Source organism: Marmota monax, unplaced genomic scaffold, assembly GCF_021218885.2.
Source record: "Marmota monax isolate L192 unplaced genomic scaffold, Marmota_monax_Labrador192_F-V1.1 WCK01_AAM20220418_F8-fsc00149, whole genome shotgun sequence".
In the NCBI taxonomy this organism is placed as follows: Eukaryota; Metazoa; Chordata; class Mammalia; order Rodentia; family Sciuridae; genus Marmota; species Marmota monax.
This window is the reverse complement of record NW_026693170.1, coordinates 68,750-127,809: the sequence shown is the minus strand read 5'-3', so window position 1 is coordinate 127,809 and position 59,060 is coordinate 68,750. Positions and strand designations below refer to the sequence as shown.

General features: G+C 49.2%; 4 protein-coding genes across 8 annotated transcripts; 2 read left to right on the top strand and 2 right to left on the bottom strand.

Annotated features, from left to right (window-relative positions):
- Positions 1 to 6,867: 6,867 nt before the first annotated feature.
- On the top strand, positions 6,868 to 9,826 carry LOC124100259 (uncharacterized). Of its 2 annotated transcripts, none has more exons than XM_058582921.1 (4): positions 6,868 to 7,177; positions 7,460 to 7,606; positions 8,499 to 8,562; positions 9,141 to 9,826. In XM_058582921.1, the coding sequence occupies exons 2-4, from the start codon at positions 7,474 to 7,476 to the stop codon at positions 9,220 to 9,222; spliced, it is 279 nt and encodes a 92-aa protein (XP_058438904.1). In that variant the 5' UTR covers positions 6,868 to 7,177; positions 7,460 to 7,473; the 3' UTR covers positions 9,223 to 9,826. The 2 variants fall into 2 exon arrangements, with proteins under 2 accessions (XP_058438904.1, XP_046311687.1); XM_046455731.2 differs by having other exon boundaries at positions 8,499 to 8,656; positions 9,141 to 9,808.
- A 4,753-nt stretch (positions 9,827 to 14,579) lies between these two features.
- Positions 14,580 to 21,214, bottom strand: LOC124100258 (uncharacterized). 3 transcript variants are annotated; one of them, XM_046455727.2, is made up of 5 exons: positions 20,615 to 21,214; positions 17,978 to 18,010; positions 16,884 to 17,024; positions 16,502 to 16,654; positions 14,580 to 15,176 (listed from the first exon to the last, which is right to left on the bottom strand). In XM_046455727.2, exons 1-4 carry the CDS (start codon positions 21,150 to 21,152, stop codon positions 16,503 to 16,505), a joined length of 864 nt encoding a protein of 287 aa, XP_046311683.1. In that variant the 5' UTR covers positions 21,153 to 21,214; the 3' UTR covers positions 14,580 to 15,176; position 16,502. The 3 variants fall into 3 exon arrangements, with proteins under 3 accessions (XP_046311683.1, XP_046311686.1, XP_046311685.1); XM_046455730.2 differs by lacking the exon at positions 16,502 to 16,654; XM_046455729.2 differs by lacking the exon at positions 16,502 to 16,654 and having other exon boundaries at positions 16,884 to 16,966.
- Positions 21,215 to 21,810: 596 nt separating this feature from the next.
- LOC124100257 (sulfotransferase 2A1) lies at positions 21,811 to 36,339 on the bottom strand. Its single transcript, XM_046455726.2, has 6 exons — positions 36,079 to 36,339; positions 34,262 to 34,470; positions 31,445 to 31,571; positions 27,615 to 27,709; positions 25,354 to 25,531; positions 21,811 to 22,049 (listed from the first exon to the last, which is right to left on the bottom strand). Exons 1-6 carry the CDS (start codon positions 36,302 to 36,304, stop codon positions 21,937 to 21,939), a joined length of 948 nt encoding a protein of 315 aa, XP_046311682.2. The 5' UTR covers positions 36,305 to 36,339; the 3' UTR covers positions 21,811 to 21,936.
- Positions 36,340 to 42,404: 6,065 nt separating this feature from the next.
- Positions 42,405 to 54,031, top strand: LOC124100294 (uncharacterized). 2 transcript variants are annotated; one of them, XR_006854215.2, is made up of 3 exons: positions 42,405 to 42,790; positions 52,369 to 52,526; positions 53,148 to 54,031. XR_006854215.2 is itself a non-coding variant. In XM_046455785.2 (3 exons), exons 1-3 carry the CDS (start codon positions 43,096 to 43,098, stop codon positions 53,529 to 53,531), a joined length of 615 nt encoding a protein of 204 aa, XP_046311741.1. In that variant the 5' UTR covers positions 43,068 to 43,095; the 3' UTR covers positions 53,532 to 54,031. The 2 variants fall into 2 exon arrangements, 1 of the variants encoding a protein (XP_046311741.1); XM_046455785.2 differs by lacking the exon at positions 42,405 to 42,790 and adding an exon at positions 43,068 to 43,168.
- The last annotated feature ends 5,029 nt before the right edge of the window (positions 54,032 to 59,060 follow it).

Genomic DNA, 59,060 nt, shown 5'->3' with positions numbered 1-59,060 from the left:
CATTTTTGGTTGAAAGGTGAAGCCAGCAAGCCATTGCGATGATAATGATTATGTTTTTTTTTTTTTTAAGAGAGAGAGAATTTTTAAATATTTATGTTTTAGTTTTCGGAGGACACAACATCTTTGTTTTGTATATGGTGCTGAGGATTGAACCTGGGCCACACGCACACCAGGGAGCACACCACTGCTTGAGCCACATACCCAGCCCATGATTATGTTAAGATGTGCATTCAATTGGAGATTAGACCCCTGCTGTCCACCTGGGCCTGCTACTTTGGAGCTCTCGCGGGACTCCCATTGGTTGGGGAAGTGTGGTAGGAGGGAATTCCGGAGGAGGGATTTCCTGTTGGGGTAGTGTGTCCCAGGAGAAGGCCATGTGCTTGGCATTCATGGAAGTTTTGGAAATAAAGTTTGTTCCTGCTTGAGTGGCTCATGATTTTGTGCCTAGCCAGACTGCAGCACTTGAAATCCGCCTGCTTAGCCTCTTGAGCTGCTGGGATTACCAGTGTGTGCCACCGCCCCCTGCCCACCATGAATTTTGTGTTACTTTGGACAGCCCAAAGCTGCAAGATTCTTCCTGCCACAGACAGATGCCAGGGTTCTGCATAGATTCCTGGTAGTAAACCCTTCCAGAACATTCCGGGGAACACCCAGATCATCTCCTCCAAGGGCTCAGGTCAGACACCCTCCCAATAACCTTTTCCACAGTTCCAAAAATTAATTGATGTGCTGGCATCTTCCTCGCCTTTAAATGCTCCCAAGCCCCTGGACAGTGTCGCTTCCCCGCTGCTTCCCCTCTCCTGCTGCCTCCAGCAGGCTCCCTTCCTCTGAGTCCCCTACTGGTCGCAGTTCTCCCCAGACCCTGTTCTCTGACCCTGTCAGGCCCATTTAGCAAATGCTCCAACCTTGTTAGGCCAGGGCAGACTGGGCAGGGCAGAAAGCCATCTGATTTGCAGGGAGGGGGGAGGGGAGGAGGGGGAGAGTCCTGACCAGCTGCAGATTGGAGGGGCGGCTCAGCCTTGCAGGGAAACCTCCTGCTGTTCACTGACCCTGAGGGGGATGTGCACAGAACAACTCACACCCTGAGGTCCCCTAGGGGCAGAAAGCAAGGGAGCCTCCTGACAGAGAAGGGAGGGGCAGAGAGACCCTCCTGGGGCTGAGAAGTTTGCACAACCTGGCCCCTGCCTCCAGGTTGACCTTGTCCCCTGCTCCCCACCCCCAGGCTCAGCTCTGGGCCTCTCCCTCAAGACTGGATGCACTGGAAGCCCTGGGACCTCCCAGATTCCGGGAACCTCAAGCTTCCCAGAACTTATGGTTAAGGCACCTCAGGGCGAGAGAACAGACTTCATTAGTCGCTCCAAATACTCACATAGGCAGGAAAACCGGGCGCCATGGAGCACACCCATAATCCCAGCGGCTTGGGAGGCTGAGGCAGGAGGATTGCAAATTCAGAGCCAGCCTCAACAATTTAGGGGGACCGTAAGCAACTTAGTGAGACCCTGTCTCCAAATAAAATATTGAAAATAGGGCTGGGGATGTGGCTCAGACTTAAAGGTGGAAAGCTGTTCAGAGAACCATCACTGGGTGGGACTTCTGTTCTGAACAGACCTAGTAGGTCATCTCTGAGCCCCAGGGGCGCCCAGATTAGATCAGAGGCTAAAATCTTTGTGCAGCCCCGCCCAAGCAGCTGGCAGGACAGATGATTTTACCCTCTTGTGCAGTGATTGTGTGATTCTTTAAGCACTGCTCACCTTCCTCCTTGACCTTAAGTTCTATGAGGAAGGTGCTGCTGTTTACTATCTGGTTGGACCTCACTGAGCCTCTGCTCCTGGGGAAATGCATGGTCAATCATCAACAGAGTGAGCCTGTGACCCTAGCAGCTGGGGAGGCTGAGGCAGGAGGATGGCAAACTGGAAGCCATTCTCAGCCATTTAGCCAGGCCTTCCCTCAGAATTAAAAATGACTGGGAATATAGCACCCTGGTAGGGTGTCCCTGGGTTCAAGTCCCTGTACCAAAAAAAAAAAAAAAAACCAAAAGTAAATCAACACATTGCCTGGTTCTCTAAGTTCCTGGGTAAAGAGCCCTCTGTCCTACATCCATGGGTTCTGTCCTTGGCACTCACAGCCAGCTGCAGTAGCACAGAGCCAGGAAGGAAGGACCCAGACTCCCAGCTCCCAGCACCTCATGGTTTCACACTTGCAAACAGTAGGCACCACTGTTAAGTGGAATTCAGGACCCCCAAAAGACCACCAGAGACTGAGATCATTGTAAGCAGCAAAGAGGTGTTTATTGCTCAGTCCTTCATGCACACACAGCAACTGGTGATTTGAACTGATTGGTTTAAACCACAAGGTGAGTAGTGCTGAACTATGGGGTTTCCCAACATGGTATCAACCACCATAAACTACTGGGAGGCTCATCTGGCATCCCAGGTATTTCCCTGTCTCGTGCTGATCTGTGGCTGCTAGGGGGTGGCTATGGGTCCCCACCTAGCCTGACTGAGTCAGGGACACCTGGTGCCACAGATCTCTCCTGTTATTTGTAGATAAACAACTCAGCAGGGTGGGTATGTGCCTAGAAGTGCTCTGTGGGTCTTTCCAAGGACAAGGTCATGCTCCTTCCTTGGACAGGCTTTGCTCTGAGGTAGAGGCTGGTTTTTCAACAACAGGGAGTGAGTGGGGTCCTCCTCAGCAGAGGCAGACATCTACTTAGGAAAGCAAGGAACACACGTTCAGGGGAGAATGTGGGCCATCTCGAGAGAGAGACACAGCCAGGTACAGTGGCACACACCTGTAATTCCAGCAGCTTGGGAGGCTGAGGCAAGAGGATCACAAGTTCGAGGCCACCTCTGCAATTTAGCAAGATCCTGTCTCAAAAGAAAAAGGTCTGGTTCCTCAGGATCCTTGGGCTGATATGGTCTCCACTGTCTAACCCAGCAGAGATCCTGGGAAGTCCCTTAAATTGCAGGTCATTTAAAATGGCTTATGCCTCTTTACTTGATCTATTTATTGGTGGGCTCGTGGACAGCACTCAGGGTAATTTTCATAAGTGGGTGATTTTACAGTAACTCGAAGGTTTACAGAGTTCCCAGAAATTGGCCAGTGACAGGCCTAAGGCAGGCAGCACCTCAGATTAAAATTGTTGGGAAAAGTATAAACGGCAGCCATACCCCAGAGAAAAACCCCAACATGGCGCCTAAGGACTTCTTCTTCCTACCTTCTTCTTTTCTGCAGTGGCGCAAAAAATTCCCGCCCATGTGAACTCTCCCGCCGGCGCCAATTTCAAATCTTGCTGGCGGGGAACCTTAGCCCCAATGAGAACTAATTCCTGGGCTCTGGAGCTGATATCTGAAAGAACTTGCCAATAAATGTGTGGCCTGCCATTTATCTAAGCCCTACCATCTCCCCCTTAGTTCTATATAAGCACACAGCTTTTTGCAATAAAATTGGAATTCTCCCGGCGAAGTGTCTTTGCGTGGGGAATTCTTTCAAAAATGACATTTCCTTGTCCTTCCTGTCTACCTATTTTTCCCACTTATCTCAAAAGCAAAACCAAAAGCAATCATATTACTCCTATGCTCACAAAAGCATCTTTTCTTTTATTGGGGATTGAACCCAGGGGCACTTAATAACAAGACACGTCCCCAGAGCCCCCTCCTTTTTAAAAATTTAATTTAGAGACAGGGTCTTATAGAGTTGCTTAGGACCTGACTAAGTTGCTGAGGCTGGTTTCAAATCTGTGATCCTCCTGCTCCAGCCTCCCAAACCTCTGGGATTTCAGGTGTGTGCAACCACACTGGGTTCATAGCAGCATTATGCATAAGACCAAAGGGTAGGGAAACCCCTGTGTTCACCCAGAGATGAATGGGGGTTCTGGTGTGGCTCAGTGGTAGAGCACTTTCCTGGCAGGTCCAGGGCCCTGAGCTCCATCCCCAGTGCCAACAAAAAAGTTCTGGGGGAGGGTGTGGAATAGAATTGACCTTGGCTGCCCTGCCCAGTGGCTCAGGCCTGTAACCCCAGCAGCTCTGGAGGCTGAGGCAGGAGGATTTTAGAGTTCAAAGGCAGCCTCAGCAAAAGCAAGGCACTAAGCAACTCAGTGATACCCCATCTCTAAATAAAACACAAACCAGGGCTGGGGGTGGGCTCAGTGGGTGAGTGCCCCTGGGTTCAATCCCCAGTACCAAAGAGAGAGAAAAAAAAGAAGTCACCTGAACTGCTGGGGAGAAGGCGCAGGCATCACTTGTGCACACAGAACTTTGGTGATGTCAACCAAGAATAAAATCAGAGAAGTCTAAAAGAATGGAATTGCATTCCCTGAGGGCTAATTGGGATCCCAGTCTGGGAAACACAGAAGCTGCCTGGATGGCCCAGCGGCATTTTTACCCCACCTGCACCTGGCTTGTCTTTGAGGTCAGGCTGCCTGGGCCAGGAGTCCCTGTTCAGGTGTGCAGACTGAAACCAGTCCTATCTGTGCCTGGCCAGTGACCCCAGGTGACCTCCCACCTCATTAAAATAAAATGCAGATATTCCTCCCCTTTATTGCTTTCCCTCTCCCTTTGGCTACATCCTTCCCCCCTTCCCAGGGTGAGGGCTGATGACATGTTCATCTCCCACTCTCTTCTTAGCCAAGAAAGAAACACCTTTCACTGATCAATCAGTGCGGGATCTTGCCCTTGGCTCTGAAAGAGAACCCAGCATCCCCCCACCCCCCCCCCCCCAGTCTCCAAAGACTGTCTCCAAAGGGTCCTGGGGATCCTGCAGAGAGCTAGGCCCAGAGGGGTTCTTGGCAGGGAAGGTAGAACAGAATCTCAGCACACACCAGGCAAAGGCAGAGAGGGAGGTTTATCTGGGAAGTTCAGGTTCATTCAAGGGAGGATGGGGGCAATCTCAAGAGGGTCGCCTTTGGAGAAGACAGGAATGGGCTCTCAGGGGAGAATGGCCACCTCCAGGGAGAGAGGGCAGCCTGTGGTGTGGGTGTTCATATTTGCAGAGGCCAGTGCCAGGGGCTGGACCCAGGTGGAGGCGGGGTGGGGCTGCACAATTTTATACTGGTTTCCCTGAGTTTCACCTGCCCTCAGGTTGGGGGGGGGGAAGGGCTGGTCACTCAGGGGTATAATGGCTCCTGGGTGCTTCCTGCATTTCAATGTCTTTGGGGTGTTTCCTTTAAGATGCATCAGCTCTCTGGGTATCCCAAATCCCTGTCTCCTTGGGCTCAAAACTCAATGACCAAAGCTGTTTGACACACACTGTAATCCAGCAATGCAGGGGGCTCTGGGGTTCAAGTTGCAGGCCAAGCTCAGCAATTTAGCAAGGCCCTAAGCAATTTAGAGAGACCCTGTCTCAAAGTAAAAAACAGGAAGGGCTGAGGATGCAGCTCAGTGGTAAAGCACCCCTGGGTTCAGGGCCCTGTAGCAAAAAAGAGAAAAAGGGTTAGTTGCTTCCTTCTGGCAACATTTCTGCCAACTTGGTTCTTACCTGTTTTGCTCCAGCAGATTCCAGCCAGAGGACCTCCCTCCATCCACTGGCATTTGGAAATGGGGCCATGAGGAAGGATTTGAAGGAATGCCTCCCCCACCAGCTATTCCAAATGGTCTCTGACTCTCTGTGTTGCCAAGGGCCAGTCCTTGTCCCATGTCAATCCAATAACAAGGACAGTTTGGAGAAAAAGGGAAAAGGTTTATTGCTTTGGGAGCAAAGAAACACAGGGGACACTCCCGGCCCAGAGGCTGGGATTCTGCCCATCCGGAGGAACAGGGGGCTTTTTAAGAGGTGACTGAAAGGCTCCATTCCAGGGGCTCCCTGTTGGAGCTGGGATTCACCTGTCAATGTGAGAGAGAGGCATTTCTGAGACCTTTCCCCCAAGTCTGCATTACTGGGTTCCTGTGGTGGGTGTGTGCTCAGGGAGAGCTAAATGAGCCTCAAATGGAGAAGAAACGTGATCCTGTTTCCCTGAGATTAGGGAGGGGAGAGATTAGGGAGGGGGGAGATTAGGGAGGAGCAGGGGAGGGGAAGAGACAGAAAGAGCCCATTTCAAAAAAACAGTTGCCAGGGCAGAGCTGTCCTTTGAGCTCAGAGTCCTCCAGCCTCAGCCTCCCAAGTTCCAGAGATTACAGGCATGCCACTGCACCTGGCCACAGTGTCCATCTTTGAGGGCCAGGACTTTGTTTTCATGGTCACCACTTTGTTCCCAGCAGGTCCATGAAGTGTGGAAAGGGGTGAGGCGAGGAGCAGTGGCAGTTTCTGTGCTGGGACTGAAGTGGGGACTCCAGCAGCTAGGCAGACACTCTACGTGGGTGGTGTCTCCAGCCTTGGGTGGGGCGTATCCCAGGCAGGACACTGAGCAGCAGTATTAGGTAAGGAGACAGACCTGTCCTAAGAATCTGTAAACTTTCATGTCATTTTGAATTTTGCTGAGTTATTTTGAGGTCCCTGGTCTGTGACCCCCTCATCAGTCCCCTTAATCCGAGGCCAGGAGGGACGAGGTCTGCCAGCATGGTGATGAACCCAGCCTAATTCCCTCCTAGATTCGGAGCCACCTCTTCACAAAAGTTAATTTCTCTTTTACTGTAAATTACTGCGATGTCTAAACTTGCTTGGAATGCCTTCCCGTGCCTCGAACTCACCATGCCTGGCTTCCCCTGACCAGATAACACCCCCCTCTGAAACCTCAGCTGTACCTCATAAATTCTGATGTTGGATCCCAGTTCACTCCCTAAGTGCTGAACCCTGTAGACCATTAACCTACTGCCTGCCTTTGGGTTATGCCTGTCAAAATCCTGTTCTCTGTAAGTTCTCAAAACACCCCCTTTGTGACTTGTAGTGCTATAAAGCTGTGCTCCTAGGGAGCTGGGGGGCTGTTCTCTCACCCACAGGTTTCTGGAGAGACTGTCCCAGCTGGTTGGAATTACAAGCTTGCTTTAATTTATTTTAAATTGGAGTTGGGGGTCTTTCCGTGGTGGTTAAACGATGGCTGGACCAAACCCAGGGGGCCCTTCAGAACCCTGAAGCCCTCTTACTCCACCCCCAGGAGACCTTGGCAGCCCTCCCTGGGCACACCCCTGAGCCTCCAGCCCCAGGGCAGAGCAGCCCAAGCCAAGGTCACAGCCTAGGTCTGCAGCCTGCAACTTGGAGAGTGGAGTGTGTCCTTGGGGGACCTGGGAGGAGGCTGGTGGCTCAGGTAGGTCGGTGGTGGACTTATTCCCTGGCCCTAAAGAGATGGGGCTGCAGCCCGGTAGGGAAGTTGGACACCCCGGGAAGTGGCTGGTGAGAGGCTGAGGCTGTGTTGGTGGGTCCTGTGGTTCCCCCACAGCAAGCCTCAGCTCCTGGGGGGAAGTTGGAATGCAGCAGGGAAACCCCTCCCAGGGCGGGCCCAGGGGGCGGGGGAGGTGGGGCTGGGTCAGCCTGCAGGTGGGCTATTTAAGCCCGGGGTCTTGGGGGTTTGGTCCCACTCTTCTGCCAGGAGCCTCTGCTGCCATGGACAAGATGAGAAGAGAGTTCGCTGTCCTGGAAGAGTTGGAAAGAAAGGTCGCTGCCCTGGATGACATGGCTGCCAGGGATCCAGAGATCGCTGCCATGAATGAGATTGAAAAAATCCACTTTATGATGGGTGAGCTAGTTGGGGGCCGCATGGGGCCTGTGCTGAAAGGGATGTCACAGGAGATGGGCTGTCGCTGAAGAGGCGTCCAAGGGGGAGCTCCTGGAGAGTAGGGGGGCTCTTGTTTGGGACAAGCGGTTTTCTTGGCAAAAGGAACTCCAACATGCACCATTCAAAGCACAGGCTTCATGAATGAAGGCTCATTATGTGAGGAACTCTCCGGGAGTTTGAGACAGACCCTAATTACCTTCAAAGCAGCTTCTGGTTTCTGAGGCTGAGGGCAGTTCACCAAGCTCTGTGACCTGGCTGGGGAGGGGCGGTCTGTGGGGCTTGAGTGCTGTCAGGCCATGAGTTAAAGCCCAGAGTGCATTTCCCTTTGGTCTCAGTGTCTCAGACCACTTTTTGCTGAGGCTGGCTTTGAACTCGGATCCTCTTCCCTCAACCTCCCAAGCCCCTGGGATTACAGGGCCCCACACCAGGCTCAGATGTGGACTCTTGAGGTGAAGATGTGCATTGGTGCCTGAGCAGAGCTTGGGGCCCTGTGGCCCCTGAAAGTGCCTTCAGCCCTGGGATGGGGAGTACAGAGGCTGGAGAGGGCAGAGCAGGCTGGAGGCCAGGGCTCAGTGCTCTGGGGTGAGGGCCCTTCCTGGCCTGCCCCCCTGGGCCGAGGGTCCCGAGAGCACAGCAGCCGTTTCCAGGCCCATCTCAAAGCTGGCGAGGGGCAGGGCTGGGCTGGAAGGCGGAAGCCAGGTGTGACCCTGGGGCCGGTCCAGGTGTCACTTCCTGTCCACTGTGCTGCCGCCCACCTTGCCAGCTGAGTCCCGTGGCCCAGGGGAGGGCAGTGTCAATGGGGGGTGGCTGGGGATGGTCTGTGGGGCTTCTCTGATTTTCTCCTTCCTCCCAGGCACATCAGCATCGAGGGGGACTACTTTGATCCTCAGCAAGGAGCAGAGGGAGTTGCTGGACAAGTACGTCAGGAAGCACCCCTTTCCAACCCACAGTACCCTGATGGCCCTGGCCTCCCGCCTCGGCCTAGGGGAGCAACATCTTCCACTCCTGCAGGTGGGACTCAGGCTCCACACACCTCACCTTGCCCTGGCAGGGGAGGGCCTGCCTGCCTGCTGGCTGTTGCCCGGTGCCCTTTCAGGACCCAGACCTTAGCACCCTCTAAACCCAAGGAGCCCCTGGCGGAGTCCCCCATCCCTGGGCTCTGGGTCCTCTCCCTGGGTTTCTCCCCCTTGCCTTTGATCTCCAGAGCCAAGGGCTCTCTGTGTTCTGGTTCTCTTTTTGCAGAGCTGGGCACAGAATCCAGGTCCTTGGCTCCCAGTGTCAGACCAGCTCCCCACCACCAAGCCAGCACCCTGCCCTTATATTGCATTACCCAGGGTGGCCTGGAGCGCACCACCCTGATTCAGCCCTCCCGACCTCTGGTTTAGAGGCACATGCCCTGTTCCAGCGCCGCCCCCCACATGCACCTTCCATCTGGGGCCCAGGCAGGTGTGAGAACTCCCTCTTACATATTTCCGTGTCCCCTTTGTCTCCCCAGGGATGGTTTCGTATGCGAAATTCATATGCTCCAAGCCTCCCCCCACCCTCGTGCTCATCCAGCACCCCCTCAGTCTGGGTAGGCGCATCCTGGTCCACATACTTTCTTATATGCCCATCCTGCAAACGTGACCACTTCCGAAGACCTGAAGAATTCTCCCTTCTGTCTGAGGCCCGTAGGAACCTCCAGGGTGATGCCCAGGAGAGTTCCTGGCCCCGAGATGAAGAGGAACTAGAAGAAGCCTTGAAGAGACTCTCCACTGCAGAGCCTGAGGAAGGTGACCTTGAAGACACAGATGAATTAGATCCAGGAGATTTCTGAGTGGATGGGGGTCCTGCACCTGCCCCATTCCACAGGTCCCACACCTGCCCCATTCCACAGGTCCCACAGGTCCTCTCTCTGGCTACTACTCATCACCTGTCATTTGAGTCACCTGGGAGTGTCTGGGTCTCCAACTAGGAGTGGAATGGGTGTTCCTGGGTGCACTTCCTTCTCCTTTGCAAAGTAGTAAAACTTTTTTTCTCAAAACTGGGTCCTCATTATTAGATTAGCATTGGAGACAAAGACTAAACTCTCAGTAATATAAGCACTGAGTGAACGCATATATATAGTATTCATTTTTTTTTTTGAAAATAGGAGTGATAGTGCTGTTTATGGCAAAAGGTTTCTGAAGGGTTTCAATGAGGTCATCCACAGGATGGCTTGGCTGACACCTACCTTGAAGAGAAGTGCAGGCCCTGGTTCTCCATGGGAGGACTTTGACTGGAAGTAGGTTTTCCATGATCCACATAATGATCTGTAAATCAGTAGTTATGAAGGCCTGTTTGGGCTGGGGTGTCACTCAGTGGTAGCCCATTTGCCTAGTGTGTGCAGGGCCCTGGGTTTGATCCTTAGCACCACATAAAAAAATAAATAAAACAAAGGTATTGTCCAACTACAACTAAAAAATAAATTAAAAGAAAAAGGTCTGTTCTAGGGGTCTGGAAGAGGCATTTTCATGAGGTTTATGGAATTCAAACTATTTCCCTGGTTGCATTAAGCCATATTTGCTCTTTTAACTTTTTTCTTCATGGGCCAGTAGAGATTTCCTGGGGCTCTGATGTGTGATGACAAGATCTCTTGGGGCTGATAAGCTATGTGCTTGTGTAATGTTCTGTTTTAAGTTTTTCTCAGTTTTAATTATAACCCATATCAACTCAAGGTGCTTAGGAACTGTGTTAGTCAAGGATCTTCTGGGAGATGGAAATAGTAGAAAAAAAATTTTTCTCTCACATACACACAGCAACCTACATACAGGTATAGCTATGTGGGGAGGGTTTACAAAGGGAATTGACTTTCTAATTAGGAGGATTCCCACATAGACCTACTGCAGGCTGGAGACCTGGGATTCTGGTAGAGGGGCCCAGTCTAAGTCTAAAGGCCCCAGAACCACGGATGGCAATGGTGGAATTCTCAGTCCAGGTGCAAAGTCTCAGGGCTGTGGACATAGCTCAGTGGTGGAGTGCCTGCTTACCATGCATGGAGCCCTGGGTTCAATCATTTGAGAAACAGAAAATGGTGGTTCGTTTTCACAATGCTGTGTTCAGCTTCCTTGGGTCCTACTGTGACCATTTAAACTATATCCCTTCCCTCTGCCCATCCCAATTTTTAAAGTAGCCAATCATGTCGATTGTACTTCTGAGCTCCTCCAATCTGGGCGAAGAGCAGTCCTGCATTGGGGTATGAGCAGGAGGACTGCCTGCTCAGGCTTACTTGCCATCCAGGTTCTTGTAGCGCCCCCTTCTGGCTAACTAAAGTTTGCTTTGCCCATCCATTTAAAAAAAAAATTATTTCATGCTGAGGATCTAAGCAAGGCAAGTGCTCCACCACTGAATTACAACCTCAGCCCTGCCCACCTTCTTTTGAGTACATATTTGATTTCTTGTGGCACCTGAATATTGGTAAAACTCCCCAGTACTGGGGGTGGCATGGGGAGTGTCTCAGGTACCAGGTGCAAAGTTCTTATGTGCATTAAAACTCAGGGTATAATCTCTATCCTAGACCAAGTCCTGAGAAGCTGGACAGCACCTGGCACAAGTCCTGAGTCTTGAGGGTAGATGTGGAGTTCTGAGTTCCAAGGGCAGGAGGAGGGCTTCAGCTCCAGGGGAGAGATGCAAATATATGTTTCCTCTACTTTTTTGTTTTCTTTTGCTCTCAGCTGATGAGCTGGTCCCTACCCACGCTGAAGGCAGGTCTTCCTCACTTGGTCCACAGTTCAAATGCCACAAACATCACACAGCTATTCCAGAAGTAGTGTTTGCCAGCCACATGTGTACCCTTAGAGGGAGCAAACTGACACCTAATATCAACCACCACAGGGAAGTCAAACATTTTAAAATTAGAGGCTGGGGCTGGCACTGTGGCTCAGCGGTAGACTGCCAAGCATGTGTGAGGCACTGGGTTCGATCATGAATAAAACAAAGGTATTGTGTCCAACTACAACTAAAAATATATGCAAAAAAATAAATGCTATAAAAATTTGAAAATTATTAGGCTTCTTGAAGTCAACTCCTTGAGAACTGGTATATAGACTAATATTAATTTGGCCCTCTAAAAGAGGTCTTATTATCTGAGCACATCATTATTATATAATACTCTAAAGAATTGAACACAATGCTCAGTTTATTCACCATATTGGATTTCCTAACTCAGATGGAAATGTGAAAATAATTTCAACAATTTTAGAATAATTTCCTTTAGCTTATTGGTTTAGTTTGCTCTTACAAAGATTATAATGAAAAAAAATTAGAGCTCTTTGTTTATAATTTATTCATTAGAAGTTATAAAGCAAGCAATGACACATTAAATATGAAGTCTCCAAATAGTTCAGGTACAGTGTCATGTACGATTTCTAAGATTCTCCTCACATAGGAGACTCATAGAGCATTGGAAAGCAGGCCATGGGACAATGAGACTTTAAGAAAGAAGCTCTCTAAAATGGACTTAACCAACCTCAAAAGGAGGTTTGAGGATATTTGAGGATAAAGAATGTGGAGTTCTGTGGCTGGGATTGTGGCTCAGCAGTGGAGCATTTGCCTAGCATGTGCAAGACCCTGGGTTGGATCCACAGCACCACATAGAAATAAATAAAATAAAGGTCTGAAGTCCAACTACAGCTAAAAAAATAAATATAAACAAAAAGAATGTAGAGTTCTGACTTCCAAGGGCGACCAACATCTGCACATGCATTTTAAACAAATAAAACATAACTTTGCAATAAAAGGAGATTTTTGCCCCCTTGAAACTCTTTGAATCAGCTAGGGCTCAGACAGCAGAAGGCATGGACTTTGTCCAACAGCTCCCTCTCTTTGGAGAACAGGCAGAGTATCGCATTTGTTCTCCTACCTTAAGGTAAATATCCTTAGAAAAAAGGGGGAAAATAAAAAGAACTCCTGGATTACATGAGAGAGAAAATGTTTTTTAAAAATTTGTTTTTAGTTATCCATAGACTGTTTCTGTGGTGCTGTGAATCGAACCCAGTGCCTCATGCATGCTAAGCAAGCGCTCCACCACTGAGCCACATCCCAGCCCGAAAACATATTTTTTGTGAGAGAGTCACTGAAGGGATAGGTGTCAAAAGAAGCTTGGGGAGTAGCCATTGGTCTGTATTTCACCCATGGGTCCCACTTAGAGTTTAGGCAGCCATGGGAAGCCACCCTTTCTTGTTTCAGTCCCCTTGGTGGTTATAACTGAATGCCATCCCATACCATAAGGTGGCTTTGAAACCATGAGCCTTATTTCTCACGGTTCCCCGGGCTGGAAAGTCCAGGATGAAGGCAGGTTGGGCACCTGGACAGGGCCAGCGTCCAGCTCCTAGACAGGACCTTCACGCAGTGTCCTGACGTGGTGGGAGAGGTGGGGGGCTCTCTGGGTTTCCTTCAGAAGTGTGCTATTCCAGGCCCCCTCCCTCTGTTCATCCTCGGGCCTGTGGTGGATGGGATTAGCCCACCCTCAGGACCTCATCCTCTGCCCAAATTCCAGCCTCCTTCTGTTGTCACCTTGGGAGGTAGGATTTCAATGTGAATTTGGGAGCAGGGACACAAATGTTAGCATCACAGGTCTCATGAGCTTCAGGTAGGAAGGAGGTGAAATGGCAGGGCTGTGGATCTTGTGTAAGATTTTGTAAGTGCCCTTGACCTTAGTGGGTTCTCAGTGGGTAGGGTTGAATCTGAGTAAGAAACCAGGTCTCAGGGGACAACATAGTTTACTGTCCTCTCTGCCTGCACCCGTCCCTGGACATCTGCCTCCTGATGTGCAGCCTGTTCATCTGGAAGGTTCTGAGAAGGCTGGGAACTTGAGTCAAGCTTATAAAATTCACTTAGGTTACAAAGGAGAGCTTATTGGCTCAAACAACCCCACCAAGGAACCGGCAGGGGTCAGGTCCCAGATATGTGGATTGGAAGCCTCCCACCTCAGCCTCGCTGATTGCTCGTGGGCTTTGCCACACCATAATCACAAGGTCTGACATCGCCCCCTCACCTCCTAACAGTTCAGCTAACAAAAGATTTCAAACTATGAAGATGGTTGTCCCATGCTCATGGGAACAGGTGAATATAAATCCTGAGTCATCTCCCAGTTCCAGGATCTGAGGGTTTGTCAGTAGCTATTAGGGGCTGGGGATGTGGCTCAAGTGTTAGCACGCTCACCTAGCATGTGTGAGGCACTGGGTTCGATTCTCAGCACCACATAAAAATAAAATAAAGATATTGTGTTAGTAGCTACTAGAGCAGAGCATCCTTGCACTCTGACCATCGATCCTCCCTCACTGTGCACATTCACCAAAGACTTGCAAGAAAATGTTTATAGCAATGCTTCTCATAGACCCTTGATGAAGACCACCCAAGTGTCCCCCAAGAGAAACATGGATGAACAGCCACAAAACATTCACACAGCAGCAAAGGCCACAGGAGTGAGAATGCCTGGTCTATTTGCCCTGCGCAGCCCAGGGTGGGCCTCCCCACAGCACTCCACAGGGGAACAGACACCAGGCAGGGTTCATTGGGTATGAAGTACAGATGCCAGTGTTGTCGGGACCCCGAGAGTGGCTCCTCCTGGTGGAGGGCCATGGAGAGGGCTGGAAGCGATCTGTTTCTTCTTTTGGTTCTGTGGTTTTGGGGATTCAACCCAGGCCCACTAACATAGTGCTCTACCACTCTGCCTCATTCTTAGCCTCTGTTCTGTTTCTTAATATCAGTTAATGGAGAGTCTCAGTATGAGAATTAACCTAGGTAACATATGCATCTTAATATACATGTGTCTGTGTGTGTCATGGATAAACCAGCTGTGATTACCCACAATGGACCCACTATGCAGTCCTGAGAAACAAAGCACTGACACATGGTGTAATGCAGACAGATTCCAAAACCATTTGAAGGAATGAAAGAAACCAGGCACACAATGTCATGTATTGCATGATTCTTTTAGAGGAAATCCCATGCGTATGCAAAGCAGGTGAGAGGCTGCCCAGGGCTGGATGGAGGAGGTGATGGGAGTGGCTGCCTAGTGGGTACAGGGTCTCCTTTCAGGTGATGAAACTGTTTTCATACTAAACAGAAGTGAGGGCTGGACAGTGCCATGATTGTGCTAAATGTCACTGAATTGTTCACTTTTAAAAGGTCAATTGTGTGTCAGTTGATTTGTACCCCCCAGATTTAAAAAACTACAATATAATTTAATTGAAAAAGTTTGAAATGGTGGGGGGGAATTTGAAGTTCTCTGAGAATTTAGTTAACTTTCCAAAGATGACACAGGATCTTGATTTGAGTGCAAGCTGCTCCTCACAATTGCCAGCCTTGGTCCCCACCCCACACATGTTGTAATGGTCACCCCTGGGCTGTGGCTGTGCATTGTTTCAGGACAAGGAGTCCTCCATGTAGAAAAGTGGGCAAGTCGCTATTGATCAGAATGGTGAGGACTTGCAAGGACAGGATTCCATTTTGAGAAGTTGAAGAATCTGTAACTTCTGATCCTTTGAAAGCACCAAGAATTACCTAAATGCTGTGGAGACATGAACAAGGGGGAGTCAGGTCACAGTCCACCTCAGCCTCCAGGGATTGGTGCCAACTCTCTCCCCCTCACCCCAAAGCTACCTTGATTTCTGAATCTATTAACTTTATGATTGCACACCTAATCATTTTCATTAGCATTTTCAAAGCTTTTTGGATTGAGGCAGCCAGAAAGAAAGGAGGGAGCCAGGAGAGAAAGCAGACATGACCCACAGGCTTCTGAGAATCCATCCATGATGTTTAGCACGTGGAGCTGATCATCTGACCCTGTGATGGCAACAGGGACCCCATCATTGGTGGGGGACAGACAGCCCCCCTCCCAGGTGTTGTTCTGTTAAAATTCTCTCTGGAGTGGCACTGGGATGGGTCCTGAGGCAGGGCTGGCACTGGCTCCTGCAGTGCTTCAGGGACAGGAGAAGCCCCCAGCAAACAGCAGTCCAATGGGACTTATTTTGAATTAAGGTGTGTACATTTTTAGACACAATTCAATTGCACACTTAATAGACCACAGGATAGTGTAAACACAACTCTGTATTTCCTATGACTCCCTTTACTATAATATTTGCTATGTTGCACTGGTGGAGTGCCAAGCCTGTAACTCTTTCTTCTATTCTCTTCTCTTTCTACTTTTTTGTTTTTGTACTAGGAACTGAACCCAGGGTGCTTATTCACTGAGCCATATCCTTTCCCTCTTGTTAGATATATGGTCTCCCTAAGTTGCTTGGGACCTTGCTAAGTTGCTGAAGCTGGTCTTGAACTTGTGATCCTCCTGCCTCAGCCTCCAATTTGCTGAGATTACAGGAGTGTGCTATCCCACCCAGGTATACTCTGTTTTTCTTTTGTTCATCTTCTTTTCGTGGCACTAGCCTCCTTCAGTCAAAGCCTGTCAAACACCTGTCACTTAGCCAGGCTACTGCCTGCAAGTTCCCAGAGTCCAAACCCAACCTGCCACCTGTTTCTGTGTGACCCATGAACTAATAGCTTTCCTATTTTAAAGTGGTTCAGACCTTGCCTTTAAAAAAATAGCCAATAGTGATTAACATTTATACCCCTGAAGTTTATATGAGAAATTTCAGGATGTATTTTACTCAGCATTATCTTTTTTTGGGGGGGGGTGGGGGCTGGTGGCTGCTTGGATCTCCCAAGGCAGAGTTGGATAATTGTGTCAGGGACACTAAGTCTTTAATATTTCTAAAGGCAACATTCACTGCACCTTCCTCTAGGTTATGGCGAGTCCTCAAGTGTCCCCCCCACTGAGTCCAAAGGGCTCTCACACTGTGGGTTTGAGAAGACCCCAATCCCACCCTTCCTGGCCACCTTAGTGCAGAGGGGAACATTGCTTCCACTTTCGGTCTGTGTTGTAATTGCTGGTCAGTGAGCACCAACTCCGATCCAAAACATAGTGTTCTTTGGTGCATTGTTCAAAGGTTCTTTGCTTGAATGTGAACGGGAAGGTGCACTTGGGGGGATCTGCAGAGGAGGGGGTAGGAGAAGGGGCTGTGAACACAGTCTTCAGATCGTCTCTGCTGATTTTACAGAGCATCAGGGTTTTCTGCCAAGGTCTTTAAATGTCAGTGAAAATTATATAGAAAAGCAAGGATTTGAACTCAGGCCTTCCTGATATTCCAAACCATGCAGCACTCTGTTCCCAACACCCCTTGGGTGCTGGGACTAAGCTCTCCCTCCTTAGCTAACTCACCAGTTGCTGTGCAGTATCGCCACCTTCCTCGGAACACGTGGTCAAGGGAGCACCAATCAAAGTCACTTCGGACCGCGGTGCAGCTGTGGTAGACGACGTCACCATAGATAAATGGAATGGCGCACTCATGCAGAATAATTTCTGGCAAGAGAACACGTGTGGAGTGCAGGGCAGCCCCGGGGAATGGACCTCAAGCGTGCATCTGGTCATCTGCACTTGCCTGGCTCTCCCTTGCCCCGCCACCTGTTGGCCCCACTAACTGCCTTTCCTGTGTGGTGAAAATCCGAGGGGACCGTCGAAGGAGACCTTCTTGTGCACAGAGTGGGTGCAGGGGGGCTGCTGGCTTTCTGAGGATGCCCGTCCTCCAGCGACCACACCGACTCCCTTGGCCTGACCCTGAGTCCTCCTGTCTCTGCTCTCCCCTCCCTCTCTCCTAGACAGGCGTGTCTCCTAGGCTGCCAGAGTGAGCCCCCCGCACCTCCACACTCTCCGCTTCCCCCACCGGCTTCCTACCCCAGCATTCTGCCCTGCCTGCAGCAGTGACTTGGCCTGCAGCTCCCAGCCCACCTGCGCTGCAGGGGAGCCAGCTTCCTCAGTGACACGTGCTGCTGGCCTGCTGAGGCCCCCATTCTAAGTGCAAGAAATCGCATGCAATGGTTGATGTTCTCACCAGATTAAGAACCTGAGGCGTATGTGGGCTGAAGGATAGGAAAACTCTCTTGATTCAATCATACCAAAATGTGAGCTGTATCAAAACATCTCATGCTTCTCCATGAACATATAAACGTATTACTTGCCCACTGAAAGGAAAGTAAAAAGAAAGAGCCCCTCCCCCATTCAGTGGCTGGTGTCACTTTCAATGGAGAAGAGAACACTTTTCTGGAAGCTTAGGAGAAAAGATTTGGATGGGCAACTGATGGGCATGTTCAACCATCTGACGTGGCTGTTCTGACCTGGGACAGACTTTCCTGTGAGGAAAATGACACAGGAAATGGTGAGGTCACAGCAAAGGGCAAGCTACTTTTGGGAATCTAATGATGTTAAAAGGGTGGAATAACTTCTGAGATACTGAAAAATAGAGATGGTCTCCCTACCTTTAATTAGAAGATTTAAATGGGAAATCAAATCTGAAACAGAAAAAAAAAAGGTGAAATTTAGACCACATAACGTTCTCCTTTCCCAGAATAACAGCTGTTTAATGCAGCCTGACATTCCCGTATCTGACTGTTTTCCCGAGGTAGGAGCACCTACAATACCCCAATCGGGGATGACTGTAAGCATTTCCAACTGGGGATCCTGCTTCTCCCCAGGGAAGCCCCTTCATGCAGTTATGAGCTGGGTGTCTCCACAGTCCTCCTTTGTGTAGGTGAGAGAAAATGTGGCTCATCCAATGTCCCTTTGCTGGAACCCAGTAGTTCTGCCACAATAAATACCAGTCAGCGAGACACTCTCCAAAGAATGGGTGACATCAGTGAGGAACCAGGAGAGCACTGCCACACACGTGCCATGGGGACCAGTGGGCATATGTGAAGATCTGGAGCCAGGGGCGCGTATTGGAGGCAGTCAGGGGATGGCTGCAGCACGCAGTCTGGAGCGGGGCTCCTCAGCTGGACTTACAGAGCGTGGTGCTGGTGCAGGGTGGGCACACAGCGGCACTGGCAGCGGTGCTGTCTGAAGCCTGTTTTCCTGTGCGCTGGTGTGCAGTGACCTTTGTGAAGTTCATGATTCTGGCAGAGGCTTTCATTATGGTTGGTGTTACCAGGGAGCCTGCCTTCACAGCATCCGGGGGTTACTCACTTATTGTATTTCTGATTTTGTTGGAATTCACACGAGTGACTTTATTTTGATCCTGACAGCAAAATGAATCTTCTTTTATTTTTCCCCATTTTTTTGACTCACGATAATGATAAAGAATACTGGGGTTCACTGTGCCCATACACGACTTCTTCAAGGTCATTCCCCAGTCCCCTTGCTTTCCCATCCTCTGGCCCCCTGGTCTGATTCCTTTACTTTTGGGTCTCCCTCTCATTTTCATGAGATTCCCCCATTTTATTCCCTTCTTTCTCTCCAGCTTCTGCATATGAGAGGAACATGTGACCTGCCTGTCCGAGACAGGCTTATTTTACTTAACATAATTGTCTCCAGTATCTTCCATCTTCCTTCAATGACGTAATTTTGCTCACCTTCATGGCTGAATAAAACTCCATGGTGTATATAGACTACATTTTCCCTCTACATCATCTGTTGACACACGCCTGGGCTTCTTTTCTAACTTAGGTAAGGTGAATCTTGGTGCTATAAACATAGCTCCGCGTACCTTGCTGTAGCATGCTGACTTCAGTTCTTTTGGATAAATACCAAGGAATGGGATAGCTGTGTCATGTGGCATTTCTGTTACCTTTCACCCCGTCATCCCCCCTCAAGCAAGCCCTGTAATTCTTCTGAAAGCTACAGATTCAGCAGGTGAATTAACAAGCACATGTGTTAACTAGTTTTTACTCTATATTCTACATGAAGGAAAGCTTATTCCACATACTGGACTGTATTTTTGAACTTGCTTCTTTACCAACATATCTAGGCGAACTTTCCAGAACAACACTAAATTGTTTCCCTAGAAGATTTTAGTACTATATAGATGAGAATTTTGAGGCTCAATAAAGGCAAAGAAATGTGTTCTGAGATCATCCAACCAGGAAGTACCAGGAGCTGGAACAAGGCTCTTCAGAGCTTCCCTTGTCACCAGCTGCCACCCAGCATTGAAAGGTAAAGTTTCTGTGGACAATTGATTTTGCTCTTGCTCTTGACTGTCCCCTCACCCCTCACCAGCCTCTCCCCGTCACCTGCATCCAGGCCACACATGCAGACAGCCAGCAGCACCCAGACCACCAGGTGCCTCATCGCCTCTGATAGCCCTCAGAGGACATGCACCTGGGCGAGCCTCACCTCCGAGTTTATACACTGCCTTTCTGCTCCTCCTCCTCTGGTCACTCTCACCCCTACCCTGCCACATTTTCTTCCTTGTCCTGAATCTCAGGGTGCTTAAAAATCAGGAAACACTCACGTTAGGCTATTCTAGAGCTGCATCCTGAAAGCTGATCCCTGGAGCAGCACTGTCACCCTGGGTGGGGAGGGATGTTAACAATTCAGAGCCTCAGCCCCTCCTTGCACCTGCTGAACCTGGTGGAGCAGCCTGGGTTCAGCAAGCCCTCCAGGGGTCTGCTGTTGGCTTAAGTTGGAAACCACTGTTTTAGAGGGTGCTACTACGTCCACATTCCTTCCTTTCATATTCTCCCTTGATGATTCCTACTTTTAAAAAATGATAGCCTACACCTGTAATCCCAGCAGCTCAGGAGGCTGAGGCAGGAGGATCAGGAGTTCAAAGCCAGCCTCAGCAACTCAGTGAGACCTGTCTCCAAAGAAAATACAAAATAGGGCTGGGGATGTGTCTCAGTGGTCGAGTGCCTCTGAGTTTAGTCCCCGGTACCCCACCCCCCAAATGTTGTGTTGGGTGTTATAATTGTACACAGCAGGGGGTCCAACCTAATGTGTTTGGACCTGTATACATGGGATCCAGCACCCCCCTTCCCTTCCCTTCCCTTCCCTTCCCCCGGGGATCCCTCCTGAATCCCACTCCTTTGCTCTACTCCTTTCCCTTCCATTCCCATGATATTCCTTTTTTAAAAATTCCTGTTTGTTCTCTTTAGCTTTTGCATATGAAGGAAAATCCCCACCTGTGACTCCTGGCCTGGCCATTTCTCCGGGTGCTGTCCTTCTGTTCCTTCTGTTCACCAGCACATGCCATCCTTTCTCTCTTCTTAAGGCTGGGTAAAACTCCACTGTTCTGGTGTAGATAGGAGGTGACCCCCAGAGGCTGGTGTGTGAGGCAGCCCGAGAGTGTCCAGCCTTTGCCTGACCGGGCATCCATCCTGTGATGGGATTTCCTCTTTCCTCTTCCTTGCCCTCTGCCATGATGTCTGCCTCCCCTCTGGCCCAGAGGAACAGAATCTGCCATCTATGGACCGAGACTTCTGAAACTGCAAACCTCAATACACTCCCCCCCATAATTTTGTCAGGATCAAATTTTCTTTCCCACTCATCTGCTGACAGACTCCCGGGCTGTTCCCAACTCGGCTGTTGGGCGTGGAACACTGTAGCACATTGAACAAATGCCAAGGAGTGGGCTCCCTGGGTCGGTTCCATTCCTAGTGCTTTGAGGAATCTCCTTAGCACCAGGTACTCTGCGGGGTGCCAGCCCTCATTTCTCAACATTGGGATCCTGGATGTAGTCAATGTTCAGCCTTAACTCCTGACAGACCCCTAGATGAGACGACTTGCTCACACCCTCACAACACACCTACGAGACAAGCATGACCCCTCAGACCCCAAGCCTTCAGTGTGGACACCTAAGACACGAGGATGACCTTGTAAGGGAAAAGCCATCGCTATTTAACAGCAGAAAACAAATTTGACAGCACTGTAAGATTTCTAGTTTTCTGTAGCCTTCTGGACATTTGTAATATCACAAAGAGTTTTTAAAAACCCGAGTGTGCCAGGAGGTGAATAGGGAACCTGGTACCTTTGAACAAGCAGGTGGTTAAAGAAGCAAAGTTCTGTGAAAGCAAAACGAAAGAGAATACACAAAGAAAAAGAAATGGAGGTGACCTTGGCGGCCAGGGACATTTTCAAGGGGAAGCGCGGCAGCCACAACGAGGCTGTGGGTCTATAGGGTTTTAGCAGAGTCAGGTCTTTGGGAGGAGGTAGCTACTCTTGATGGGCTTTGGGTGGGCAGGGGGATGTGGGCTGAGTCATAGCAGGAGATTTTTTAGCTGCAGCAGGAGGGAGTCCTTGAGCAACCAGAGGAAGGATGATAGATAAGGGACAATGTGAGGGTTCAGAGTCCCCAGTTTCCTTTTTCCCTGGAGGGGTGTGAGTTTCCACCTCTTTAATTTGATAACTCGAGCCATAGGATTTATGCCACGAACCCCCATGAGGTACAGGTGCAGGGACAGGAGATGAAGCAGGGAACCAGGTGAGATCTGGAAGTTTTCAGACATTATTCCCAGGGGAACAGCCCCCCAGGAAAACCTTTCATCTTCTCCTGGTACAGCTTATCAAAGGCTTCACCTTGGGCCACCGTGAAGTGATTCTTCCAGTCCCCACAGGTGCCTGGCAAACACAAAGCAGAGACTCAGATGAGAGCTACCCACAGGTCTGACCCCAGCACATCTCCCTGATGTGTCTTGCCATCACCTGGGAAGGACACTGGGGTAACAGCAGAGCGTCCAGGGCTCACCGGGGAGCCACCTGACCATCACACCCTTTCATACTTTACCCACCTGGAAATGATTTCCTGCCTTCCCTCTTGTCTCTCCTGGCCCAGCCCACACACTATGCGCCCTTAATGATGGCAGCCACATCTTCTGATACATCTGGAACCTATCTGCTTCTCACTACTGCCATTGCCACCACCTTTGGTCAAGCCCACGGCATTTCCGACCTGGATGACCGCAGTAGATTGTGAGAGGTCCCTGGGCTCTGACTGCTCACCTTTGCGAGTTCTCCCCAGCACGGCAGCCACTGTGATCTCTCTCCAGGTCCAGGGATCCAGCCCCTTCCTGCTCCATCTCCCCCAACCTGGGTGTGACTCTAGGTGACGGGTCCCTTGTGGTTTCCCTCGCCGTCCCTTGTGACTCTCCACTTGCCTGTCACCTGGTTCTCTGGCTCAGCCTCACACGTGACAGGCTTCCCTCTCCTCAGCCGCATGTCTCCTCCCTCCTCCTCGGGGCTCTCCTAGCAGAGACTCACGTCTCGTCATCCCATCCGTTGGCCTCATTCAAGTCTCGACTCCAAGGCAACCTTCCAAGTGAGGTCTCTCATCACCAGTTTAGAGTCGTTCGTCTCCATCCTTATTTACTCACAGCAGTGATCAAGATGGACCTGCTCTGCATGTGGCTCGTGTGTGCATATGGTATGGATTTCTAACATCTCAGGAAATCAACATTCTTAAAAAAATGCCTAAGACTTCGTGTTTCAAAGAGTGCAGACATATTGTATATACTCAATAAATAATGACTGAAGGGATTTATGGAAAAACAAGGAGTGTACTAACAATGTGGCCATTTTACAGGTGAGAAAAGAAAGTCCTGGGTGGGCAGCCCAGCGAGAAAGCGATGGACGCAGAAAGTACGTCCCCCATGTTGATGGGGAAGTCCTGAGCACAGCATTATTTTACGTATCCCATAAGTTAATTTGGAAGTGGTAGGGCAACATGTTAGTTAAATTAGTGTGACCTTTAGACTGCACACTAGTCTATTAATTGATATAGATCATGTAAATACAAACAGCATAACTCAACTCGAATGGATATGAATAACAGGGCAGAGGTCTGGTATGTACCTGGTATCCTGTAGATGTTACTCTCGTGTTCATCGTTATCTTCATGGTTAGAATAGTTGTTTTTTTTAGTGGTCAATGGACTTTATTTTATTTATTCACTGCGGTGCTGAGAATGGAACCCAGTGCCTCCCACGTGCTAGGCAAGCGCTCTAGAGCCCCAGCTCCAGCCTTAGGAGAGTTTTTGTGGATTTTCTCTGCTCATGTGCTGCCCAGAACATGACTGGCTACTGGTGATCCAGAACGAGGCCCTCCTTCCTAGAATTTTGGTAAATATAGTATGTATGGCTTCCCACCCTGAAACGGCAGGCCCCAGGACTTCACCACAAGGTGACTGCGGGGCGTGACTCCACCCTGGCTTGTACCTGTGAACGCTTTGCCACGATAGACCTTGTGAGGAAACAGGGTGAAGGAAAGTTCCAAGCCACACGTGCTGCACACAGCCGGCGCTTATCTCAGTGCTGCAAACAGAACCTTCCAGGAAAGCTCTGATCCAGGAGGGAAGTTGGACATCAGCGGGGGAAGCACCTGCGTGTTGTGGCGAGGCTCCTGCTCGCTGGACGCAGGGCGCCTGCTGATCCCGGAGCAGGATGAGGAGTGGGCTGCTGGGGCCGGCTGCTCGGGGTCTGCTCACTGGTGGTTGGACGACTCCGCGGGTTACTTTTCCTTCGTCTCACTGTGCTGGTCAGTCAGAGGAGAACCCCGTATTTCTCCTCCTGTGCCCCACGTGTCTGACCAATGCTAATTTGAAATCCTGCGTATCCTGCAGGTATCAATTTCTGTTTTTCCTCAATCCTCAGCGGTCAGAAGTCTTACTCCAAATTCTTGGGCGAGGGCTGCCATAGCCACAGGGTGGGGTGCTCCTCAAGGAGTGGAGGCTGGAAGTCTGGACGAAGGTTCTGGAAGCTTCCTTCTGAGGGTTTCTGGGAGGATTTGTTCCAGGCCTTTCTTCTTGCTGGGGAGATGGTTGTCTTCTTCCTGGGTCTTCAGATTGACCTCCTTCCATGTCTCTGTCTAAATGTCCTCTTTTGCAGGCACGAGTCACAGTGGCCCGTGGCCAGTGTAATGGCCTCCTTTTGACCCAGACACCTGGGAAAGGCCCTGTCTCCAGAGGCAACCGCGTTCTGAGGTCCTGGGGGCCGGAGCCGACACTGACTGTGATGTGACAATGGTGTGATGTTTTCAGGAAACCCACTGAGCTCAGGGTCTCTTTATCGTGTTTACTCTTCTGTGTTAATGACTTGAGAGATTTTGATATTCTGATCAAGGGAAGTTTGGATGTTATAATGCGGTGGGTAAAGTGTCTCTACCCATGCTGGTGACTGCACTTTAACTTAAAAAGTCAGCGTATGCTTTGATTAATATGTCTTTCTGTTGATTTAGCAAAAATCGTTGTAAAGTGCCTATTCTGTGATGTGTAATAACCAGAGACAGGAATGTGCAGAAATATCCAATAATACAGTGGTTCCAGGGCTGACAGTAATAACTAGAGGTAATAATAACCAGGATTGCCTGGGGAAAATACGACAGCTGAGGTGTGGAAGTGCCACCGAAGCCAGAGGGTGACGACCTTGGCCGCTGGGAGGCACCTTGGGTGGAGCCTGGAGGATGTGGATCTGGTGGGAGGGATGGGCCATTGGGCAGGCCCTGAGGGCCACATGGGTCCCTGTGGCTCTGGTCTCCCTCTCTGTCCACTCAGACCACCAGGAGCGGAGCAGCCCCCAGCCCCAAACAAACCCTTCCTCCTGGAAAGTCTCAGGTCCTTGGTGGCCCATGCCAAGCTGACTAATGGGACAATGGTGGCTCCTGTCTACCAGGGTATCAGCACCAGGGGAGATTCTCTGGGGCTGGGCTTGGGGTTGTGGTAGGTGTGGGAGGTCCGGGAGGGCAGCAGCTCTCTCTGCTGTCACAGTGGCCCGCCCAGGCAGGACGCAATGCCGCCTGCCCCTCCCAGGCCCTCTCAGCTTCCCCCAAGCGCCTGGGCGCCAGGAGTCAGGGTTGGTGGCGCAGTCCCCTCTGGTGAGTGGGCACGGCCTCCAGTCCTCCCGCATTCCCAGGTCAGAGCCCTTCCTTTTACCTTTTCTTGTAACTAAGAACCCGGTGTTCATGAGCTCCTCAGGAAGGACAGCAAGGTTGGACATCTTGTTTTGTTTCATGACTTGGAAGGAGCTGTTCTTGAGGACGGAGTCCAGTTCTTCTGGACTCAGCTTCTTCCCCAGGAACTGACAGATCCTCTCTATGGTGCTTCTTGGGTTCTAAGGGGAAAAAACCCCGTGTGAGGATGGGAAAGAGCGAGACAAAAGCGAGAAGGAGAGGAGGGGCTGTAGAACGAGGAGACAGAGAAGCAGGAAGAAAGAGAGGACCATGATCTGGAAGTGAGCAAGGACCAGGTGGAGTGGGTCAGCCTGAGGTCCCAGAGTCTCTGGAGGCTGAGGCCAGAGGATCACAGGTTGGAGGCCAGCCACACCTTGATAAAATCCTACGCAACTCAGTGAGATCCTGTCTCAAAATAAAATATAAAAAAGGGCTGGGGATGTGGCTCAGGGGTTAAGTGCCACTGGGTTCAATCCCCAGTACCCCACACCCCCACCAAAAAAATCCTTCAAAAAACAGAAGTGAGGGCTGGGGTTGTGGCTCAGGGGTGGAGCGCTCGCCTGTCATCCATGAGGCACTGGGTTCGATCCTCAGCACCACATAAAAGTAAAATGAAGACATTGTGTCCACCTATAACTAAAAATAATAAACATTATAAAAGAAAAACAGACGTGAAAGAGGATTGAGTTGAATATAAGAAGAAAAAAAAAGGAAAGAGGCCAAGCAGAGCGGGCATGAGGGATGTGTAGGAGGTGAGGTGAGGACAGACGTGGGTTTCCTTTTTTATTTTTTTTATTTTGACACCTCCAAGACAGGGCCTGGGGTTTCTTCTCTATATCTAGCAGTTTTATTGGAACACAGCTTTGTATATTTATGTGTTCATTGTGCTACTGGGGACTGAACCAGGGGTGGTTTCCCAGTGGGCTGCATCCCATTTATGTTTTTATTTATTTTTTTCAATTTTGAGACAGGGTCTTGCCAAGTTGCTGAGGCTGGCCTTGAACTTGTGATCCTCCTGCCTTGGCCTCCCGAGTCACTGGGATCACAGGTGTGCACAACGACACCCAGCTTGAGGAAAGGGATTTTTATAACAAGAAATGATGTGCTTGGGATGGACGACCTTCTTCTCAGGACTACCGTGCTTTTATTATCATTTTTGTTCCATGGGCCCCAGTTACCATCTAACAAGAAGGTGCGTGGCTGTGGCAGTGACTCACAAGTTCTCTCTGAGTTGGGGGAGAAGTGCAGGGGGGCGGGGGCTTGCTCTGGAGCTGGGGCCGAGGCCTCTGAGCTCGGCCAAGGCTTCCTGGCCCAGGAGGGCCCTGCAGCAGGCCCTGTGGCAGGCGGGGTGTCTCAGGGGAGGGAAACACCTGTGTCTCTGCCTCCCTCTTTTGTCTGTTTCCACTAAAGGTCAAGTTCTTTTCTAATGGTCCAGTCGCTATTAGGGTTGTATTTTTTCATACTTTCTTTAAAAATTCCAAAAAATCAGAAAATTTTGAAATTTCTAATTCACATTAATCCCATTCATAATTAATTGACTCCCACAGAGCAACTGCACGTATCTACGATGTCGCTACAATGTGCCACGACCAGAACCAGGGCCCCGGCATGTCTACACCTCAGACTAGGTCACCAGTCCGTGTGGGCGCCTTCAACTTCCTATTAGCTGATTGGAAAGGCCTGAGCCCTCGTTGCCCCTCGTTGTCCCCTGGGCTGCGGGACAGCAGGCTCTGGTTCTGCTCTCCAAGGAGCCCCAGTCCCTCCTTCCAGTTTTGAGCACCCGTGGTACCTTTGGCACGTCTAGTTCTGGGCGTGTCCAATGCTTATTGACACTGAGCCCCGACTCTGTCCTGTCTCAGGCAGCAGAGATGACGGACAGTTGGACAGCTGGACACACCTCGGGGAGGAAACCGTTCCCACCCGCCCCTCTCAACACTGGGTCCTCAGCAGCATTGTACCTCGTGCTCCCAGGAAAACCTGAACCCCATGGGGTGCAGGCCAGGCACAGGAGGGCCCTGTGGATGGTGCAAGAGGAAGTGAACTGGAAGACGTGGGGAGGGAGCCGGAGCTTGGGGAGGGTCAAACAGAGCAGGGCGATGGAGGCCCAGGGCTCATCTCACTCTTGTGACCCCTGAGAGGCTCTGCTTGGACAGGGAGCGTGGAGGGGAGAAACTGAGGACCAGGGACGTCAGGGGGAGTGAGGATGTTGGGGCGCGGGCAGGCGCTGGCCATAATGGGGCTCACCTTCTGCAGTTCCTCATAACTCAGCAGCAGGACGTTCTCCCTGTGTCTCACGGACATCCAGCCACGAATGTGCTCAAACCATGATCCATAGGGCACTGCGGGGAGGGCACAGGGGGGCAGGTCACACACTCCAGGAGAGCAGAGAAGCTACACTCCCCCCCAGCCCCTGCCAGGCTGGTTAGGATACAGCTCACAGATGACACGCCTATGTACTTACAGCGTCCAGGGTTTCCTCTCTTACCAAGGTCACCACTCCCTCTACATCTACCTTCCTCAGTGGCTCTGACAAAGATTAGCCTCAGGGAGGTCTCTAACAGTGGGATTAGCTCTTGAGTCTCCACTGCCCTACACACATACACACACACACACACACACATGCATGCACACACACATGAACATACATGCAAGCACACATAGGCACACATGCATACACACGCACAAACACACATGCATGCCCACACTAACATGCACACACACACATGCACACACATGTATGCACACAGACATGCATAGGCACACACGCACAAGCACACACAGGCACACATGAACAGGCACACACACAGGCACACACGCACATGCACACACACACATGAACACACATGCATGCACACACAGGTGCGCACACACATGCACACATATGTATGAACACACATGCCTGCACACATACACATGCGCACACGCACATGCACACACATGCCTGCACACATACATGCATGCACACAGTGAAATGTTGGGATCCAGATGATTGGCCTAGTCTTCACCTTGCCCGCCCATGGTTGGCCATCGCTGGTGGCTAGGCAGCCTCGTGGCTTGTGCCACGGGAAGGACCATGCACAAGAGGGGAAGCCACCTCTCCTCCAGGACCAGAGGGAGCTTGGAGGGCGGCTCTCTCCAGGAGCATCCCGATTCCTCCTGAGGGCAGGGCCTCTCCCACTGTCACCTCTGACAGGTTCCTGCCCCTCCCAATGTTGTCACCCTGGTGCTAAGCTCATGACACATGGCCACGGGGGGGGGGGGGGACATTTCAGCCATATCCAAACCACAGCGTTCTGCCCTGGGCCTCAAGGCTTGCCTGTCCTCCCCACAGGCCTGAAGTCCCAACTGTCCAGCACACTCAAGAGTTCAAGTTCAAGGCTTCATCTAAGACTCGGGCCAACGTCTTTCAGGTGTGAACTCCGTTTCCCTGCTTCTGGCGTCCCTGGCTTGCTTCCTGTGGCTCCTGTGGTGACAGAGGTCACAGAATGACAGGAGCAGACCCCTGGGGCCTCTCTCAGCAGTGGAGGTGGGGTCTGGAATTTGGTGGCCTCAGAAAAGAAGCTTTTTCAGGGCCACAGAACATCTCTCCCTTCTGCTGGTGGCACCCAGGAGGAAGGAACAGTGTCAGCCTGCCCCAGAGGCCACCAAATTGGGAATCGAGTGGGTAAATCTGCATAAATATGGGGTAGACGCCTCAGTGGTTTTACTATATTTTTTTGAGCTCCCGGTTGGTGCTATGTTCTGAATGTGGATTGATGCCCCAAACTCAGACAGGAGTCTAATCCTGGAAGTTAAACTCAGGGTATTAAGAGGGACAAGTGCAGCTGGCCGTGTACAAAGGCGTGACCTTGGGAAGTGATCTGTTTAGGTCACTAGAGTCATGGGTCCTGATGGATCCCTGTGGCTTTTCAACCCCCCCTTCTTCATTTTTATGGCACTGGGGATTGAACCGTGGGTCACTCTACCACTGAGCTTCACCCCAGTCCTTTTTATTGAGACAGGGTCTGGCTAAGTTGCTGAGGCTGGCCTCTAACTGGGGATCCTCCTGCCTCGTCCTCCCAGGTAGCTGGGATTACAGACATGCACCACAGTGCCCAGCCTCTTATGGCTTTGTAAGGAGGGGAAGAGAGAGCACACAGAGATACAGGAGCACTCTCCTCAGGATGAGAGGCAGCCCAGGGGCCCCTCACCGGTGCCCATGCCATGCTCTTTGGATATTGTACTTCTGGAACTGTGAGCCCACATAAACCCTTTTCATTTTAAAGTAGTCTGCCTTGGGGATTTTGATACAGTAATGAAAAGCTGACTAATACAACTGGATAAGCAAGAAAGAGGCCTGTGCAGGAGTTCAAGGGAGATGGGGGCAAGGGTGGGGTTGCAGGTGATGGCATCATCACCCACCACCACTGATTCCATTTTGTAAGATTCCTGGGGACCTCTGAAGCACAATCCAGACTTTTCTAGACACCAATGGCAGGATCAAATACACCACTAGTGAGGGGGGCTCCCTGATGTCCATCATGTGGCTTCACTGCCCCCTTCTTCTGAAGGGGAGGCTGGGCGAGGCAGAAAGGAGGCCTGAAGCCTTCAGCTGGGGGCCGCGCTGCTCAGACAGCACTTTATGCTGAGGACGGGGATGGAGGTGTAAGGAGAAGGTCAAGTGTGCAGTGTGTGGCAGGTGACTGCAGTGTGGCATGCAGGGGAAGCCCAGCGGGGAGGCCACCAGGATCCAGGTGAGGAGCAGCAGTGTGGCTGTGGAAGGGATGGCTAGTGGATACTGTTATTTAACAAGGGCGACGAGACACCTGCCATGGGACAAGAGCCATCCCAATACCTGGGGACCAACCATGAGCTCTGGAGGTGCTGGGGTTGTAGTGTGAGGCTCAGGGATAAGGAACTAAATAGGCGCCTGTTGGTGACAAGGACCAAGGAAGGGAGCAAATAGATATGAGTGGAGCTGGGGGTGGATGTTGCCTTGATAGGAAGGAAAGATCCCCGACTGGTGACAACACAGGGCTCCATCGAGGTTCTGGGACTTGGTTTCGAGTTAGATAAGGGAAGGTGGCCAGGGGCATGAGGCAGGGGTGGCCAAGAGAGGACACCGTGCAGTAGGGTGGAGCTGGGCCTCGCAGGTGGCTGGTTCTGCTGCCTGATCAGGAAGAATGGGAGGCGGCGAGTTCGGGGTGTGGGGAAGATGTGCTCAGGGGTGGACACAGGGCTTCGGTGCCTGTGGCGCCCCCTAGTGGACACACTGGCTTAGGTGCCTGTGGAGCTCCTGGTGGACACAGGGACTTAGATGCCTGTGGTGCTCCCTAGGGAGCTGTCTTGGGGCTGCGGGCTTGCGAGGCCCTCGCAGTGGGGATGTGGGCTTTTCACACAGCGTGAGAGACACTGCAAAACTGAAAGCACCAAACCTCTGCTCCCAGAGAGCACAGAACTCCCAAAGCCACTGAGACTTGTTCTTGGTACCAGGGATTGAACCTGGGGCGCATAATCACTGGGCCACACCCCCAGCCCCGTTTTAATATTTTAAAATTCTGAGACAGTTCTCACCAAGTTAGCCTCACCGAGTTGCTTAGGGCCTGAGTTGGTGAGGCTGGCCTTGAACTTGCAATCCTCCTGCCTCAGCCTCCTGAGCCACTGCGATCACAGGTGTGTGCTACTTCTCCCGGATTACTCAGCAAATTGTGAAGCAGAAAGGAAAAGAGGACAAAGGGAGCTTTGAAAAGAAACGGCTTTTCCAAAGAATGCTGGAAGGTCAGGATTTCATTTTTCAGGAAGACAAGGACAAGCTGACTTTCAGAAAGTCCCAAATCAGGGAGAGCTGAGAGAAGAGCGTGAGAAGAGGGTCAGTGCCGGGAACTCAGGGGAGGACAGCCAGGCGGTTCCCCACGGGCAGCGGGAGGGCTGGGCTGTGCTGGTGGGCAGCAGAGCAGGAACCTGGGCAGGTCTGGTTTCGGGGGTGATGGGCGGTGCATCCACAGGAGGCGAGATACAGGGCCGCGGGTTGGGGCCAAGAGAGGTCTGAATGGGGACCCTGTGCACCCCAGCTTCTGTGCGTGGAGGACACTCACCATTTCCTTGGATGAACTGTTCAAAGAACTGTTCCAGTGAGTCTGGACTCTTAACAAAGTTGGTCCTGCTCCAGAAAAAATAGCCAGACACAAGAGCATCTCTGGGATTTCTGATGATATAAATCACCTTAAATGGAAACAGGAGAGAATGAACAGTTGATACTGTCATTTCCACCTTTTTTGATCTTTACCTTTATTTATTTATTTGGGTACCAGGGATTGAACTCAGGGGTGCTTAACCACGGAGCCACATCCCCAGCACCCCCCTGTTTGGTTTTTATTTCGAGACAGGGTCTCACTGAGTTGCTTAGTGTCTCACTAAGTTGCTGAGGAGGGCTTTGAACTGGCGATCCTCCTACCTCAGCCTCCTGAGCTGCTGGGGTTACAGGTGTGCACTAACACGCCCAGATTTTACCTTTAATCTTGAGCTTTAATTTGCATTAAATGTCTCCTAAATATGAATGAAATATTTTCGTGTGTGTCTGGAAATTTAACACAGCAGTGTGCTGAGTGAAGCTACCTGCCATTTTTATTTTTGAGACAGGGTCTCCCTAGATTGCAGAGGCCGCCTTAAACCTGCAGTCTTCCTGCCTGCGTCCTGGGTTGCTGGGCTCACCAGTGTGTGCTCGCGTGCCTGGCTGATTTGATGATCTCAGTGACCACAGTCATTAAAGGGACATGCAGGTGAAGGTTCCTAGGAAATATCACAGTGGCCGGATGGACAAAGGCAAGAGGAACCCCTGGTACATTCCTTCTTACCATGAGAAGTGTGTGTGCTCTAAGGATCACCAATGGGGTGATGGATAAGTCATGGCATATTTATAGACATACAATATACAGTCGTTCCCCACCCACGACACACATTCCATTGGGCGAATGAATCCAGATACCTAGGTGCTCACAGCCTGAGTCCATGTGCGGGAATAAAGAACAACCAGAACTAGTCCACACCTGGGCTTGGTGTGCAGTCCCGCAGTCCCTGTGGCTTGGGGGCTTTAGGTAGGAAGATCACAAGTTTGAAGCCAGTCCCACCAATGTAGTGTGGCCCGAAGCAACTTAGCAAGACCCTGTCTCCAAATAAAAAATAAAAATGGCTGTGGATGTGGCTCAGTGGTTAAGTGCCCTTGGGTTCAATCTCTGGCAGAAAAACACAGCAAAATAAAACTAATTTACAGCTGTAATTAAGCATGGTATTTGCCTTTGTGGGTGGGCACTGACTGAGTGGGCATGAGGGAACTTTCTGGAATGGTAGAACTTTCTGGAACAACTCTCATCTGGAAGATGGTTACTTGCTGCAACAGTAGACTTTCTGGAAAGTAGAAGTGTTCTCATCCTATCAGGAAGATGGTAACCCAGTTGTGTACGTATCATCCAGATAATTATTTTTGTAGATGGACATGGTGCCTTTATTTTTATGTGGTGCTGAGGATGGAACCCAGTGCCTCACATGTTAGGCAAGTGCTCTACCACTGAGCCCCAGCCCCATACCTGAGATAGTGTTTGAGATTCACACACACACACACACACAAAGACACACACACACACACACCCCACACACACACTCGGGCAGGATCACTTGGAGTTTGAATATCAGAATTTTGCTTTTCGTTTTGCACCAACTCTCCTGTGCATTATTCAAGGCCTCCGTTTCCCAGCCAGTGATTTATTTGCCAGACTCACATAGACACCTGCAGATAGTTGTAAGGGGACAAATTCATTGTTGCTGCACCCACATGACATTTCCAAGAGAGGAGATGACGATGAGGATGATTTTCATGCTGGGGATTTCCCTCAAGAGCACTGAGCCACATCCCCTTCCTTTTAATTTTTTCATTTTGAGATAAGTTCTCACTGAGTTGCTTAGGGCCTTGCTAGATCACTGAGACTGGCCTTGAATTTGTGATCCTCCTGCCTCAGCCTCCCAAGCCGCTGAGATTACAGCTGAGAGTCACTGTGCCCGGCCAACAGAGGAGATTCTGAGGTGATGTTTCCAGATGTAGTTTAAGTATAGAAATTAAAAAAAAATCATACACAAATGAATACCTTCCAGCAAACTGTTTCCAAAAACAGCACGCAGTGGCTGGGACCCTGGCTCTCCCTGGTCCTTCTGATCAGCTCTAAGCCCCAGGGAGGCTCACGCGCTGGTGGACGCAGGCCCCTGCTCTGTGCAGCAGGTGGCCATCCTTAGAGAGAGTGGCCAGGCCTCCAGAGCCACCTGGGCTCCCGCAGCTGATATGACCAGCTGACTTCACTATGAGGCAGGAGACTTACTATTCCTCTGTTAGGGCAGCAAAAGTGGGGCAATCTAGTACATAATGCAGCTGTAAATGTAAGGTTGTACCTAAAATGTCATTTTCTAAGATTCGGTTTTTGTCGTTTTACACCAAGCTTTTTTTTTTTTTGTACCGGGGATTGAACCCAGAGGGACTTAACCCTGAGCCACATCCCCATTCCTTTTTTACATTTGATTTAGACACAGGGTCTGGCTGAGTTGCTTAGGCCCTCACTAAGTTGCTGAAGCTGGCTTTGAACTCTTGATCCTCCTGCCTCAGCCTCCTGAGCTCTGGGGTTACAGACGTGAGCCACTGCACCTGGCTCCACCTTAACTCAGGCTCCAATAACCTGTGGGCCCTCCAGTCCTTGTCCTCAAGCTTGGTTCTAGGTGTGGCAACATGGGCCTCACCGGATGCCCGTGGGTCCCAGTCCCTCTCTTCCTGCCCAATGAGAAGGCACCCCCAGCAGGATCTCTGGGGCTTTGGGGGCAGGTTAAAGTCTAAGAGGCATTCGTCAAGCATTTCTACAGCATCAGGCACTGACCTTGCCCTTGGAAGTGAAGAAGGACTTGGGGAAGAGGTGGAAAGGAAGGTGGGAGGTGAAGAAGCGCGGGCCCTCCAAGTCTCTGTCTAACTGCTCGGTGTCCCTTCTCTCTATCCAGGGTGAGCGCTTCCAGAAGGGCACTGATTGAACCCACTTGGGGTCCCCGCGTGAGTGAATCAGGCAGAGAATTTCCATCAACCATAGGGTTCCTGGAAAAGAGGGAAAAGTGACGTTCACTCCTTTCAGTGTGACCTTTGAAGTAAAAATTATGGTAAAATAGATGAGCTTTCTGTGATAACCATTTAACATTTTTATTTATTGACTTATTTTTTGCAGTATTAGGAATTTCACCCAGAGACGCTATACCGCGGAGCCCCATTCCCAGCCGTCTTTATTTTTTCACTTTGAGACAGGTCCTTGTTGGGTTGGTGGTGCAGCCTGTAATCCCAGCAGCTCAGGAGGCTGAGGCAGAAGGATGGCAAGTTTGAGGCCAGCCTTAGCGAATCAGAGAATCCCTAAGCAACTTAGCAAGAGCCTATCTCAAAATATCCTGGGCATGTAGCTCAGTGGTAAAGTTCCCCTGGTTTCAATCCCCAGTATCTAAAAACAAAACTACAAACAAACAACCCCCACTAATCAAAAAAAATAAAATAAAAAAGCAAACAAAACAAGACAAAGACCCTCCCCTCCCCCCCTCAAAAAAAAAAAAAACCAAAACCCTGGAGATAGATTCTCATTAAGTTGCCTGGGACTTGTGATCCTCCTGCCTCAGCCTCCTGAGTGGCTGGGATTCCAGGCATGTGCCGCTGTGCCTGGCTCATGACCACTTTAAAGCATGCGCTCCATAGTGTTGTGTCAATTCCCAAAGTTGCTCAGCCAAGGTCCTTAGCGTTCTCATCTTGGAAAATGGAAACTCTGCTCATGAAGCAGCAGCTCCCCCACCTCTTCTCTTGCCCCTGTACCACCATCCTGTTCTCTGTTGCCATGGACTTGACTACACTAGTAGTTTGCATTTTATGGCGCTCGTCCTTCTGTGCTGAACTTATTTCATTTAGCACGATGCCCTCAAGACTTATCTCCTGGGACACGCGTCAGAATTTTCTTCCTTTCCAAGGCTGACAACTAAAATCTTCCATGTGTCACTCGACCACATTTTGTTTGGGCTCTTTTCTGAGATCCTTTTAATATGTTCCCACTGCCCTTGACTTTCCAACCCGTACCCCTTCCAAGGCCATTGGCCTCAATGCTCACCCAGTTTGCAATTCTCCTGCCCCCAGTCCCCTCACATAGATGTGTAATGCGAGTCCTTTCAGTCCCTTGAATTTTCCAAACCCTTGCCGATTCCCAGCTGTTGTCCGTGCTGACTCCCCTACCCTGCAATACCCACCATGTGACTCCATTCCGACTTTCATCTCTATTGAGCGGATATTTCCGTATTATGTGCTCATAGTAATATGAGCTGGGAAGTCACTGGTGTGGGACACTGCCCTTGCTTCCTTGCACCTCAAGACGCCCAGAACATAGAGATTCCCCAGGGAAGTGTAGGGTGCCCTCTCCCACCCCCTTCTCCATACCACCACACAAATGCCTGAATCTGCTTAGGCTTCACTGCTACATTGGCTTCCAGTACCTTTGATGATCTCTGCCGAGCACTTATGTCACTCTGTCCTGGTCTGAATGGAAGTGTCCTGGGCACTGCGCCTTTCTCCCCAAAGCAGCGCTCACTGGCGTGGAGAGCGCGGGCCGTCCCTCTACTGAGTGGGTGAGGAACGTCGCCCTGGCCTTTCTCATGGGCGGTTCCTGTCCTGTTTCCTCACCTGATTTGGGGTAAGACACGATTACTGTGTCTTCATCCTTCATCACAAACTTCTCACATGCTGTTCTTAAATTTTCAGTTTGGTAAAAATTCGGGAAAAGGATCCCTTCGAACCACACACCGTCCTCTGACATGCTGACAGACTGTGCGCGTGGCGTTAGGTCCCAGCTGTAGAGGTCGTGGCAGATGGCGGAGATGGAATTCAGTCTTAAAGTCAAAAGAATCATTAACTTTCCCAACTTTGCAGTGGAATGAATTGGCCGATAAGGAGAAATAAACATTGTGATCTGTGGACGAGAGGTTCCTCGTGTTGAGCAATTGTGAACCCAGCTCAAGGGCATCCTGGGGCCATCTGCTGGTGAGTGCTTGGCAGGAAGTGGTCATTCAAAAAATACACACACGAAACAAACACTTAGAAAAAGATTTATATTTCAGAATGTTTTTAGATGTCTTGAAAAATCATAGAGTACAGGAAGTTTCCAAATTCAGGTTTCAGTCAGATTTTTCTTAGTTTTTCCTTGCTCCAAAATCTGAGTGGAGGACTCCGAGGGCTAATGGTTTCAGTGTCCACACTAGACACCAAAGGGCGCTAGGCCCCGAGCGTGCCGTCTACTGACTTTAGGAATATTCCAAGAAATATCTGCTCTCCTCTGCTTCCTGGCTGTTGTGAACGGAGCAGGGCTCCCCGCCCCAAGCCCTTACCCCAGGATGTTCTGCTTCCCTGGGCCCATAGCAGTGGACTCGGCCCACCACGGACTGAACCCCTGGAGCAGTGAACAAGAATAAACTTTTATTCCTCTAGGTTGTTCTTGTCATGTATTTTGCTCACAGCGTCAAAAAACTAACACGTGGGGCTGGGGTTGTGGCTCAGCGGTAGAGCACTCGCCTAGCACATGTGAGGTCCTGCGAAATAAGGTATTGTGTCCACCTACAGCTAAAAATAAAACAAAAAACACCTAACACATGTGCCAATGATCCGTTTTATAAATGGCGGCAGCATGCTCAGGACCAATCTAGTTCTTTACTTTAGAGGGAGAAACACCGGGCCGTAGAGTGGTTAAGGGTTGTACTCAGCCATGCGCTGATCTCTGCCAAGTGGCAGACCTGGGACTGGAACCCAGAGAGGATCACTCCAGAGATGGCTGACAGTGTGTGGAATGGGGGTCAGCAAAAGGTGTCCTCCTCCTGACCTCTGAAACCTCCCAATGGGATCTCATTTGGGAAAGAGTCTTTGCAGATGTCATCAAGTTGAACACCTTGAGAGGAGATGGTGATGGATTCCCTGGTGTCCCTAAATTCAATGACAAATGTCTTTGTGAGGGACAGAAGACACACAGACGAAGAAGTCCTTGTGAAGATGCAGGCAAAGCCCGAGGGGACGCAGGCATGTTAAGGAATTTCTGAAGCCACTGGGCCATGGGAGAGTCCAGGACAGATTCTGCTCTAGAGCATCCACCCTGGAGCACCTGGCACCTTGATTCTGGACTGTGGAGGGGGCAGCAGTAAGGACCTGTTGTTTGAAGTCCCTGGGTTTGTGGTCATTGGTTATGGCAGCCACAGGAAGCTAATATGGTACTCTTAGATTCGAATGGTATGTGGCTTCCTCCAGAGCTGCGAGTGTCCCCCTTAGTTATTGTCCCCCACTTACGCTGTGCAAAGCTGAAGTTGTCACCACTGCTCAGAATCCTTTTTCCCCGGGGAATCTCTAGGTTCTGGGGGTCCTAATGTGCAAGGAAGCAAGGACAGTCTCCTAAGGACACTGACTTCCCATAGAACTCAGAGCTCTCTCCTTTTCTATTTAAAACGCTCACATATGTAGAAAAACCAACATGAACAATGTCACATGGAAAAGGACTCTGATGGCTTTTCTATTCTCTTTCACACCACTAAACTATATAATCTCAAACAAATAAACTCTATAACCTCTGCACAGACAAAAAGGATCCACAGAATTTGCACAGGTTGTTATGCTCGAATTCAGGACCCCCAAAAGACCACCAGAGACCAAGATCGATGTAAGCAGCAAACAGGTGTTTATTGCGAGTTTCCTCCGCGTGCACACACAGCAGCTGGTGACACTGAGAGGCCCCAAGCCCAGGGCTTGCAGCAGTTTTATACACTCTTTGGGGAAGGCAGGGATCTCCACATACATCATAGCATCTCTTAGCAAATCATCACACACCACAGGAAAAATCAAATAACAACTCTAAAACATGATTAGCACATTCACTGGTGGGAACAAGTTGGGTAAGGGTGATAGGTTACTACAAGAGGGGGATTCATTTGAACTGATTGGTTTAAGCCAAGGGGGTGTTCATGCTGAACTACATGTTTTCCCAACATCATAAACCACTGGGAGGGTCATCTGGCATCCCAGGTATTTCCCTGTCTCATGCTGATTGGTGGCTGCTAGGGGGATGCTATGGGTCCCCACCTAGCCTGAGTCAGGGACACCTGGCACAGCAGATCTCTCCTGTTATTTGTAGATAAACAACTCAGCAGGGTGGGAATGTGCCTAGGAGTGCTCTGTGGGTCTTTCCAAGGAAAAAGGTCATGTCCCTTCCTTGGAAGGCTTTGCTCTGAGGCAGAGGCCGGTTTTTCAAGATCTGCACAATTTTCCTTTTCCAGGAACCTGCAGAATTTACCCAAGTTCCCCTTGGAGAGAAGGTGGTGTTTCATCAGAGCAGGGCAGGGAGGCAGAGGAGGCCTGAGGTTGTCCTTGCCCCAGGGAAGCAGTGATGCTCCATTTAATGGCACTGCCCTGTGGTGTCACATCTCTGCTTTGAATACAATGCTCAGGAGCCTGAGAAACTGAACAAAATTGAGCTGCACTTCCCACTGGGTTGACCTTAGTCACATGCATAAGGCTTTCATGAGGAGACCAAGTTCAGCAGATTTTTGAGAATCCAGCTTACTTTTTGTTTCTTCTATCGTAACTCACTTCCACTTCTAGGAAATATCTCCAATGTAAAACCAAAAGCAATCACATTACACCTATGCTCACAAAAGCATCTTTTCTTCCATTGGGGATTGAACCCAGGGGCACTTAGTAACTGGACACATCCCCAGTGCCCCCTCCTTTTTTAAAATTTGAGTTAGAGACAGGGTCTCATGGAGTTGCTTAGGACCTCACTAAGTTGCTGAGGCTGGTTTCAAATCTGTGATCCTCCTGCTCCAGCCTCCCAAACCTCTGGGATTTCAGGTGTGCGCCACCACACTGGGTTCATAGCAGCATTATGCATAAGACCAAAGGGTAGGGAAACCCCTGTGTTCACCCAGAGATGAATGGGGGTTCTGGAGTGGCTCAGTGATAGAGCACTTTCCTGGCAGGTCCAGGGCCCTGGGCTCCATCCCCAGTGCCAACAAAAAAGTTCTGGGGGAGGGTGTGGAATAGACTTGACCTGGGCAGCCTTGCCCAGTGGCTCAGGCCTGTAATCCCAGCGGCTCTGGAGGCTGAGGCAGGAGGATTTTGGAGTTCAAAGGCAGCCTCAGCAAAAGCGAGGCACTAAGCAACTCAGTGAGACCCCATCTCTAAATAAAACACAAACTAGGGCTGGGGATGGGCTCAGTGGGCGAGTGCCCCTGGGTTCAATCCCCAGTACCAAAAAGAGAGAGAAAAAAAAGAAGTCACCTGAACTGCTGGGGAGAAGGCGCAGGCATCACTTATGCACACAGAACTTTTGGTGATGTCAACCAAGAATAAAATCAGAGAAGTCTAAAAGAATGGATATTGCATTCCCTGGGGGCTAATTGGGATTGCAGTCTGGGAAACACAGAAGCTACCTGGATGGCCCAGTGGCATTTTTTTTTTTTTAGAGTGAGAGAGAGAGAATTTTTTAATATTTTATTTTTAGTTTTTGACGGACACAACATCTTTGTTTGTATGTGGTGCTGAGGATCGAACCTGGGCCGCACGCATGCCAGGCAAGCGTGCTACCACTTGAGCCACATCCCCAGCCCAGCCCAGTGGCGTTTTTACCCCACCTGCACCTGGCTTGTCTTTGAGGTCAGGCTACCTGGGCCAGGAGTCCCTGTTCAGGTGTGCAGACTGAAACCAGTCCTATCTGTGTCTGGCCAGTGACCCCAGGTGACCTCCCACCTCATTAAAATAAAATGCAGATATTCCTCCCCTTTATTGCTTTCCCTCCCCCTTTGGCTACATCCTTCCCCCCTTTCCAGGGTGAGGGCTGATGACATGTTCATCTCCCACTCTCTTCTTAGCCAAGAAAGAAACACCCTTTCACTGATCAATCAGTGTGGATCTTGCCCTTGGCTCTGAAAGAGAACCCAGCACCCCCCCCCCCCCCAGAATCTCAGCACACACCAGGCAAAGGCAGAGAGGGAGGTTTATCTGGGAAGTTCAGGTTCATTCAAGGGAGGATGGGGGCATTCTCAAGAGGGTCGCCTTTGGAGAAGACAAGGAATGGGCTCTCAGGGGAGAATGGCCACCTCCAGGGAGAGAGGGCAGCCCGTGGTGTGGGTGTTCATATTTGCAGAGGCCAGTGTGAGGGGCTGGACCCAGGTGGAGGCGGGGTGGCGCTGCACAATTTTATACTGGTTTCCCTGAGTTTCACCTGCCCTCAGGTTGGGGGGGGGGGAGGTCTGGTCACTCAGGGGCTATAATGGCTCCTGGGTGCTTCCTGCATTTCAATGTCTTTGGGGTATTTCCTTTAAGATGCAGCAGATCTCTGGGTATCTGAAACCCCTATCTCCTTTGAGACTGAAGCTGTTTGACACACACTGTAATCCAGCAATGCAGGGGGCTCTGGGGTTCAAGTTGCAGGCCAAGCTCAGCAATTTAGCAAGGCCCTAAGCAATTTAGAGAGACCCTGTCTCAAAGTAAAAAACAGGAAGGGCTGAGGATGTGGCTCAGTGGTAAAGCACCCCTGGGTTCAGGGCCCTGTAGCAAAAGAAAAAGAGAAAAAGGGTTAGTTGCTTCCTTCTGGCAACATTTCTGCCAACTTGGTTCTTACCTGTTTTGCTCCAGCAGATTCCAGCCAGAGGACCTCCCTCCATCCACTGGCATTTGGAAATGGGGCCATGAGGAAGGATTTGAAGGAATGCCTCCCCCACCAGCTATTCCAAATGGTCTCTGACTCTCTGTGTTGCCGAGGGCCAGTCCTTGTCCCATGTCAATCCAATAATGAGGACAGTTTGGAGAAAAAGGGAAAAGAAGGTTTATTGCTTTGGGAGCAAAGAAACACAGGGGACACTCCTGTCCCAGAGGCTGGGATTCTGCCCATCCACAGGAACAGGGGGCTTTTTAAGAGGTGACTCAAAGGCTCCATTCCAGGGGCTCCCTGTTGGAGCTGGGATTCACCTGTCAATGTGAGAGAGAGGCATTTCTGAGACCTTTCCCCCAAGTCTGCATTACTGGGTTCCTGTGGTGGGTGTGTGCTCAGGGAGAGCTAAATGAGCCTCAAATGGAGAAGGAAGGTGATCCTGTTTCCCTGAGATTAGGGAGGGGAGAGATTAGGGAGGGGGGAGATTAGGGAGGAGCAGGGGAGGGGAAGAGACAGAAAGAGCCCATTTCAAAAAAACAGTTGCCAGGGCAGAGCTGTCCTTTGAGCTCAGAGTCCTCCAGCCTCAGCCTCCCAAATTCCAGAGATTACAGGCATGCCACTGCACCTGGCCACAGTGTCCATCTTTGAGGGCCAGGACTTTGTTTTCATGGACACCGCTTTGTTCCCAGCAGGTCCATGAAGTGTGGAAAGGGGTGAGGCGAGGAGCAGTGGCAGTTTCTGTGCTGGGACTGAAGTGGGGACTCCAGCAGCTAGGCAGACACTCTACGTGGGTGGTGTCTCCAGCCTTGGGTGGGGCGTATCCCAGGCAGGACACTGAGCAGCAGTATTAGGTAAGGAGACAGACCTGTCCTAAGAATCTGTAAACGTTTCATGTCATTTTGAACTTGGCTGAGTTATTTTGAGGTCCCTGGTCTGTGACCCCCCTCATCAGTCCCCTTAATCCGAGGCCAGGAGGGACGAGGTCCGCCAGCATGGTGATGAACCCAGCCTAATTCCCTCCTAGATTCGGAGCCACCTCTTCACAAAAGTTAATTTCTCTTTTACTGTAAATTACTGGATGTCTAAACTTGCTTGGAATGCCTTCCCGTGCTTCGAACTCACCATGCCTGGCTTCCCTTGACCAGATAACACCCCTCTCTGAAACCTCAGCTGTGCCTCATAAATTCTGACATTGGATCCCAGTTCACTCCCTAAGTGCTGAACCCTGTAGACCATTAACCTACTGCCTGCCTTTGGGTTATGCCTGTCAAAATCCTGTTCTCTGTAAGTTCTCAAGACACCCCCTTTGTGACTTGTAGTGCTATAAAGCTGTGCTCCTAGAGAGCTGGGGGGCTGTTCTCTCACCCACAGGTTTCTGGAGAGACAGTCCCGGCTGGTTGGAATTACAAGCTTGCTTTAATTTATTTTAAATTGGAGTTGGGGGTCTTTCCGTGGTGGTTTAAGGATGGCAGAATCAAACCCAGGGGGCCCTTCAGAACCCTGAAGCCCTCTTACTCCACCCCCAGAAGACCTCAACAGTCCTCCCTGGGCACACCCCTGAGCCTCCAGCCCCAGGGCAGAGCAGCCCAAGCCAAGGTCACAGCCTAGGCCTGCAGCCTGCAACTTGAAGAGTGGAGTGTGTCCTTGGGGGACCTGGTAGGAGGCTGGGGGCTCCCCAGGATGGAGTAGCAGTGACTGGAGTGGGCTCAGGTAGGTGGGTGGTGGACCAATTCCCTGGCCCTAAAGAGATGGGGCTCCGGCCGGGTCGGGAAGGAGGACACCCCGGGAAGTGGCTGGTGAGAGGCTGAGGCTGTGTTGGTGGGTCCTGTGGTTCCCCCACAGCAAGCCTCAGCTCCTGGGGGGAAGTTGGAATCCAGCAGGGAGACCCCTCCCAGGGCGGGCCCAGGGGGCGGGGGAGGTGGGGCTGGGCCAGCCTGCAGGTGGGCTATTTAAGCCCGGGGTCTTGAGGGTTTGGTCCCACTCCTCTGAACTGGGCCTCCGCTGCCAGAGATAAAATGGAAAGAGAGGTCGCTGCCATGAATGACATAGTTGTCAAGGATGAGATGAAAAGAATGCGCGATACACTGGGTGAGCTAGTTGGGGGCGGCGCGGGCCTCCAAGCGGAGGGATGTCACAGGAGAAGGGCTGTCTCTGAAGGGGCGTCCAAGGGGGAGTTCCTGGAGTAGGGGGGCTCTGTTTGGGACGAGCGGTTTTCTTGGCAAAAGTACTCCAACATGCACCATTCAAAGCACAGGCTTCATAAATGAAGGCTCATTATGTGAGGAACCTTCAGGGAGTTTGAGACAGACTCTAATTACCTTCAGACCAGCTTCACCTAGCTCCAGCCTCCAGCTACCTATTAGAGTAGCAAGGTTTATTGAAGATGAGAGAGAGAGAGAGAGAGAGAGAGAGAGATATCACCCAGGGAGTGGACTTTTATTGGGGAACAAAATTCTGGAGAACATCCCATCCAGTGAATATTAAAGGGGGCAGTGTCCCAAGGTCAGGGGCAAAGATTGGGTCTTTGGGGTACAAGTCTTGAGAAGGGAGGGGAAAGCTCTGGACACAAGATGTGCCTAAGCGCCTCCCTCCCAGCCAGGGAGGTAACTCAAATCACGCGCCAGGATGGCCTCCCACAAGTAAAGAAGGAAGAATGGGGCCAGTCTCAAGCGGGAGAGGTCCTTTGGGGGTTCCCAGCTCTTTTTACAGGAAACTTGGTAGCAGGGTTTGGAGACAGGGGCCTATAATCCCAGAAACTGTGGAGGCTGAGGCAGGAGGATTAGAAGGTTGAGGACAGCCTCAGCAATTTAGCAAGGCCCTAAGCAACTTAGGGGAGACCCAGTCTCAAATGGTTAAAAGGGCTGGGGATGTGTCTCAGGCTCCAAAGCTGGCCTGGGTTCCATCCCCAGTAGTTAAGGAAAAACAAAAGAAAAGTTGGGGAGAGGTGGGTGCAGAGACCTAGGACTGGTGTCCGTCCTCTGCTCTCAATTGGCTGGTGCTTCTGCTGGGGCTGGCTTCCTCACCTATGAATAGACAGCGACACAAAGTCCCCTAAATTATAGCGTCCTCAGATCTCATGTCTGTCTTGGCTGGATCTACTTATGGGAGGGAGGAATAATGGGTGGATCTGGAGGGGTCCAGGAATCTGGGAGCGAGGCGTGTGTAAGTGAAAATGTCCCCCAGCGCTTCCTGTCTCTCCTTTGGCTTTGTCCCTTCTGTCCTCCTTCAGCGAGGGGGAGGTGGGCTCTGTGGCTGGGCTGTGGAGTGTCCATCCAGAGAAGAGCACAGCTTGTCCAGGGGGCTTCTGCCCTGCAGAGCGGGGAGGCCTGAGCCCCACCTGGGAGCTTGGGCTTGGTGATGGCAGAAGCCCTGGGTGGCCAGGGGACCCGCGGGCAAGACTTTAACCTGGGCTCCAGAGAAGGGGAGCCTGAGCTGACCCCAGAGGCAGGACGGCTCCCCAGCTCAGAGTATGCTGTTTGGGAGGGCAGGGGCTGAGCGGGGATGGCCGTGTTCAGGTGCGGTTTAAAGATGTGTTCTCCTTGAGGTGGCCAGAGGGGAACACTGAGGAGGGTCCTCTGAGTTCTGGCAAGAGCCTCCTGATTTCTGAGGCTGAGGGCAGTTCACCAAGCTCTGTGACCTGGCTGGGGAGGGGGCGGTCTGTGGGGCTTGAGTGCTGTCAGGCCAAGAGTTAAAGCCCAGAGTGCATTTCCCTTTGGTCTCAGTGGTCTCAGACCACTTTTTGCTGAGGCTGGCTTTGAACTCGGATCCTCTTCCCTCAACCTCCCAAGCCCCTGGGATTACAGGGCCCCACACCAGGCTCAGATGTGGACTCTGAGGTGAAGATGTGCATTGGTGCCTGAGCAGAGCTTGGGGCCCTGTGGCCCCTGAAAGTGCCTTCAGCCCTGGGATGGGGAGTGCAGAGGCTGGGGAGGGCAAAGCAGGCTGGAGGCCAGGGCTCAGTGCTCTGGGGTGAGGGCCCTTCCTGGCCTGCCCCCCTGGGCCGAGGGTCCCGAGAGTACAGCAGCCCTTTCCAGGCCCACCTCAAAGCTGGCGAGGTGGGAAGAGAACGTGGATTTCCCCAGAACGTGATTGTAGACGGCTGGTGTGAGTTCGGGAATAAAGAGTTGCTGTTTGAATCTACAAGCTGTGTGGTGGCTCGTGATTGTGTGCCCAGCCAGACTGCGGCATTTGTGCCCAGCCAGACTGCGGCATTTGGTGGCTTGTACGGGGAACTTCTGAAGCTTGGAGGTAAGTGAAATTGCTCGCCCCTGAGGAAGAGCGAAAGAATGGGTGACCAACTCAAAAAACAATGTGTTATTGTTTTGATTTATCTTGTTTTTGTTTCAAGCTGCCTATCCCTAGAAATTTCTCAGGCAAACTGGAAAAAATGGTTGACTAAAGGTTTGAAGTTTGTCGGCCCTGAGGAAGAGAAAATTGATACAACGATTTTTTATTCCGTTTTTGTTTCATTCAGTTTCGGCTTTGTTTTGTGCTATCTTATTGGGTTGCGTTATCTTTATAGTAGATTAGAAATTAGTAAAAAACAAACCGAAAAGATGTTAAGTAAATTGTTAGAGGTTCAGACCATGGAGAAAGACATTTTAGATCAAGCAAAAGAGAAGGTCTCTCGAGCTAGTCAGACAGAGGAAGAAAATTTAAAGGAAAAGGGGTTGTTAGGAAAAAGGCCACAACAGGAGGCTGTTACTAACTCCATTTTATCACAAGAGGGCATAATTCAACCAACAGCCCCACCGATGGAGACAGCTGAGTGGCCCTCAAACCCCGTAGTTGATAAATGGGATCCTGAGACAGGACCTCAAAGATTAGCATGCCCTGTACTTGAACAGGCAGGAGGGCAGCGAATTCACCGTGCTTTAGATTTTAAAACAGTGAAGCAGTTAAAGGAGGCTGTAACAACCTACGGGCCCCAAGCTCCCTTCACGGTAAGCATGGTCGAGTCCATTACTAACTTGGACATGACGCCAGCAGATTGGGCTAGCATGTGTAAATCTGTACTAAATGGAGGACAATATTTGTTATGGAAGGTTGCCAATGAGGAATTTTGTGCGGAGACAGCTAGGCGAAATGCAGCAGCCGGTTACCCTCAAAGAAATCTAGATATGTTGTTAGGAAAAGGACCTTATGAGGGTCAACGGCAACAAATTGAATATGATCCTGCTATATATGCACAAATTGCTGCAGACGCAGTTAGGGCATGGAAGACTTTACAAGGACATGGAGATTTACAAGGTCAGCTATCTAAGGTAATACAGAGAGCTAATGAACCTTACGCTGACTTTGTAGATAGGCTAATTCAAACGGCTGCCAAAATTTTTGGGGATACAGAACAAGCAATGCCATTAATAAAACAACTGGCTTATGACCAAGCAAATCGTTGCTGCAGAGAGGTTATTAGACCATGGAGACATGAAGATTTAAACACATATATTAAATTATGTAGAGATATTAATGAACAAGGGCAAGTCTTGGCAGCTGCAGTACAACAGGCTTTAGATGCCAGGCCAAAAACATGCTATGATTGTGAACAAACAGGACATTTTAAAAGGAATTGCCCCATAAGAGGAGGGTTTAACAAAAGTAGGTATCAAAGGAATAGAATACCGGGTATTTGCCCACGATGCCGTAGAGGGAGACATTGGGCTAATGAATGCCGTTCTCAAACCACCATAGAAGGTACTCCCTTATCAAAAAACGGACAAAGACCAGGTATTTATCCAAGATATCGTGGAGAAAGGCATCAGGCTCCATTGCCAAAAAACGGACAGGGGGGCCCAATGCTCCGGGGCCCACAACCACAAATATACGGGGCAGTGGAGGATCCCAGCAACACCATCAGGGTAGTGCCCAGGACACATTGTCCATTAAATCCCTCATCAGACAAACCCGAGGGAGCGCAGGGTTGGACATCTGTGCCTCTGCCAGAGCAGTATTAACTCCAGAGATGGGAGTTCAAATCATTCCCACAGGAGTAAAAGGACCTCTTCCCCAAGGAACAGTAGGCTTATTACTGGGACGTAGTTCATCTACATTAAAAGGACTTATGATAAGTCCTGGGGTAATTGATCCCGATTATGTAGGTGAAATAAAAATTATAGCTAGTTCTCCAAGAGGTATATCAGTAATTTCACCTGGAGATAGAATAGCACAGTTGTTAATAATACCCAGCCTACATAATAAATTTCCTAGTCATAGTGTAGAAAGAGGTTCCAGGGGATTAGGCTCCACAGGTGTAGATTGGGCTATGTTGTCTTTAAATTTAGATTCTCGCCCAATGCTAAAACTAAATATTCAAGGTCATGAGTTTAATGGGCTACTGGACACAGGAGCTGACCTTAGCATCATATCTCGTCAAGAATGGCCAAAACATTGGCCATTACAACAAGCCACTCAAACGCTTCGAGGCCTAGGAGTGGCGACTAATCCCCATAGAAGTTCTATGATATTAGATTGGAAGGATCCTGAAGGATGTGAAGGAACTATACAGCCATATGTATTGGATCATCTTCCTATAAATTTATGGGGACGAGATGTCCTAGATCAATTAGGTTTGACGTTAACAAATAATATCAATCCTAATGTGCCCACTACTAGAGCTAGACAAGGCTTTAGGAAAGAAAAAAGATTAGGAAAACAAGGGCAAGGTATAGCAGCACCAGTACAAATAGATCAAGGAACAGACAGACATGGGTTGGATTTTCAGAAAGGGCCACTGAGACAATCAAAATTACTTGGAAATCAGAAAGACCAGTGTGGGTTCCTCAGTGGCCCCTGACTAAAGAAAAGATACAAGTAGCCCATGATCTGGTCAAACAACAATTAACGGAAGGACATATACAACCTTCCATATCTCCCCATAATACTCCCATTTTTGTCATCAAAAAGAAATCTGGTAAATGGAGATTGTTGCAAGATTTAAGAGCCATTAATAATGAGATGGTTGTTATGGGACCTGCTCAATCAGGGATTCCTCAATTGTCTGCTTTGCCAAAAACCTGGCATGTTTTAGCTATAGATATTAAAGATTGTTTTTTTTCAATTCCAATTCATCCCGAGGATAGTCCACGTTTTGCATTTACTATCCCTGCATTAAATCATGAAGGTCCTGATCAGAGATATGAATGGAAAGTACTCCCTCAAGGGATGGCTAACAGTCCAACTATGTGTCAAATATATGTTAACAAAGCAATCCAGCCACTTAGAAATCAAAATCCTGAACTACAAATATTTCACTATATGGATGATGTATTATTGGCACATAAAGATAAAAACATATTGCTGGAATGTTATGCCACACTTACAAACTTATTAAAAAATTATAATCTAGAGATAGCAATAGATAAAGTACAATTAAATTTTCCAATTAATTATTTAGGAGTTCTATTATCCTCAACCATGGTCCGTCCACCAAAAATTCAAATACGAGTAGATCAACTCAAATCACTTAACGACTTTCAAAAGTTATTGGGAGACATAAATTGGATAAGGCCTTATCTAGGTATACCAACAGGAGAGTTGGGACCTTTATTTGATATTCTAAAAGGTCCATCAGATCCAAATTCACCCCGCATGTTAACTCCTAAAGCAAGAAAGGCATTAAAAATTATTGAAACATATATGGAAAACATACATTTGGATAGAATTGATATAAGTTTGCCTTTATTATTTATTGTACTACCAACAAAAAATATTCCTACAGGAGTATTTTGGCAAGAAGGTCCATTATTGTGGATACATTTACCTTATTCTCCTAACACTATTCTTACTAGGTATCCTGAGGCTGTAGGACAATTAATACTCAAAGGAATAAAAGCAGCGAAGGCAGTGTTTGGAATTTCTCCCAATAAAATTATTACTCCATATACTATGGATCAAATTGATGAGTTAGCTAATGAGTTAAATACTTGGGCAATAATCATGTGTAAATCTAATGTTTCATTTGATAATCATTTACCATCTAATCCTTTGTTGTCTTTTTGGTCTAAGCATCCTGTAGTTTTTCCTAAAATGACAAGAAAAACACCTATCATGAATGCTCCAAATATATTCACTGATGGGTCAAATAATGGTACAGCAGCAGTAGTTACCCCTGATCAAACTTTTACATTTTTAGTACCCAAACAATCAGCTCAAAAGGTAGAGCTTAATGCAGTATTACAAGCTTTTGTGATGTTTAAAGATTCTGTATTTAATTTATTTTCTGATAGTCAGTATGTAGTTAATGCTATAGTATCTCTTGAAGATGCTGGTAGGATTTCCCCTTCTTCTACTGTTTTCTCTTTGTTTTCCACTATACAAAGTCTAATCTGGGACAGAAAAGATCCATTCTTTATAGGACATATTAGGGCACATACAGGATTGCCTGGAGCCCTTAGTTTAGGCAATGATTTAGCAGATAAAACTACACATGACATACATATTTTCTCTACATTTGAAGAAGCTACAAATTTTCATAAAAGGTTTCATGTTAATGCTAATACTTTACAAAAGCGTTTTAAAATAACTAAGGAACAAGCCAGACATATAATAAAACAATGTCAAAATTGTGTGACATTTTTACCACAAGTTAATCTTGGAGTCAATCCTAGAGGACTGATACCTAACCATATTTGGCAGATGGACGTCACACACTTGCCAGAATTTGGAAAATTAAAATATTTACACGTTACAGTCGATACTTCTTCTGGATTTTTGATGGGCTCCCTTCATGCCGGAGAAAAAACTAAAGATGTTATAGCTCATTGCTTACAAAATTTTGCCACTGTGGGTGTTCCTAAACAGTTAAAAACCGATAATGGTCCTGGCTATACCTCTACCTCTTTTAAACAATTTTGCTCATCATTTGGTATCACTCATATAACAGGAATCCCATACAATCCACAGGGACAAGGCATAGTTGAAAGAGCTCATCAAACTATTAAAACATACTTATTAAAGCAAAAAGAGGGAATTGGAAGGGGGTATATATCCCCCAAAGATAAACTTAAAATAACGCTTTTTACTCTAAACTTTTTAAATTTGGATTCATCAGGACTTAGTGCTGCGGAAAGGCATATGTATCCAAAAAATGTACATAAGCCTAAAGTACTTTGGAAAGATATTCTAACAGGACAATGGAAAGGTCCTGACCCAGTGATTGTCTGGAGTCGGGGGTCTGTTTGTGTTTTTCCACAGGGAGAACAGCAGCCCATTTGGATTCCAGAGAGATTAACTAAAACAGTTTCTACAGATCGAAAAGAAGATGATTTGACTCAAATCCATAACAGCTGATATCCAGAACTCCAGCTTGGCCATTCTTACATCTGCGACAGTGATTAACCAGGATGCTTTTTTCAATAGCTATTTTATTATTGCATTTTTCCACATCATAAGGTTCTATTTTTATTTTTTGAGCTCATACAAACCTAGGTTAATGTTTTTCTGATCAGTTTTATTTTTTGACTGTGGAGTTTTTAAACATTGCAATGGAGATTTCACCCAGGTAAAGCTACAAGGCCTTTACTATTATGTGTTGTACGTTTGTGTACACTCTTGTGTTTTGTGTTGTATGTCTGTATGTGCGTATGTCCATATTTCTTATATGAGGAGCGCTCATGAAAAAATGGATCCGAATTATTATTATTTTTTTATTCACGTGATTTAAATGGTTTAATTTAAATTATGTAAACAGCTGTTAAGGATTGTTTTTAAAGGTGGTTAACAGATCTGTTTGTTTACTAATTTAAATTAGGTAAAAAGCTGTTAAGGATTGTTTTTAAAGTAGGTTAACAGATCTGTTTGTTTACTTTCACCTTTCCTTTTCATTATATTTAATAATTCTTTTCAGGATAATGTCTCTTTAGCATCATTGCCAGAATTCCTATCTCCATCTCAGTGCTGGTGAAGAACTCAACAAGTAATGCTCAATCAAAGAGTCAACTTACTTGGGAGGAACGGATTTGGGAGGAAATGGACATATTGATAGATTCCTCTGCTTTGAACTGCTTGCAGAACTTGCCTGGACTATGTAACTATCGTTTGGTGCAGCGAATTGTGGTAATGCTGGCATATCTTTGCTGATGGTGTCACCAGTGATGCAATTTTTCCCAAGGAGCTGTCAATTGGCTTGGTGTCGTGGCATTTCTGTATCCTCCTCCCTTCTGCTAGTGATGGTCTAAAATTTGGGGGCCAATGGCTTATGCTGGACCGGTAGTCAGTGACGGGTATGATCCAATTGCAGTGGTATCAACCTAAGACAGGAGGCTGACGCCTAAAGGTCAGTTTTCCGATGACGGGTAAGAACCATATGTTGAATTGGACAACCTACCAGGCACGGTCCATAAGCCACATTAACCTCACTCCCCCACTGGCACCAAGGCCAAATTTGGGGGCCAACAGAGGTGAGGCAAAGAACCTCACCCCCCCACTGGTGCATAGACCTATCCACAAGTATGGCTTATGCTGGACCGGTAGTCAGTGACGGGTATGATTCAATTGCAGTGGTATCAACCTAAGACAGGAGGCTGACGCCTAAAGGTCAGTTTTCCGATGACGGGTAAGAACCATATGTTGAATTGGACAACCTACCAGGCACGGTCCTTAAGCCACATTGCTTGTTGTTTAATTAATCAGAAGGGGGGAGATGCTGGGAGCCATTAGCCAAGTAGGTATGACAATTTCCTTGCCAGCGTACCCCATGTTGCAGTGACATTGAATGTACGTGACCTTGCTCAAGGACCTAGGCAGATTAGGGTGTTCCCGGTTTTAAGATAATCGTGTTTAGGGCGTTCCCAGTTTAGGTTCCAGGTTTAAGGTTTAAGATTATTCCTGCTGGGAATAGGGCGTATCCTGCTGCCTGAGTTCCCCTTGAGTTCTCACGGGATTCAGACAGTATATTTTGGAGATAGAAGCCCAGTGGAGGTGAATTTGGGAGAGAAGGAGGATTTGGGAAGAGAACGTGGATTTCCCCAGAACGTGATTGTAGACGGCTGGTGTGAGTTCGGGAATAAAGAGTTGCTGTTTGAATCTACAAGCTGTGTGGTGGCTCGTGATTGTGTGCCCAGCCAGACTGCGGCATTTGTGCCCAGCCAGACTGCGGCAGCGAGGGGCAGGGCTGGGCTGGAAGGCGGAAGCCAGGTGTGACCCTGGGGCTGGTCCAGGTGTCACTTCCTGTCCACTGTGCTGCCGCCCACCTTGCCAGCTGAGTCCCTGTGGCCCAGGGGAGGGCATTGTCAATGGGGGGTGGCTGGGGATGGTCTGTGGGGCTTCTCTGATTTTCTTCTTTCTCCCAGAGCCATTGGTGTCGAGTGGGACTATTTTGATCCTCAGCAAAGAGCAGGTGGAGAAGCTGGAGGAGCACTTCCTGAAGGACCCCTTTCCATCCCACAGTACCCTGGTGGCCCTGGACTCCTGCCTCGGCCTAGAGGAGAAACAAGTGCGACACGTGCAGGTGGGACTCAGGCTCCACACCCCTACCTTGCCCTGGCAGGGGAGGGCCTGCCCTGCTGGCTGGGCCCTGTCCCACGCTCCCTCTGCAGAAGCCTGGGGCACACATGGGCCCAAGCTACCCTGGGTCCTCCTGGGCTCTGGCTGGACCCCAAGCTCAGCTTCTGCCTTCTGTGCTGCACAACTTTGATCAGCCCAGACTGTTGCCCGGTGCCCTTCCAGGACCCAGAGCCCAGCACCCTCTAAACCCGAGGAGACCCTGGCAGATTACTCCCATCCCTGGGCTCTGGGTCCTCTCCCTCTGGGTTTCTCCCCCTTGCCTTCGACCTCCAGAGCCCAAGGGACCTCTCTGTTTTGGTTCTCATTTTGCAGAGCTGGGGACAGAACCCAGGGCCTTGGCTCCCAGTGTCAGACCAGCTCCCCACCACCAAGCTAGCACCCTGCCCTTTATTGGATGACCCAGGGTGGCCTTGAGCTCACCATCCTGTTTGAGCCACCCAAATGTCTGGATTAGAGGCACATGCCCTGGGCCCAGTGCCCGCACCCACATGCACCTTCTCACCTGGGGCCCAGGCAGGTGTGAGAAGTCCCTCTACATCTTTCCGTGTCTCTTTTGTCTCCCCAGGATTGGTTTACTGTGGAACGTAAGATAAAGCATAAACGAGGCTATCATCTGTATGCACGAGGCTATCATCCATATGCAGGACACTTGCGTCGGCCCTCACACTCATCCTGTGCCCACTCATCCTGGGCAGGCCCATCCTGGTCCAAATTCTGTTGTATATGCCCATCCTGCCAAGATAACCACTCTCCCAGCTCCAGAAGACCCAGAAGGTTCTCTATTCGGGTCCAGGCCTGTGGGAACCTCCGGGGTGGTTCCCAGCAGAGTTCCTGGCCCATGAGGGGAGAGGAAAAGGAACTAGAAGCCATCTTGAAGAGACTCTCCACTGCAGAGCCTGAGGAAGGTGACCTTGAAGACACAGACAAATCAGGTCCAGGAGATTTCTGAGTGGATGGGGGTTCTGCACCTGCCCCATTCCACAGGTCCCACAGGTCCTGTCTCTGGCTACCATTCATCACCTGTCATTTGAGTCACCTGGGAGTGTCTGGGTCTCCAGTCTGAGTGGAATGGGTGTTCCTGGGTGCACTTCCTTCCCTTGATGCTGCCCCCGCCCCTGGCCAATGTTATCACTATCTTTCCTCGTTTATGGGGGTCTTGGTCTGCAGCCCAGTGCAGCGGTTGCCTGCATCTCCAGGAATGAAGGACCTCTGCTCTCCCACAAGGATTTCCCCACAGTCTCTGCTGAGCCACACCCACATCAGATCCCCACCCCCAGCTGCCTCTTTTAGAGTCCATATCCAATCCATTTCCATCATTTTGAAATAGTTTGGAGCTTTGTCTTAATTTAGGTATTTTTTCCCTCTTATTTCCTTTTGGTCTTTGCTTTGTTACTTGTTTGAGGTTATTTTTCTGCTGATTTTCCTCAATTTTCAATAAAGTTTCTTTTGCTTCAGTGAATCTTGCAGTTAGTATTCTCTTTTTTTTCATGATGGACTGTTAAACCATGATGCAAAGAAAAGACCACCAACTCCAATTTGAAATCAAACTAAAGCAAGCTTGTAATTCCAGCTAGCCAGGACTGTCCCTCTCCAGAAATCCATGAGATAGAAGACAGTTCTCCAGCTCTCTAAGAGCGCAGCTTAATAGCACAGGAAGTTGCAAAAAGGTTGGTGTCTGGAGAACATACAGACAACAGGATTTTGAGAAGCATAACACAAGGCAGGTAGTAGGTGAATGGTCTACATGGTTCAGCACTTAGGGAGTAAATTTAGATCCCAACATCAGGATTTATGAGGCACCATTAGGGTTTCAGAGAGGGCTGCTATCTGGCCAGGGGGGTCCAGGCCTGGGTGAGTTCAAGGCATGCGCAGGCATTCCAAGCAAGTTTAAAACATCCAAATACAGCCAGGCTAAATAGAAATCCTATTTTACGGAAAACAGAACTGAATCTTATAACTTTGACAAGATGGCTCCTGACCTTGAGGGAATCGGGATGGGCTTAACACTAACAAACTTTGTCTTAATTTCTTTGCTTTGTGGTTCTGGGGTTTGAGTCCAGCGCTTCCTGCATATCAAGGAGGAGTCCACCACTGAGCTGCATCTAAGACCCTGGAAATCCATTTTCTTTAAATCACTTCTCATCAGGCTTGTTTCTGCTTCCTTTTACTACTTAAAGCAAGTTCCTTTCTTTTTGTGGTAGAATAATAAGCATTTAAAGTAAGTGCTCTCCAAAAGGCCCCAACTCCTTGGATGGTTACTCAGCGGGCATGCCTTAGCCAGGATTTTAGTTGAAACTGTCAACTCTTGAAGTTCTCATGCATTCCCTTGACACCACATCTCTGTGGAGTGGCCTCAGGCCAGTTTCTAATTTTTCATTCTATTTTACTTATCAAGATTGAAACATAGACATTATGTCCATTTCACAGTTCAGAAAACCAAGACTCACAGACTCACAGTCTAGCGACCCACAGCCATGTCCACGGCAGCACAGTGAGTGACAGCCAACCCAAGGGGCCAACCTCAGCAGATGAATGGGTGAAGAAAAGTGGCGTATGTACATGATGGAATGTTATTCATCCATAAAGAAAAATGAAATTGTGTCATTTGCAGGAAAATGGATGGAGAGCAAAATAAGCCACACTCAGAGGGTCAAGGGTCATATGTCTTGTCTCATGTGGAAGCTAGAGAAGAAAAAGGAAAAGAAAGGTGTTGGTCTGGGGAGGAGCTCCTGAAAATCAGAGGGAGATCCTGGAGTAGAGGAAAGGGACTGGGGAGGGGAGAAGGGAGGGAATGTAGAACTGGGGGAGGTGATATTGGACAGTATCTATCTATCTGTATCTGTATCTCTCTACTGTGTGCAGGTTCTGATCTGGAACAACAAACCCCACCATTATGTGCAACCCTAATGCATCAATTAAAAAAAAAAGAATAAAGAAAGGAAACCAAGACTCACTGAGGTTAAAGTGACCTTCTGAACCTGCAAACATGTAATTTAGCACTGAGTATTGCTGTCCTTTCTTAGAAGCTATGAAATCAATTCTGCACACAAGGTAAGAGTTCAGGCACTAAAAGCTTTCTGCTTCTGTTTATAAACCTAGGTCTGGCAATTATTGTGATGATCAACAAGCAACAGAACTTTCTGTGCCTTGTTTATCTTTTTTTTTGGTTAAACAGATTATGACCATTTTAGTTACAGGAGTTGACATACAAATAACATAACCCTCAGCAGTCATGTTCCATAATATTCAGAAGGAGCCCTGCAGGCAAGGGGAGCAGCCATTGTGAAGTTTCCATGTGCTGGATGTAATTCTTCAATCACTTCACAAGGTTCTTATCTTTTTCAGGAAAATCCTCCAGATGTGATTTTTGGTTTCAGAAACAAGCCATGGTCCCTCGGCATAATGTATTCTTGCCATTTTAAAAGATCATAGTCAACAAAATCAAAGAAGCTGATGGTGCACCCCTGCCACTACCACCAGGCCCCCTGGAGCAGACCCAAGGCGCTGGGATCAGGCTGCAGCTGCAGCCCAGGAGGCCACATGGAGAAGCTGCAGGCAGCCATCTGGGTGGGGCAGTCTTTGGCTCTATGGGAAGGAGCTACAAGGGCTCCGACTGGCCACAGGGCCAGTTTTTCTACTTGAGACCCAGCATCAGAACTCCAGATACAAGGGAGATCCCAGAACCGCTGCTGGGGCCTCAGCTGAGAGCACTCCGTCCACGTGGAGCCAGGTCCACTTCATGCTTTGAACATAACCCTGCTGCTCTGCACCCCATATCCTTTTTTTTTTGTTTTTTTTTTTTTTTTGGTACTGGGGATTGAACTCAGGGGCTCTCAACCCCTGAGCCACATCCCCAGCCCATTTCATATTTTATTTAGAGACAGGGTCTCACTGAATTGCTGAGGGCCTTGCTGTTGCTGAGGCTGGCTTGAAATTCATGATCCTCCTGCCTCAGCCGCCTGAGGCACTGGAATTACAGGCATGTGCCACTGTGCCTGGCCTCAGCACCTTTTTAAGTTCTTTTTTATTTTGGTGGTGCTTGGGGATTGAGCCCAGGGCCTTGTGTATGTTAGGGAAGCACTCTGCCAACTGAGCTGGAGTGCCCCCAGCTCCTTTTTAATGTTTTTTTTTTTTTTGGGGGGGACAGGATCTCGCTAGGTTGCTGAGGCTGAGTTTGAACTACGGATCCTCCTGCCTCAGCCTCCAGAGTTGCTGGGATTATAGGAGTGTGCCATCATGCCTGGTTTGCCACTGCAGCTTATTTATTTATTTTTTAAGTTGTAGATGGACACAATACCTTTATTTATTTATTTTTTTATGTGGTGCTGAGATCAAACCCAGTGCCTCATGTGTGCTAGGCAAGTGCTCTACCATTGAGCCACATCCCCAGCCCCCTGTAGCTGATTTAACACTGACACCACCTCCTTTTTCTCTTCTCTTTCTCCCCCTCCCTAACCCTGGAGGAAGCAAGATGACCCTTTTTTCCATCTTAGGCTGAGTGGTCTATCCTCATACATCACAGAAATGAAGTCATCCAAACTTCACAGATGGCACCAGAAGACCTAAGAAATCGCTTTCTCCCAAGTCTGCAAGAGAATTATGACCCCTGACAGGGCACACCTGAAATGCAGTCTTTGACCCCTTTAAACCCTCTGTTCCCTCTGACAGGTAGAATCACATACTTTGGGATAGAGGTTCCCCGTGTTTCTCCTTTGCTTGCAAAGCAGTAAAACTTCTTTCTCCTTTTTCTCAAAACTGGGTCCTCATTATTAGATTGGCTTTGGGGACAAGACTAAACTCTCAGTAATATAAGCACCGAGTGAAGGCCCTTGCATATGTTTCTTTCTCTTTCTCTCTCTCTTTTTTTTTTTTTTTTTTTTTGAAAATAGGAGTGATAGTGCTGTTTATTGCAAAAGGTTTCTGAAGGGTTTCAATGAGGTCATCCACAGGATGGCTGGGCTGACACCTGCCTTGCAGAGAAGTGCAGGCCCTGGTTCTCCATGGGAGGACTGTGACTGGAAGTAGGTTTTCCATGATCCAGATAATGATCTCTAAATCAGTAGTTATGAAGGCCTTTCTGGGCTGGGGTGTCGCTCAGTGGTAGCCCATTTGCCTAGTGTGTGCAGGGCCCTGGGTTTGATCCTCAGCACCACATAAAAAAATAAATAAAACAAAGGTATTGTGTCCAACCACAACTAAAAAATAAATTTAAAAAAAAAGTTCTGTTCTAGGGGTCTGGAAGAGGCATTTTCATGAGGTTTATGAAGTTTAAACTATTTTCCTGGTAGCACTGAGCTGTATTTGCTCTTTTAACTTTTTTTCTTCATGGGCCAATAGAGATTTCCTGGGGCTCTGTGATGTGTGATGACAAGATCTCTTGGGGCTGATAAGCTATGTGCTTGTGTAATCTTTTAAGTTTTTCTCAGTTTTAATTATAATCCATATCAACTCAAGGCACTTGGGAACTGTGTTAGTCAAGGTTCTTCTGGGAGATGGAAATAGTAGAAAAAAAATTTTCTCGCTCTCTCTCACACATACACACAGCAACCTACATACAGGTATAGCTATGTGGGGAGGGTTTACAAAGGGAATTGACTTTCTAATTAGGAGGATTCCCACATAGACCTTCTGCAGGCTGGAGACCTGGGATTCTGGTAGAGGGGCCCAGTCTAAGTCTAAAGGCTCCAGAACCACGGATGGCAATGGTGGAACTCTCAGTCCAGGTGCAAAGTCTCAGGGCTGGGGACGTAGCTCAGTGGTAGAGTGCCTTCTAGCATGCATGGAGCCCTGGGTTCAATCATTTGAGAAACAGATAATGGTGGTTCATTTTCACAATGCAGTGTTCAGCTTCCTTGGGTCCTACTGTGACTATTTAAATTATAGCCCTTCCCTCTGCCCCTCCCAATTTTTAAAGTATCCAATCATGTCCATTGTACTTCTGAGCTCCTCCAATCCTCCTTGCAGGGCGAAGAGCAGCCCTGCATTGGGGTATAAGCAGGAGGACTGCCTGCCCAGGCTTACTTGCCATCCAGGTTCTGGTAGCACCCTCTTCTGGCAAAGTAAAGTTTGCTTTGCCCATCCATTTAAAAAAAAAAAAGATTTATTTATTTATTTGGTGCTGAGGATCGAACCCAGTGCCTCACACGTGCTAGGCAAGTGCTCCACCACTGAACTACAACCTCAGCCCTGCCCACCCTCTTTTGAGTACATATTTGATTTCTTGTGGCGCCTGCATATTGGTAAACCCCCACCCCACCCCAGTACTGGGGGTGGCGTGGGGAGTGTCTCAGGTACCAGTTGTAAAGTTCTTATGTGCATTAAAACCCAGGGTATAATCTCCATCCAAGACCAAGTCCTGAGAAGCTGGACAGTAGCTGGCACAAGTCCTGAGTCTTGAGGGTAGATGTGGAGTTCTGAGTTCCAAGGGCAGGAGGAGGGCGTCCAGCTCCAGGAGAGAGATTGCAAATTCATGTTTCCT

What these genes read in the sequence shown, in the direction of transcription:
- LOC124100259 (XM_046455731.2), top strand. Translation starts at nt 7,474, where the DNA reads ATGGACAAGATGAGAAGAGAGTTCGCTGTCCTGGAAGAGTTGGAAAGA. An exon ending in AAAAATCCACTTTATGATGG is followed by an intron (nt 7,607 to 8,498) that starts GTGAGCTAGTTG and finishes CCTTCCTCCCAG; the next exon opens with GCACATCAGCATCGAGGGGG. An exon ending in AACATCTTCCACTCCTGCAG is followed by an intron (nt 8,657 to 9,140) that starts GTGGGACTCAGG and finishes TTGTCTCCCCAG; the next exon opens with GGATGGTTTCGTATGCGAAA.
- LOC124100294 (XM_046455785.2), top strand. Translation starts at nt 43,096, where the DNA reads ATGGAAAGAGAGGTCGCTGCCATGAATGACATAGTTGTCAAGGATGAG. An exon ending in AAGAATGCGCGATACACTGG is followed by an intron (nt 43,169 to 52,368) that starts GTGAGCTAGTTG and finishes TCTTTCTCCCAG; the next exon opens with AGCCATTGGTGTCGAGTGGG. An exon ending in AACAAGTGCGACACGTGCAG is followed by an intron (nt 52,527 to 53,147) that starts GTGGGACTCAGG and finishes TTGTCTCCCCAG; the next exon opens with GATTGGTTTACTGTGGAACG.
- LOC124100258 (XM_046455727.2), bottom strand. Translation starts at nt 21,152, where the DNA reads ATGTTGAGAAATGAGGGCTGGCACCCCGCAGAGTACCTGGTGCTAAGG. An exon ending in GGCCAGGCCAGGAGTCACAG is followed by an intron (nt 18,011 to 20,614) that starts GTGGGGATTTTC and finishes TTTCTGTTTCAG; the next exon opens with ATTTGATTTCCCATTTAAAT. An exon ending in TTTAAATCTTCTAATTAAAG is followed by an intron (nt 17,025 to 17,977) that starts GTAGGGAGACCA and finishes TTCTCTTGCCAG; the next exon opens with AAATTATTCTGCATGAGTGC.
- LOC124100257 (XM_046455726.2), bottom strand. Translation starts at nt 36,304, where the DNA reads ATGATTCTTTTGACTTTAAGACTGAATTCCATCTCCGCCATCTGCCAC. An exon ending in GTTATGAGGAACTGCAGAAG is followed by an intron (nt 25,532 to 27,614) that starts GTGAGCCCCATT and finishes TTTTCCCCTTAG; the next exon opens with AACCCAAGAAGCACCATAGA. An exon ending in GTTCTTAGTTACAAGAAAAG is followed by an intron (nt 22,050 to 25,353) that starts GTAAAAGGAAGG and finishes TGTGTTTGCCAG; the next exon opens with GCACCTGTGGGGACTGGAAG.